This window comes from Ambystoma mexicanum, chromosome 1q, assembly GCF_040938575.1.
Source record: "Ambystoma mexicanum isolate Mex_15411 chromosome 1q, UKY_AmexF1_1, whole genome shotgun sequence".
In the NCBI taxonomy this organism is placed as follows: Eukaryota; Metazoa; Chordata; class Amphibia; order Caudata; family Ambystomatidae; genus Ambystoma; species Ambystoma mexicanum.
Genome location: NC_090922.1, coordinates 770881324 through 770953412, shown reverse-complemented (window position 1 = coordinate 770953412; position 72089 = coordinate 770881324).

The following is a 72089-nucleotide window of genomic DNA, read 5'->3' as shown; positions in this document are numbered from 1 at the left end:
AAGCAGGAGAGAAGAGAAAGGAGGTTAGCAGGGGAGAGGAAGAGAGAAATAGGAACAGAAGATGAAGGTCTTGAGGAGTCTCCAGAACTTAAAGTGGTCTGCCTCAAGATGGAGAGAGGCAGGGAGTCTGTTCCTGAGGGTAAGGATCTACTGCCAAATCTCTGTTTGGAAAATCGGCTCACCCACAGAGCATTGGAGGAGGCCAGACGGAGGACACTACAAGGAGAGTATTTAGGAAGAGATAAAAGGCTGTTTGAATAAGCATAGGCACGCTCAGAAAACCTTTCACAGCGTGTAATGCCAGCGATACATGTCTCAAGCGCCAACCCAGGAATCGGCACGTTTACCTCGGGGTGAACACCAATCCGCAGACCTGTGGTGGAACACATTGGATAGCTTTGTGGTTGGAGGGAATGTGGTAATGGTGTTTGATAGTTTGGTACACTTCCTGCAACACCCAATATATGCTGAAGTTTTAATGGACTATGTGAAAAGCCTTTTATACCACTGTACCAGTTCAGGACTCTAAAGCCGTGACCTGTGGTCAGCACTGCATATTTTTGGGTCAGTTGTTAGGAAAGATTTCCCTTAGGTGCAATTGTCCCTCCATTTATGGAACTCCCAAACTTTTTGCTTTTGTTTGGCTTTCCTAACCTGACTTTTTACAGTGGAGCACAGCCTTCAGCTGCACTCCTCTGGGTTTTTGCTCATTTGTTATGGGGAAACTGACGCGTCCTTCAGGCTTTCTGTGCTGCAAATCTATGTTTCCCTTAGTATTTGACTATGTTGTCATTTCTTGGTAACTTTTTATCTATGTGCCAAGTAGCTTACAGTACTGCTCATAGGGTTCTTTTGTTTTATGGCCCTAGCCACCCTCTAAGCATTTTTTGGTGTGTGTACAAGTGTGCCTAGGACTAACTGGTGGCAGCAGTTTACCTTTAAAGTATTTTTACTTCGTTTTCATGGACCATAATGCATTTACCGCATTTGGCCCAAGACTGTGGTCAGTGCCAAAAATGGTTGTGTCAAGAATTCTTTTGTTCTGTCCTTGGCCATTTTGTCCCTTTGCCTTCCCCAGGGTAGAGAGACCTGGGTATTCCTTATTTGGGCATACAGCCTCCAAAGAAAATCCCATGTTTCACTGGCTCCTGCATGTCACGTGTGTTAGTGCCCAGGAAGAGGGTTGGAAATGTCTGATCCCAATTCACACTACTGGTCCCAGTATGTCTGATATGCCTCAATGACTGGAACCACCATGGGCCGTGATTGGTCCATGCCTGGTGTGAATGAAAGAGAGCAGATTTTCCATTGGTTATCCCAGATTTGAGCTGGAAACAAATCTTGGAAAAGAGAAGGGGCTCTGCATCCATTCCAGGTTGATCAACTGAAGTTCACACCAAACCACAGAAGGGGTCACATATCCTGAACTGAAAGAGCAGACCTGTGGAACCACCAGTGATGTGCTGGGAGGTTTGGCACCCTGACCCCACTGATTTCCTATCGGACCCCTGCTTTTGCATCGAACCTAGAAGGCCTGCAAGGGTGTTTTTGACCCTTTGGAGTGGCAGAACCAACTACTCTTGGCACCTCCTGCTTACCCTCACAAAGAGCCTCTTCAGAAGTGTTTCTGGGCCATCCAGTGAAATGACCAGCTCAAACCCAGGGTATCGTATAGGAACGCCACCGTCTGAGTCGAGGCTCAAGACATTGGGAATCGCTTACTTGTGGTCCTGAGCCGTCTCCCACAAAAACTTGGTGTCCTAGTTCCTCTGGGTCTTGATATATGAGAGTGTGTCACACCACAAGCATTTGTGCTCCCTGCATCGGCCGCTGTGGTGACTGTCACTGTAGGTACCTTGCAGACCTGCCCCCCTGTGCCATGAGATATGCTGCACTGCAAATGTCGTCCTTTCTTCTTCGAGAGCAGAGAAAAGGCTACTGTCCCACCACAGATGATCGTTCTATCCCACAGCCACTGATAGCCGGAGCAACGTGTAACTACAGGGGTAAACCTACAAGCAACCTGGACTAGACTGTCAAAGTTTGGCCCACACTGTGTCGAGAGTCGCTGAGTACTTTCATCACTTACCGATGGCCCCCTGGCACATCCATTTGTTTTTACGCACGAGAATCCCTGAAAAGATACTCACCTTAGCTGGGCTAGCCTGTGCTCCCCAGCTATTCCTGAACTCAGAAAGTTGCTCTGCCTGCAAGGTTAGACCCTCTTCGAATAATAGGGCTTTATTTTTCATCACCTCAACCCCCTTCCTGAACTGCTACAGATCCCTGAAGAGGACCCGTTTTTGCTCTTACGCACGACCACGTGTTGTTAATGCACTGCTGTACTTTTGAGCACGAGGCTCCCGACTTCCTAGGGCTGGACTGCATAAGCAAGGAATCAACTTTGAAGAACTGCCTAATGTGATAACTGTGTCTCTTCGGTTACAGGTCATGGTGGTGTTCTCCCTCTTATCCGCATTATGCAAAATGCAATTGTATATATGTTACATAGTGTAAGGTGTGTGTGGTAATTGTTCATTATTACTGTGGTTTGCTTGTGTTTAGTTATAAAGGCCTATAGTAAATGTATTTTTGATATAAGCCTGTCCAAGAGCATTCTGTGGATTTTTACTGTGTGTGCTCATTGTGGGCTTCCGATCACTCTCATCCCTCCTTAGACTTAGTCTTGACCGCCTGCCAAGCTACCGTAGATGGGTCTGGTTTGTGCAGAAGGTTCCCCGTTACACTAAACTAGGGTGGCCCCCTAAACTTCTGCCCACCAGGTCAGAGTTCAGAAATCCATGCTAACATCAGTCAAATGTCTAATTGGAGATCGCTGTCGGCTTTTTTGAAGATGGATTCAAAGAATCACAATCAAAATGATAAAATGGTGGCCAGATTCATTAACAAGACGTTACCTAATGTGTATAGCTGTCGCAAAATGTTCAAAGTTTGTCATAATTGTAAATGCGGGTCATCTATCCAGTGATACATGTGTCAATAAAATAACTTTTTTCTTTTTAATTCACCATGCGTCGTGTGTCATTATACATAATAAATAATACAACGTAATAAAGAACAAGTCGGTTTTAGGATTTGAAAACATCTATTAATAAAAAATAAAAAAGACATACTTAATACAGAAAGAATGAAAGTTATACCACAAACATGCCAATATAGCAAAGAAGAAACGTATACATGCAGACAATGATGGGGAGAGCATTAATAAGATAACCATATAAGGGCACGCATCTCTGATGCGGCCTAGATGCTTCAGCAGTATGGCTGATGGGGGCATTGTAGATTTGTGAGGGGGTGGGTAAAGATTCCTTAAACCAACTGGTATTCCACACCTCACCAGGATTGGGGGAACATGTGCTGCTCACGGGACTATCTAGAGGCTGTGCCTTTAGCGAGGAGTAACAGGGGCACCAGTTTTTAGCCTCTCCAGAACATGTCATTGGGCGACATCACCCATAACAGATGTCAGGATAGTTAAATCAGCGACCGCCTGCATGAACTTGTTCCAGCCGATAGGGGCATTTATTATAGACGTTGGGTGTTGATTCGTAGCATCCCGTACTAGATCATGCAGGTTTGATCCCCTTACAGTCCTCCCTCTGTAAATAAACTTGCACATATCGGTCTAGCCGGCAACATCCTTAGCATTGGCTAAGGGTCTTCACCATATCAGCCGCACCCAGATCTGGCCCTGGTGGAGCTTTCACACCATTAGATTCCTCAGGTGGCATGTATAAAGTTAGTTTGTTTCTCTCTGCATCAACGTTTTGGGCATGGCTTAAGTATTTATGCAGAATATCTGTATATAAGGCCACTTTATCATGCACTGGTAAGACATGCTTCATTTCCGAGTAGAGACACATGGTGGCAACCGTACGTATATCCCAATCTGTCAGGGGCCTGGGGGTTGTCAGACTTTCTAACTGTCGGTTGTCCACCAAATACATTTCATGGGTGTGCTCCATCACTGATCCCCGAGCAAACTGGTGATTAGCGGTAGGGGTATGCATATCAAATACCCTATGAATCCACAAGCCTGCAAGCCCACTTTTCTTATAGCCCATAGAGATATTTGCTTATTGACCAGCTTATTGATGACCTTCTTTTTCTTTTTCAAAACATTTATTTGACGGTTTGGGGCATGTGTCCCTTTAAAGTTTTCTGCGCAATCTCCGAAATAGTGGCCATCAGATCATTAGAGGCCGCAGCTGGAATGGCCTTGTGTTGTGGAGGGGTGGCGTATACAAGCTTTTTGAGCAGCACAATGTTTCACCGTCTTTATCTCGACATGATGAAATTACGACCAGCTACTGGCGCTGTAATGCGATAAATTCTGTTTCTTAGATGTCTTTTTAGGAATATACACAGCGGGTGACCCTGAAGGGAGTATATTGGTGCGCAATCTATAATCCTCTCAAGTGGTTGTTTTTAATTCAACCAGGAAATATCCATAGGGCTTACTGCTTGCGTCTTCAAAAGCCTACATAAAGAAACGTGTTTTGGACGGATACATCTGCCAGGATATCATGGCTAGTTGTTGTTTATCCAGGGCTTTTCAAATGACACTATGTAACTAGCATTTAGCATTATAGATTTGTTACTTTTGCCCTTGCTGAAAAAGTTCTGCACAACGTAACAAATGCTTAGATTGCAATGGTGTGAATATTGAGTAAAGGTTTTTACTAGTTCGGTGTCCTGGCCTCCCTCGCTCATCAAATTGTCCACGATGATCATATTCACCATGCTAGGTGGAAGTAAACGATCATCATTGAGACTTTCGCGCATTACCATCTACAAACTGAAGGTGTTTAAACTGCTGTTGCAAGGTGGTATACAGAGGTGGCCAGCAGTTGTAGAACTATGCAATATTATTGGGAAGGAGTGTCATCACAGTGTGGGTATTTTCTAGAAGATTTCTGACAAAAAATCTCTTGCCACAGCTGGAAAGCCCTGCCAGCACACACGCGAATGGATGTTGTAGCCTGGTATCCATAATGACAAATACTTGAGCGCTAACAAACCATGAAAAGATATCTACATGCAAGCTCCCCGGGTGAGGCTAAATCACAGCGGTTGGTTAGCCCTTCAACCTTCTAGGGGATGGTGAAACAAACAATCCTGCGTCTGGGTGTGTATATTCGGCACTTAAGCACCACATGAAAACCTAAGCGTACCTAGAAGTGCCTAGCATACCTAGAAGTGGCGAATAAAAACATATGACAGTTTTTACATATTTTCTTCAACAATAAGACTATATAAAACACACTTCCACTGTACATGAAACACGGTATACCTCTAGAAGTTATAATAAATAATTCCACATATAGCACCCCAGCTCATCATCCCTGTAAAAAACAACGGATTGCCATTTGTCAGACACCGCATAACACCTGCTCTCAAGGCCCATTGATAAATCAAAAGAACAACTCTGCTCGTTGGGGCCTCCAGATGATGAACCAAAAAGAACAACAACTCGACTTCCCGGGACCCCCAGACATTCCATGGCCCTTGATGATTTGACAAAAATAGGCGGCCCCCATACTGCTGAATTCCTGGCTGAAACTGTACTGGTTACCTGGCCACCCTGTGAACTTGGTGACCAGGTCCCCTCCCCGCCAGTCGCACACCTGCACTGCCTTCCTGGCAACCCCTGCACTTGGCAACTGTTTTCTGTATCCCTACAGTCCCACTACCAGCACTTGATACCTGATGCCTGCACTTACCCCTGCACTTGCCACCTGCTGGCCTTACTTTTACATACTGTTATTTAGTCTATGTTTTCCATGTACTGCACTGTCCCCTCCTCCTTCCCATGCACTTGCGTGATCTGAATGACACCTGGCCTAGTAGTATCATTGTCTGTCTTCCCTCTGTTCCCCCTCCCTTGCCTCGTTGCACCTTTAAACACTTGTGTATAGGCGCGTTATAAATGCCATATCATATCATATCATATCATATCATATCATATCATATCATATAATATCATACTCAGACCCTCAAAACAATGATTTACACTTAAATACTGTAGCGGCATCATAACATCCTGTAGTGCTGGTTCTTGGGGTCAGAAACACTATCTATAGCACCCCATGATTGATATCTTGATGGCTGTGGCATTCTTGCAGCTGCATGTCCTCTGGTAATAACTAAATAATAGAGGTCATTACAGGCTCTCAGGTTTGTGGATAACAAGGGCATCCAGAAACCCCAAGACACTTGTTGCTGGAGCTCCTTCAACTGCCCCGAAAGCCATTCTCCATTGTCGGTGGCAAACCCAGGCTTTTGTGGCTTGAACCCCCTAAAAAACAGTCCCTTCCCATGACACATTCCAAAAATCCTTACTACGCAGATCCATCCTCGATGATTGTTTGAACTCATCACACATATCCATGGGCAACCCTAGATCCATGGCGTCGCCTTATGTTGGTTGCGAGAGGCAACCCACAGTGCCAGAAACAGCGCAGAAACCAAGATGGTTTATTGGGCCCCCAAACACCATTCCCAGGCCCTCAAAACATCCAGAAATTGTTGGATTGGGTGTAGAAATGTTCATAAATCCAATGGGCATCGAATGCTGAGCTCTGCATGGAGTGTTTTCAAGGGCTACCTGCTGTAACATCTAGTTGTTGGAAAAAATGTCCATGAAAAACAGAAAAATATAGAATCAGGATATATCACCTTTTACACTGCGAGCATCAGCGCATTACAATATTCACCAACAATGTTACAACTGTAGCAACACACAACATAGTGCAATGTCAGCGTCAACATATTAAATCCAATGTAACAACCAAATACAAGTGCCTAAGAAATTGAAATTTAAATCCATTTATATAAAAGAATAGCAGTTACAGCACTTCATCAACGGTGTGATCTTTGGCAAAAAATCAAATTCAATGCATCTTGGGGCGTGTCAAGACACTGCAAAACTAAGAACCATATTTTAAAAGTCTTAGCACATTTCTACCTCTTAATTTTCTTTTAAAAGTACACCTTGCAGTTTTCACATGTATAGATGCAGGCCAGCACTCCGTGCTTCCCTTGCAGACAGAGTACACATCCCCAAACATCTGAAGCCCTATATAACACCATGGCATTTGCCACCCTTAAAGTTTCATCAACTCTAGTACTTTGTACCAATAAAATGTGGCTTTGACATTTGCGCAAAATGTGTGATCTTTGGCAGAAACTCAAATACCCAAATACTAACTTTGCATTGCACGCATTTGAAATATTGTAAAGCTGAAACACTGCATTGTGCACGTGCAGATATACTGCATCACAGAAAGACACGTGCACCAAAAGTGCACTCAGTGCTTATTTAATGTTTAATTTAATGTTTGGAACTGCAATAAGGGCGGCAGTTTCCAAGCTTTAATATTGAAATGTCTGAATGATTGTTCAAGTGTCTGAATGGTTGTGTGTGTGTCTGATTGATTGTGTGATTGTCGGATTAATTGTTCGAGTGTCTGAATGATTGTATGAGTGTCTGAATGATTGCCACCCTTAAAATGTCATTACCTCTAGTACTTTGTAGTACTAAATCACGGCTGTATCATTTGTGTAGCATGTGTGATCTTTGGCAGAAACTCAAATGCTCAAATACCAATGTCACATTGCATGCATTTGAAATATTTAATAAACTTTATTGGTACTGTGAAGCTGAGACAAGGCATTGTGTGCATTCTAATATGATGCATCACAACAAGACAAGTGCACCAAAAGTGCAGTCAGTGTTTATTTAATTTTCATTTAATGTTTGGAAGGACTATAAGGGAGGCGGGATCCAAGCTTTAATATTCAAGTCTCTGAATGATTGTGTGAGTATCTGATTGATTGTATGAGTGTCTGAATGATTTTGCGAGTATCAGAATGATTGTGTTGTGGCGTCATAAACAGTTGAAAAACCCTTTACACACATTTTTAACTTCTTCTCAAGCGCTGTAGTGAAAATCTCAAAAACAGTTCTAGAACATAAGCTCCATAGAAATAGAATCCAGCCTGACCAATCATATATGTGCTATCCTAGCCGATATGCATAACCACAGAGCATTCTAAGCAAACTATACATTTTCTAACACGTCATAAAAACACATAGCTGTTTAGTTTAAAAATGCACATTCTGTCTCAAAAAGGGCCTGCCTCATGGCATGACTCAAAAAGGGCCAGCCTAGCAATACATACTGAAAAAAAGCCGTATCAAGCTTGAATAACGATGCATAAACTGTACAAATGACAAAAACAATACATTAAAGTATTGAATAACAGTTCTAGAACATAAGCTCAATGCATAGAAATAGAATCCGGCGTTACCAATATATATGCCCTATCCTGGCCAACATGCATAACCTCAGAGCATTCTAAGCAAACTATGCATTTTTAAAAACATTACTAAAAGCACATAGCTGATTAGTTTCAAAATGCACAGCCTGTCACAAAAACAGCCTTCCTCATGGCATGGCTCAAAAAGGGCCTGCCTATCAATAAATACAGTTAAAAAAATCCTTATCAAGCTCGAATAGAATTGCATACATTTTACAAACCACAAAAACAATACAGTAAGGTATTGAATAACAATTCTAGAACATAAGCTCCACACATACAAATAGAATCCAGCGCGACAAACATCTATGCGCTATCCTGGCCGATACTCAAAACCCTATATTTTCAAACACGTCATTAAAAGCACATAGCTGTTTAGTTTAAAAATGCACTGCCTGTCTCAGAAAGGCCCTGCCACATGGCCTGTCTCAGAAAGGGCCTGCCTCATGGCCTACCTCATGGCCTGTCTCAGAAAGGGCTTGCCTTTCAATAAATATAGTTAAACAAAAGCCTTATCAAGCTTGAATATAACCACATAACTTGCAGAAACCACAAAACAATACATTAAAGTATTGAAATACCTGCCAAACACACCGTTTTGCTGTTGTTGAAATACATTCTGAATAAAGAGCAGGCCCATTTCCCCCTTTCCTGCTGATACTACTCCATCCCTCCTTCTACTCACTCTCCCGCTTTAACTCTCCCAATCAACCTTTACTCACTTCCTACTTTCCCCTTCTATGCCCACTCACACACCTTCCATACACACTTGCAACTCAGTAACACTTCTTCTCACCAACCAATACCTCTTCTTATACACTGTTGCTTACCGCCCTTCCTCCTACTACTCCCTTAGTCTTCCACCTCCTCCGCTGACATCACCCAAACAACCCACCACTTCCCGCTTCCTGCCCCAACTTCATCCTTCCCCTCCTTCTACCATTGTTCTCTTCTCCAAGCCAAACTTTCTCTGTCTTCCCCTCCCGGGAGGTGTTGCAGACATGAGAATCTATCAAAAGGGGATAAGTCCTAGCCCTTTTGCTTTCATGAGTCCGCCACATCTGGTAAATGGTGGCCCGCTTTAGAAAGTGGTTCCATTCCAATTGGCCAGCCGTGCCACGACTGAATAACAGGTAAGTGAATGAGTGTCTTTTAAGTTCAAGTCCAAGAGCTGATCTGCAACTGATTCAGAAGCAAGCGTAGGAATGTCTTTGAAACTCAGGGAAGTGGGCCACACCATAGCTCATTTGTATAAGTCAACATCAGGGATCTGTGCCACAATGGCCCTCTTGCTGCATGTGTAGGCATTGGTTGCAAGAACGTAACATTCCATACAGCCATGCATGGGTCTCACTGGTATGGCTAGCGCTCTTTCTCTCTCTATGGTGAAACTCTAGTAACAGGAGCCATTTGTCAGGACATCCTGTTGGGCTGTAATGCTTCGGGCAGTACACCCATGTAAAACCAGATATCGTATGAATAAGCCTGGTATGTTATCATTAGAAATCCATTACTCATTTAGTGAATTAGTGACTCATTTAGTGAGTAGTTATCCATCATTCATTCTGATTAATAGTGACATTATGTATCCATTATTCACATATTATGCATCCACTTGGAATTGCTAGAGAATGAGGCCTGTTATATTTGAAGTGCCTTGTAAACATAGTGGGGAGTCAAACCTTTGTTAGCAGTGGGCGCTGGCTGGGTTCGATGGTCCAATTGTGAGAAGGGTCAGATATTAGATTGTCCAGTCCTTGGGCCATGTGAGTTGTGATTTTATTGGTATCAAAACAACATAGATGATATCTATAGTTCTTCTTGTGCCAATTTCGTGTTACAAAAAACAGCCGACATGCGTTTCAACCTGGGTCTTTATCAAGGCAGTTGCCTGGTGGCAGCAGAATTGCAGTTAGGTGCTTGCAGCTGGTGGCCCAAGTAAGGGTTCCAGTTGGGGCTGGTTAGCCTGACCTCTGGCCGGGATCTGTGCCAATCCCGCATGACCCAAGGACTGGACAATCTAATATCTGACCCTGCTCACAATTGGACCATCGAACTCAGCCAGCGCCCACTGCTAACAAAGGTTTGACTCCCCACCAAGTTCTTAACCAATCGGGAACCTAGGAGTGGCTCCCATGTCAAACCACAAGCCAGGCGGCAGGCTAAAAAGCAACTAACAACAAGAGATGGTGCGCATAGACGACCGTCGGTCCCGACACCACAACTCCTGAACCTCCTGAAACGCCTTGTAAACATATGTTAATATGTATTATGTATGCATTGTAGAGAAACGCATGAGTGTGCACTTAGAGGATGCATTGAGCTTTGATATAGCGCTTCGGGTGAGTGAATGCGTTAGGCACTATATTCGAGAATAGAATGCATGAGGCCTCTGATTCTGAAGCCATTGAGACAGAACAGAAGCGCCACGGGACTGCGAAAGAATGTTTTGAGTTACAGTGGTACGAGGAATGCGTAAACAGTTTGGTTGGCAGGCATAGATAGTGTGACTCTTGCCCAAGCAGAGTGAGAAGGGCATGGCTTTATCAGGCCCTGGCTGGTTGTTCACAGACAGACGAGAAGGTGGGGGCCATGCAGGGAGTGAGTTGCTTCAGAGAGAGACATGCACGGAGGGATAGAGGGATTTCAGAAGCTAACAGTGGAGTGAATGGAGAAATATGGGAGATGGGAGGATGGTAACAAGTAACACAGATAGCATGTACAAGATAGGCTGAAATGTCACGATGACAGAACACGCAGTGACTGAGAACAGAACAAGACATGCGTAACAGACTTCCAGGTGCTGCTCGGATTTAGAAATGCTGGTTTGACAGAAACAAGTGAATGCTTAATGTAACCATAGAGATTTATGTACGTCATTGAATGGTATATCCAGAGGTGAGGCTTTGTGAGTTTTTAGATGGAGATGACTGTGAGAGAGAAGAGGCGTTTTGAAGGAGAGTTGGCATAAGATCGAGAGGCGAATGAAAGTAAGTTGCCATTGAGGGAGAAGCGTTTTTGGTGCAGCAGAATCGGATGGCTTTGGGAGTTTGGATGCTTGTGGAAGCATTCTGAGGAGAGCTGATGCAGATCGATCTAGCAGGGAGACTGGCAGAGCTTTGGCATCAGATGCAGACCACTGAGGGGCCAAAGGGAGAGAGGCCCTAACTGACTGGCTGGTTGCAAGGAAGCTGGAGAGGAGAGAGACGAGATTGGCAACCTTGCACATGGAAGAGGGGAGTATTGCTGATTGATTGAGTAGCCCTAATTGATCTGAATAAGACACGTGCCAATGGGGAATTAGGACAGACACTCACACAGAGCTTTTGGTTTAATAGAAGGGGAAATCAGACAGGGATTGTCTTAGCGAGAAAGTGTGGTGTGGATTGAAGAGGAATGCTGAATGTTGACACTTGCCATATGTATTTTTTGCTATCAGACATGATTGATCCAGCAGGACTGGATAATTGCTATTAGATTGCTTGCATTAGAAGCCTGTAAGGCTTTCAGTTATTGCATTGCATTGTAGATTTGCACCCAGAGCATAAAGGGTGCAAATTCGGGTTTTGCATTATAGTAGTGTTTGCATCATGCCTTGCTGTGCATGAATAAATGTATTATATTGTTATCATTGAAACTGACTTGTGTGTTTTCATTTGTGTCCATTGTTATCTTATTTTTTGTGTCTATTGTTATGGTTATGGTATTAGGTTATGTTTGTGTGTCCATAGCATAGTAACTTGGAAATAACACATTGCACAATCGCCCTGAGATAAAAGAGCAGGGGGGGCATAGTGTTCCACACCCCCCAAGGTAGAATTGGACACTAGCAAGTGGTCGTCCATGTGGAACTAGACCAAAGGTAATTTTGTTTTTATGAATAACACCCAGACTGGTAATGTATCTTGTACCACCTATGCAAAGAAAAAAACTGGCCAGTTTCCTGCTTAAGAAGAATGGGGTGATTAACAGTGGTGCTGGCCAAACACATATAGGTAATTAAAGAGGGTACAGAAATGGCAGCAATCCCAACGGCTACTTTCTCCCTCTGGGGTAAGAATGGCTCTGGCTTTCACCCTGGAAGGCCTCCCTCATGAGTCTGAGAGTAGTCCCCATCCCCTCTTGACAGGGTCTGACCACTGACCTTCACACACATCCCTTACCAAATTCCTTCTTGTTGTGGTGCATTGAAATGGAATAAGCAGATAACTGTTTTCAGTGCATGGGTATAATGCATGAACAGACAGAAGGTACAGCAATGGGTGCAACTATACCATCTCTGTAGTCCATTTATATGTGGACTTGTTTGCAAATGCAGTGATATATGCAGAAATCAATATTTATAAGGAATGCATAAGGATCGGGTTTTGATAAATCAAAAATATATTTTTTGGCAAGGTAGTGCACATGAGGCGAGTCAGCGTGTACAGTGGAACCAAAATAACCATTTACAATTCACACAATCCAGGAGTTATGTAGAAGTCCACGTTTTAGGCTAACAGCTGATCGATCACCCATCCCTACTTTCCTATTTAGTTGAGCATACACTGTCCCAATTAAATATTCTGATTCCACAGTTTAGAGAATTAGTTTGAGATTCCTGACATATGTTTTAAGAATGAGAGCTGAATAAAGTGCCTTCTTGCAGCTAGAGTGAATTGACCACTCTGTGTTGGGACTATGATATTTCTGCAGTTAATGGTACCACAAAGTTCCCATAACCTTTTACAAAAACATGGTGGTTTCAAGGATGGTTAGGAAAACCCTCATGTGATTCTGAATCTGTGCAATCCCCATTGCCTGAAGCAGATGCAGCTATTGATGTAGGCTAGATGCATCCCCATCTTTTCAATCTTTACCTTGCCCTACATATCTCTGTAACCATAGAGATTTCCACGCTGTCTGTGCAGCCTAAATATATAGTTGAGCTAGAAACTGTAATCATTAAATAATTAAAAAAATGCATTTGAAATTAATCAATTTCAAACAAGGGAGGTAATGAAGCAATTCCTATCACTAAACGAATTTATTCAGACTTATCAGAGCCTAGTACCTGACTCTATTTGAAGTGATTGCACCACAAGTCCACCTTAGTCTCAGGTTAATAGGATTCCATCAACTCAGTCAGATCGCTTCGAAAATAAAGTGTTCCTGAGTGAGATCTCCGTTCATTGTGCAGGTTATATGTTCAGCTTCAGGTGGGGTTGACTCTGCTGGCCATGCTTCCTAAGTTGTAACATTGATTACCATGGTATTGGGTAATGGCAACATCTCTTACGTACAGCATTGCAAAATGGCCGGCGAGCACTATAAAGCCCAGGTTATTATTATCATTCAGACTGACCAATGGGATGGTTGCACATCTGAAGTTAATTCTAGCCCTATTTAAAGATGGACTAGGGAGTATGACCCACTGACCATGAATTGATAGGAGATTATCTCTACCATCATAGAACTAACCAAAGATGTCAAGATGAGTTTGTACAAAATACTGTGACAATCACATCAGTATCATATGTAGCTTGGGTGTTACCCAGATACTAGGGTTAGGATCAGGTTCCTCAGACATATCCATCCTAACTTACTAAGCGTTAACGCAGCAGTAGCTTTTAGGTGCACAGAGAACACTGTAAATGTCATCGTATCTCCAAAATCTTAATATGTTCGTGATTATGGAAATGATGGTTAAATGGTTTGGGTGCATAATGTTCGACATTATTTGTAAAGAATGTAAAGTGCACAACACTGTCCGTTGAAAATCATACATGTACATATGAACTAAACATCGCACTATATGTAACGTCACAGTAAACCATCACCCACAAGGGAGCCACCACACGTTCATAGAAACCATCTAACACTTTATGGAGGAGCTACTCTTTCCTTCACACAGAAGTCTAATGGTTGCTGTCAAACTTTGAGCAGGTAAGAGATTAACACTGTGCAACACCACCGGTGATAGATGCAATAATTGCAGGGCGCAGCAACAGACAGTAGAATACAGGCAAGATCCCACTCTCTCGCTACATCATTACCACATGCTTCAAAGTTACGTGTTCTTCTTACAGCACCTTTGTGGCAGTAATGCCCTTCACATTGCCTCCTATTCAACAAAGAACACAACTAAACATAATATGCACCACTCACTTAGGTTTTTGGATAAAGGACTGATATACCTGCCACAACGGCTTCCACACTGCCTACCCATCGGGACACTAAAATGGTTACATGTGTTTTTACCAAATGTTGACCCTCACAACATGCAAGGAGAGATCCGTGTGCCCTCCCCTCAGCCCCTGCACCACCCACAACCCTCTTCCCATCCCATCCCATCCCATATTGCCTCACTCAAACCTCCCCCCTGCATTTGGGGGGAACATGCAGTAAATAAAACGTGTGGTAAAGAAATCCATAATGAAAATCCTGCAGTACAAAACACTGGATGTCAATGAGATACTCCTCAACACAGAAACTACACACAACTCTCTCACAAAAAGAAAAATGGGGCCAGATCACAGAAACTTTGCACTGGTGCAAGTGCAAAGTGTGCACCGTATTAGCACTAGGGCAAAGTTTGCCCATTTAAAACAAGAAAATCACTTGGACATATTAGAGAACTATATCACCATGACAAGTGTAGTGTGGCGTGGTATAAGCCCCAGACACAACTTGCCATAGTGCAAAAGAGATACATTTCCGATGTGTTTTTTTCACCAGGGAAAGGTTTGCCCTAGTGCTAATACCATTCCGTATTAGCACTAGGGCAAACTTTCGGTGTAATAATGAAGTGAAAATGTATCTTTTTTGCCCAAGGGCAATTTTTGCCTTTGGGTTTATACCATGGGAAACTGCACTTGTCATGGTGCAATAGTTTTCTAATATGTCCAAATGTTTTTCAAAATAGGGCAAACTTTGCCCCAGTGCTAATACCGTGCAAACCTTGCACTTGCACCAGTGCAAAGTTTCTGTAATCTGGCCCCAGGCAGCTAGCATCGCAAGCCCACAGTTTTGGAAAAGGGCTCCCTGAACCAAGACAGGAGCAGTACTTCCTCAAAAGACAGATGTTTTGCAGGTCGAGTAATCCAAACCAAATCATACGTTCCTAGATGTGTTTCAAAATGATGAAAGTACTTGACATGTTATGTGAATGTGCACTTCAGTGAGAGCCTGGAGAATGAAGGAGACTCGAGGTCTACTACCTGGAGAATCCTCAGAATAGGTCATTGTTAGGTTTTTGTGCTAACCAAATCTCAAGACTTGTCTGGTCTATTGAGGGCGAAATAACTTGATCATTAAGGAATGTTATCCTTTAACTTTGATTAGTGATATCGTGGAGCCTGTACACCGAACAGTCTCTTTCAGTGTGGCTAGATCAAGCTTTGCTTTCTGCCAGTGATCAGGAAGATGAATATTGGAGAGGGCCCTGGGTGTCAGTGAGCTGCTTGCAAAATGAGTGCATCTTGAAGTAAGCTGTGGTGTAGCCTCATGCTTTTTATAGGGAAGAACCAGTGGAACTATTTAAAATAGGAGACAATTGCTAACTGGTTTTTAAAGAGCTTGCTTTGTTTCAATGATGCATGCTCATTGTTTTTTTTATTGTTATTCTGTGAGTAGAACTGACTATATTGGGCAGAGATTTTTAGAGTGATTCATTTAAGAGCATGTTTGATTTCCATGATTCTTGTAGATGAATTTCACTGTAACGTGGTTTAAAAATAAAATAGACTGCCAAACCATAACATTCAATTAAATCAGCATTGATCATGAGTGCCATTCTGGAATGTCCACATATGCCTAAAAACTGTTATCTCCCAGCAGCGTGCCCCTGTGGAGAAAATGTAAAGTCTACACACTCCATACAGAGACATCGAAGGCTACAATGCTCCAGACAGCCAACATATGTCCTCACAAGGGGAGACTCTGAACCAAGGGAAACAGTTAAATTATTAAATAGATTGAAGGTTACCAGACAACCAACAAAGGTCCTCCCAATGACCACAGCATGCACTGTGGCAGTGGAGTTCTTATTTCCTTAAATGTTCATCAATACGCATTCAGCCAGCACCTGAAAATAGTTTCCTATGTAAACCACGTGCTCAAATGACAATATCCAAGGGCTGTGCTCTCTGTTACGTGTGTGAGCTCACCACTAGATTTGATCATATGTAATTCTCAGATTAGATAGCGGGGTTCACATTATGCTTCATCACTTGCGGTGCTCATGTTCTATAGTGTTGTAAATGCCTTGAGCAAGGCTTAAACCCTTTCAATCACACCACGCCACAAATTCAGTCATTTGTATAGAGGAGGGGAGGAAAACAACTTGCGTTTTTTCTGCCATCTCATTCCTTTGCGTCATTCAAATGCTCCAGCATCTGCACAGGCATGGATTTTCATGCAGCCGCACCAGCATTAAGCAGGCGGAGCCCAAAGGGATCAGGGAGCATGTACAATTGAAATGAAACCCTCCCCAGCATGCTCGCACATCAGGTAGTGTTTCATTTCAATTGGTAACTCTGCTTACCAATGCGTGCATGCATGGTAAGCAGTGTTCCAAGTCTAAATGAAACCCTCGCCGAAGTGAGAGTACATCGGAGAGGGTTTCATTTCATTTGAGATCAACGCTTGCCTTGAACGCATGGTAAGCAGCGCTCACAAACAAAAGTAAATGCTGACTGGCATGCTTACTGCAGAGTGGAAACATGAACAGCGAAAGACGACGTACACCCGTGTATGCCGCCTTTTGCCTCTGATATGAGACAAGCTTGCACTTCATAAGTCCGGACCATCTCAGTAGGCCAGACTTAGCTTTTCATTCTTCCGACGACGATAACTGTGGTAGTATTAATATAATGGGGTAATAACAACATATGTCACTACAGCGCTTAGAATCTGGAGGAGTCTGGCATGAAGTGCTATGTAAGAGCAAAATATAATTTATAAGATTGATAGTGAGTAAGAAAGAGAGGGAAGCCATCGCAGGCAGGATGTGAATGTGATAAGCCTTCATCATGCCAAGGGGCTCGATTGTCCAGATTATTTCCTGGTTCTGATTGTTTTAATTGTTTGTTTAAAATGTGCTTAATAACAACATGGCTCCCCTTGAGCATTCCACACCTTTCCTTTCACAAATTATTGTGTCAAGTGCTGAAGAGAAACTGCGCTTATCCAAGACCCCAACTCCCAGATAACACTAGTTTGTTCAATGAAACCCCAAGGTTGTGTACAAGTGACAGGGGGCTCACCTCTGCACCCTGGCTTTTTCTTCAGTCGGTTCACATGTGGCGGCATCAGTTTGCTTAGACAAAGGGAGTGCACTCTCGCAGAACAGTGTGATGGCTTTCCAGCGTGCTAGTTATGAATGGGTTCAACATCCCACAAGAACATAGTTTAACAGTGATCTGCTTAAATATAATTGTTGTTTAATTGTTGTATGTAGCAGACATACTGGGTTCCATCTGTATCAGGGCACGGTTTCATTTACATCAGGGCAGGTTATGGGATGGGTTACTGACACGGGAGTAGAACATGAAAGATACTACATGTTTGCCATTAATCACACAGCAGAATGATCAGCCCTTATTTTCCTGCGAATGTCCAGGAGCACGCTTTCCACCAGGGAACTATTGTGACGCTAGCCATCTGTGCATCAGCAAGGTCAAAGCCCATCATCACTGTATTAACTTCGGCTCACAACACATCGCTTATGTCATACTGTTTCATTACTATTGCAGGTAGCTCTGCATATCCACAGCTACCATGGCTCAGGATGGCTATCCAAAACACTGGCACACCACAGGAGGGTGCATACAATGACCCACACATCTGGATCAGGGTGTGCACTGAACGGTCACCTGCGCTACTAAAGGGCAGGTTTCAGTGCCTTCAACAGATGTGGGGGCCTTCATGTACAGCCCCTGAGAAAGTGGTAAAGATGTTCATAGTGTGCTGTATGCTGAACAAGTGCCCCCGCCTTCAGAAGACTTACCACCCCAAGACTCTCAGGTTGAGGATGATGAGGCAGGGAATGTCACAGTGATTGTTATCAAGGAAGGGATGTGAACCTAGTATTTCAATGATACTCAGATAACTGTTTCTGATCACAAATGTCTACACACATGATCAGACTTTTCACTAAATTAATATATATATATGAAACGACCAGAATGATCACAAGATTCTTTAGTTTGAATGCTAATATTTATTTATTTACTTTTAGGAAAGCACTCATGCCATCCCAATTCCCTGAACCCCGACACCCACATGTTCCGACCACCCTCAACCCCAACATACAAGCCCTCCCACCTCCACAAGTACAAATAACCATGCCATCCAAACACCCGCAACCACTTCCTCAATGTCTCAAGAAAGTCAATTTTTCTATTTCTGGTAACACATTGTATGTGCCAGTTGTGTTGGTGAAAAAGCGCATCAGAGAATGATGAGAGCACCCGTTGGAACTACTAGCAACAGATCCCTCAGTATGGCCGTCTACAGTGGGGTTGGCGGAATACACCCGACAGATCTGATGCAACTTCTGACAGAATTAGAATTGCCCACTCTGTTACCGCCAAACCTTTACATGAACCAATATAGTGTCTTCTAGGCTAGTGATGTCTGATTTGTCTGTTTCTGTCTTCAGATGAGGTGGGCAGCCTGGTTTTGCACCCATAGAAGTGGTCTGTGATTTTGGTTGGAAAACCTCTCTTTATAGTATTGCAATAATCGATGTAGAGAAAGGACAACAGCTACGACTATAGTAATTCATTGAGGGTAGAGTAAAGTTGATAAGGTAAGGTAGGTACTCTTGAATAACATCATTAATGCTATGTATGCCTCACCAAGAAAGAAGAGGTTGGTGTTAGTTGGATAGTGGCGCAGGCAGGAGTGGAAAGCTGTGGTGTTGATGAGTGCAGGTCAGAAGCATCTGTTACCGGTTTGCTGGTATGGGTTTCACTGTGCTCTTTTGGGAGGTGCTCTGGGGCTTTTTAGCCATAAGGACAGTCCCAGGTTTAGGAGAGTGTGGAGTGCGATAGGGAAAGGGTTAGTGTAGGGGTCTGCATTTAGTGTGCTAGATCTTGTGAGATGTCTGACGGAATGCAGTGTAAATGTTGAAGGGTTTTAGCAGTGAGTCTTGGTGTGAGAGGAGTATGTAGGAGGGAAAAAGTGGGGTGAGTGATCAGTGATCTCTTCTGTTGCGTTCACTGAAAGCTTGCTTTGTTTCAGTATAAAGTGAGTTGATGTGGAGGTAACCATAGTTGGTTTTCTGTTGCTGTAAGCTAGTGGCACATCATATTAGTATTCTTTGTCAAATATGGGTTTGTTTGGCCATGTTAGGGGCTATAAACTATGTGGTTCCAATGGGTTGGTCTAGGTTTTTTTTTGTAATTCAAATCCGCTTTGTTGAAGAGCCATGTTTTAAGTTTTTTCCTGAATGTCAGGTGGTTCAATTTCATGCAGCAATGTTTATGTAGGGATATCAAAGCGGCTTCATAGCCAAATATGGAGAAATAGGCTCCTTTTCATCTTTTCATTTTGAGGTCAGGAGCAAGGACTAAAGAGTAGAACAATCCCATGCAGGAGGCATACAGTAGGTGAAAGAAAACATTCTTGTGTAAGTGACTCCAATCAAGCAATCCCACTAAGTCAGTGCCTTGTCTGGGATGCCCAAGGGAAGCCCTTATTTATGTATTTTTATGGCATGTTATAATCTGGATGATGAACCCTTGTATAACACCCCTCTCTTAGAATCCCCCTTGACCCCGCTGAGCCAAGAAGTAGGCTTGTTTTGCAAATTTAAAAGGTTTATTTGAAAAATTAAACAATATATATATATATCACACTTCTATAAATAAATTGATAATGGATAGTACACTTGTGAATATGAGCAGTAATCAGCAAGAGGTAATCCTACAGTAGCACAGTTCTTGGTTACTTATGAATAGGAACAGAAGAATGAGGTGGGAAAGAATGCTTTATGTGGTTCAAGGAAACGCAATGATGAATGAAATGCAGTACAGAAAATAACTTGATATGGCTTCAACAAAAGGCAATGTAATCACTTTTCCTTGACAATTCACTCCCCCCCTTTATGCAATATAAGGAGATGGAAAGAAGACACACACTTCTCAGGAATGCAATCAAATATAATTCAGTTCCCCCCTAGCAAGCTTAGAGGAAAACAGGTATGAGTTTTAACACAGGCAAGATACTTGATGTGGTTGCAATTCAGTGAAAAATATGCTAAAAAGGCTTTTAAATCCCTATAGGGGTTTCAAGGTGGGTGATATTTAGTTTATATTAGTTCAGGCTCACTTTAGCAATGCTCTATGAGTAACTAGCAGGTTAAAACGAATTTTAGCAAAGGAAAGCAAGGAGCTGCTGATTTTTACACATGGCTGAAATTGTGCAAAATGTCAAATCGCAGCAAATTTAATCGCGTGCGTCGAGCGTAATTACGGAGACCATATAAGGAGTAGCAAGTCGGTTCCAGGTTCGTTGGAAAGCCTAGAATGTTAGCTTTAAGATGACAGTTAAAACTCGCTCCTAGCACAAACTGTTCCGGAGATACGGCCGATCTAGTCAAGGTAGTTTTTCCGATTTGAAATTTTAAAGCTCAGAATGACAGATGACAGTTTTCAGTTTTAATGATGACACAATAACACGATTCTAGGAGGCAGTTCTAATAGGCTAAAATAGTTTGGATTAGATTATTTTAAACTAAGAGATTGGTTTTGGCACAGTGAGTACTCACACTATATTTTTGAAATTAGCCGTCAAGGTCTGGTCAGGTTGGACGGGACTTCCGGTGGGTGGTTCTGAAGTCCCGGCTATCTGGATCAGCTATGCTCTCTGGGTCTGTCAAGCACCGGTTCTGCTCACAACGGTCTGGTTTGTGGTTCTCTCTGGTTCCGGATACAGCACTGCTTTCTGGATACTGCTACAGGTTCTTGCAAAAGTTCTTGGCAAAAAATTCAAACAGCTCGCCCGGCTGTTGAATAGTTTGGTTGGCTTTGAGGCCTGCTGAAGAGGATTCAGCTTGTGGATTCAGGCCTCTCTGCTACAAATTCTGGAGTTAATTTCTGCTACAGGTTCTGGAGATTGATGGATTTGAAGTCTGGATCTCTGGATGTGAAGTCTGAAGTCTCCCGGCAAAGCGTCCCGCAAGAAAGTGGAAAGTGAATGTCCCTACCTGTCCTGCACTGTATGCTTTTATGTGTTTAGAAAGTGGGTGTGTGCGTGGCATAACTGAGCCTGCCCCTCTCTACTTGTCATTGGCCCAATTCTCCCCTCTCCCATGATTGAGGGAAGGAAATGGATTGTCATCATGATGAGGTCTGTTTATGGGTCAGAGGATCCTCCCCTGGTCAATTTGCCCACAAATCTATATTTGATTCAAATACATATTTCCCAGATCCACAAGTGGTTGACATTACATGTACATATTACAGATGAATTAAGACAGGTCTCTGTTCAAGCCCCATGTTCCTGCGAGCTGGGATTCAGAAATGACAACATTTTGCGCTTTTTGCTCGGTTTACCAATATCGGACATTTACCAAAAATTACACAAATGTGCGCAAGGAGTATGGACATTAATTGATGAAGTGTCAGATTTCTAACATGCAGACATTTGGAGTAAGACCCTATTTTCTGCTAGCAACCCCCCAGAATACACCACAGGGTCCTAACACCTCTTAAAACATGCACAGAAAAATCACAAGTCCGTACTATGAATTATCCATCTTTTTTTAAAATTATGCTCTGGCCCAAAGGGGTGTGGTTTCCCCCAAGCACAGGGTGGAGTTTCTGGTTTTTCCACTTCCCCCAAGCTCAGTTTGCTCTCACAGGCACTGCCCCTCCCAGTTTCTCCCAAGAGGAAGCCATTTACGACCCCCCCCAATATAACATTTGCCTGAGTCCCGGACAGGGCTTTGTTCAATTTCCTGCAGTCTGCAGGAACCCCTCCCTTAATTCAATCAGAGAGGTGTGATCTCCATTTGGTGGGGGCAGCAGGATGCAGCCAGGCCTGGGAAGAGTTGGTGAGCCAGTTCAACTCCTGTCGGGGGGAATTGTCAGGCAGAATTCAATTTCTTTAAGCCAAGCTTCAGCTAAATGTCCTGTTTGTTCACAGTTTAAATCAAACTTACAATTTTTACACATGCAGCTAGAATGCTGATTCTAAGTTCAAAACCATGACATTTAACAGTTGCAAACTATGTGACACTCAAAAGTAGGTCACTCATTTAATTTAAACATTTCGATTATAGTGGTTTTAAATCCAATTTCAATTAAGCTGCTGACATCCCTGGCTATTTTTTATATATACATTAAATAATGACTTCCTTCAAGTCATTTCAGAATATAGTTTTACATTGTATCCACCTCTTAGCAAGTCTTTCCTTGGCCTGGTTTGGGTTCATTTGTTCAGTTTTACACAAACGTCTGGTGGTTTTAAAACGCCGGCTTTCTGATAGTGGTGAGCACCAGTATTGCATCCATTTTGACATTAAGAAAATGAATTCCCCACAGTTCTGGGTTGCTTTTGGCAATCAGCATTGCCCTTCCCAATGGTTTCAGGCTACTGTGTGTGTAGCCCAATGGTGGTTTTAGGCAGTGCCCTCCTGTGCTCACAACATAGGCAAAAAAGGGTGGCAGCCTATTCTTCATGTTTTCCCTGTGCACTCTCTGGGGAGTTCTGGCCATCATGATGTTTTCAATGCCAGTACTGCACAGTTTTATGGTAGGACTTGGCTGCATGGGTAAAAACGTCCCACAAGCCCCCACTCTTGCGATGGCCATTCTGACCTTTCACTGATGGAACTCGCAAGATCTGGGATGTTCGCTTCATCTTCTTCCAATTCCGTAGATGGCACAGTTCAGCATCTTTTCCTCCCTCCAGTCGATCAATCAGTTCTCCTTGCTGGTCCTGATGGGAGGATTGGGCGGTACCCCGGGCCCCTCGGATCTTCGCTCCCGGTCCCCAGGTCGCCTTCCGTGGTCAGTCTCCGTGGTTTCATCTCTCCTAGGATGATAAAGCAAAAGCGGCAATACCTATTCGTAGACATTTCTCCACCACTATTAATGGTGTGGCGAACACATACATTTTATACATCCGGTTACATTTTTCAGTCTTGTTTTAAAAACAAGATATAACAGGAAATATTGACATTAGGTTACTATATTTTTGGTATGTGGAATATTTTAGGGTTGGAGCTGAATTAATCTGGAGCGGTCCCCTCTGGGATTCCAGAGGATTCCTCCAATTGCTGCAGAGTGTGCCTGGGATGGCAACACTTTAGCTGATTAATATGTACCCACTTGCCTTCCCCTTCCGCCAGACTACCTTTGGGGATGCGGATCTTATACACTACAGAGGAGATCTTGTCTATAATTTCAAACGGTCCCTTCCATGTAGGCAAAAATCTTCGCTGTTTGGCCTGGTTCCTTTGGAAATTGTATAGATATACCGGGTCCCCTACCTCATATACTTTCCTGGTGGTTTTCAGGTCGTAGTGGGTTTTTATGCTATCAGCTGATCTTTCTAGATTCCGCTGAGCATAGGCAAAAGCATGTTGAAGGTGTTTCCTTAAATTCGCCACATACTCATGAGTTGTGGAGGCATTTATCAACGTCTGCTCTTGGGTCCTGTAGAGCAAATGCTGGGGAAGCACCATCTTGCGTCCGGTCATCAACTCAAATGGTGACATTTTAGTTGCAGATGAAGGGGTAGTTCTGATGGCCAGTAGGACCAGAGGTAGTCAGATATCCCAACTTGACCCAGAATCTGCCACAAACTTTTTTAAGATGCTCACAATGGTTCAGTTGTAGCGTTCTACTGCCCCAGAGGAAGCTGGCCGGTAAGCAATATGTAACTTCCTTATGACCCTCAGTATCTCCCACATCTTTGTCATTACCTCGCTGGTGAAATGGCTACCTCTGTCTGACTCAATCCTTTGAGGTAGACCAAAACGGGAAAAGATGTGGTTAATCATCAGGGCAGCTGCTGTTTCTGCTTTGCTGTTTGTGGCCGGGAGACATTTCACCCACTTGGTAAACAAGCCTGTAACGGTCAACATGTACTTGTTTCCTCTAGACGAGCGAATTACAGGGCCTACAAAGTCGATTTGCAAATCTGACCATGGCAGTGTCAACCCCCTCTTTTGGAGAGGCGCACGGTGTGTGAGGGATGATGGCTGAAATTGTGCACACACAAGACACCCCTTCGAGTATTGGTCGAGGTCCTGCCCCATGTGTGGCCAATATGCAACCTCTCTTAAGATTTCAAGTGTTGTATGAAACCCCCTATGCCCGGCAGTGGCCGCTTCATGTGCGTGACTTAACATCAGGCATCGGAATGAGGCAGGAACCACCCACTGATCATGGCCAGCTTGGGATTTCCTTACCAACAAACCGTCTTGGATTCGGAACATTTTTGGACATTTCATCAACATTCTTAGGTCCTCTTTCCCAATGTAATCGGTATCCGTCAGGGGAAAGTTCTCAGGGTCCTCAAGGTATTGGTAAAACTTACCAATGATTGGATCCCCCTTCTGAGCTGTAATTAAATCAGCATCAGGGGTCTCCTTACTCCATTGGGCACTTGAAAGATCATTGTGAGCATTTGTCTGGGACCTAGTGATAGCAGTGACCTGGATTTCCCCCAACAGGGACTCCGTTTCTATTAGATCCCCTTGGATGGCCCCGGTTTTGGCCAGCTGATCAGCTAAGTCATTTCCAGTTTTGTCTGGTCCCTCTACTTTGGAATGACCCTTGATCTTTTTCCAATAGATGGTCATCCCATTCGAGGTGACCAGATCATCAATGTTTTGGATTAACTTCCCATGTTTCAAGGGTTTGTTATAAGCACATAACATGCCTCTGGTTTTCCAGTTAACCAGGTGCTCCACAAACCCGTTCCGTACATAATCAGAATCTGTGATTATGACTAGTTCGTGGAGTTGATGTTGGACGGCAGTGAGGATGGCCTGATGCACAGCCATCAACTCTGCCACCTGACTACTTCGGGGACCAATTTTGTATCCAGCGGAGGGTTCTGGGGACTCATTCACCCATGCATTCCCTACGCCGGCCACCAGTTCTTTCTCCCCGTTGTTGTCAACATGGTACGAGCATCCGTCCACATAGACAGTGGGCATTCCCTCACACTTGTCTTCTTCAAAGACTTTGTGTGGGGAATTAAGATATGCCTCCATGTTGTCCTTGATTTTTAGACTTTCGTCCTCAAGACAGTTTTCTCTGGCACAATCATGCAAGTCAGCCAGACCTTGCGCGAGGGGACTCTTCTTGTTTTGGCCATATCTGACCTCCACAGGAAAGCCTTGCATTGACAGAATCCAGGAAGTAATTTGGGAATTACTCACATTTCCGGCCCGGATTCTGTCACTTTGGAGATATTGCAGAGGCTGGTGTGGAGTCTCCACTATGATGTGTTCCCCCTGGATAAACGGGCGGTAATTCTTCAATGCCCACACCGTTGCCAGGAGTGCCTTCTCACAATCGTTGAATTTTCCCTCCCCAGCGGATCAAGTTTTGCTCGCATAGGAGATTACTTTATTGACCTTGTCATGCTTTTGGTATAATACTGCCGTCAAGCACGTATTAGAAAACCCTATCTCCAGGAAGGACTCCTTGTTTCTGACAGGGTACGCTAGGCAAGGCGCTTGGAGAGGCTTCTCTTGAGTTGTCTTACTGCCTCGGATTTTCCTGGACCCCATTCCCACTTGACGCCCCCCTTCAAGAGATGAATCAGGGGTCTGGTGATCTCTGCGTAGCCCTCAATGAACTTTCTGCTGTAATTAGTCAGTCCAAGGAGGCTCCTTAGTTCCTGCAGAGTTGTGGGATCCTTCAGTTTCTGGAGTGCTTCCACTTTCTTTTCCTGGGGACAGAGACCCTGAGGTGTAATCTCATGCCCCAAGAAATTAACATGGGTTCTACACCACTGTGCTTTCTGAAAGGAAAGTTTTGCTCCGGCGGCCCTCAACTGCGTCAGAACATAACGGATCTCCGCTATGCGTTCCTCCACAGATGAACTTTTGATGAGGACATCATCTACATAAGCCAGGTTACCCCTCGTACCCAGGTCGGGCATGGCCTTATGTAGGAAAATGTTGAATTCATTGCCGGAATTGAGGTATCCGAAGGGAGTCCGGGTCCATGTGTACTGCTGGCCCCCAAAGGTAAAAGCCAGTTTGTATTGGTCCTCCCTACGGACAGGCACAGTCCAGTATCCATTGGTCAGGTCTATTGCAGTGAATACCTGTGACCCCTGGATCTGGGCCAGCCCTTGGTCAATGTAGGGCAGAGGCCATCGGGAAGTATGGACCCATTTGTTGAGCTCCCTAAGGTCGGCACAGAGTCTCCACTGGCCGTTTGGCTTCAATATTCCCAGCACCGGATTATTGAAGGTGCTGTGTACTGGACGGATTATTCCCCGGGACACAAGGTTCTTAATTATTTCAGTAAGGGACTCCATGGATGCGAGAGGCAAACGATATTGCTTTAAAAACACTGGAGTCATTCCAGGGTCCGTGGGAATTGTGGTGTGGATGACGGTGCGACCACAGTCATATGAGTCTACCGCAAAGAGATCTTGGAAATCCAAGAAAACTTGTTTCAACTTTTGCTTCTGTTCCAGAGTCACGCAGGTATCAGCTAGGTTGACTCTCTCTTCCACCATCTGCCTGAAGCCTGGAAAGACTTCTGGTTTTGCTATCTCAGCGGTCTCCTCCAGCTGGATGGAGAAGTCCCTGGTCAGAGTGCTGATTTGGACTGGAGGCTTCAGGTGGGAAAGGCAGCCCTCATGGACCTGGAACATCACCTCATCCCTCCTGAAGTCACAAGTCACATCTTCCTTACCATAAGGGCAAGAAGTGTACACCAGGAAGTTCCCCCCCATGCCGGGTGAAAATCCTGTCTGGTGTTGCATTGTCATCACTGTCACTGTCAAAACAGTCCTTGGGGATTTGTCCTAACAGTTCATTTCCTAAATCAATGGTGAAATGTCGGTCATCAACCACCATTCCAATGATGGTGCCTGGGGCTAGAGGAATACTCTGTAAGTCGCTGTTATCCACCTCTATTGGAATGGTGTCATGTTCTATGTTGACTAATGGTGTTGGGTTTACCCCTAACCCTTGCCGTTGGAGAGAAGCATTTAGATGAGTATAAGCATCAGGGTTTTTCAATTTTTGTCCTCTTTAAACTTTCATTTTCAGGGAGAATTGTCGGGTCCTTTCTGGGATGGTAACTTCCTCTTTAATCTGAACTGCATAAGGTAGCAATTGAGCTGACCTAAATGCTTTTTCTGAATCATCAAAGCCCATGGGATTATCCGCTAATCGGGACCAAGCTTTGAAGTTTATTAGGTCCAAACTAATGGCAAAGCGATTGAGAATGTCATTGCCTAAGTAAAAGGCGGCAGTGACGTCTTGCACGACCCAACAATTATGGACTATGCTCTTGTTGCCAATGGAGATTTTGAGCATACACCTGCTTAGCAGGAGATGTTTGGAATTGGGTGCTTCCAGGTCCATTTCCCATTTATCTATCAGTTTGAATGTGGGAATGGCTGGATCTTTTGGGAGTTGGCGGAACATGGCTTAGCTGATGAAGCTCTTACCGTTGTTCACACACACACGAGCGAGAACAGAGTCCTTCCCATCATTTAACTGAACAGGGATGAACAACTGATCTCCAATTTGCTCTGAGCTAATTTCACATCTTTCTGGACTATAGGAGTGGGAGTGTCTGATTGTGGATTGGTAAAGAATTTCAGAGTGTTCCCTTCCAGTGTGGAATACCACCTTAAACTGGAAGGAAGGTTGATTTTCAGAAATAGAGAGGAGTCCCCACCACCAGTCTGTTGTCCTACTGCTATGACTGTCACGTCTGGAATTTGGTTGTTCTGGAAGTGAAATTCTACTTGGTCAGATTTTTGTTCAACCATGTGGCAGGTGCCATTTAAACTAACATGGTTGACACTCTGTTTTAATTGTATTGGTCGGCTAGTCTGGGTCCAGAGGACCTTGTTTACACAATCTATTAGGGGTGACAACCTTCTCAGGAGGTCGTTCCCTAGTAAACAAGGGGTGCCCTCTGGAGTCAATACTATGACCGGGTTTTTCAACCTGTGACGCCCAATTTTAATGTCCAAATCTGCCGTCCCCTCGACGGGAATTTCCTTCCCGTCAAAGTTCTGGAGTTGTCCAGGAAGAGAGGTGAGAGGAATACGATAATTCTCTCCCCTTCCTAAATTCAGTTCATCAAAGGCCCTTCTGGACCGAAGGGTAGCTTGAGATCCAGTGTCCACCAGCGGTAAAATTGTACCCTGCCCCTGTACTTGTACCGGGGCATAATATCTTCCCTCCTTCTCCTAAAAGGGGCACAGATAATGCACATTTTTGGACAACTGGTGGGCCAATTTTCTGGTTTTGGACATTGCAAAAGAAGAAATTTGGGCAGAATTCTGTGGAGAGTCTTGGGAATCTAAAAGAAAAAGTTGGCAACTGGAGATCAGAGCCATTGTGGGTTCCCCTGGTTCCGGTTCTGGGCCGCCCCCCCTTTTTGGAGGCAGTCACTAGGATGGGTTTGAACCAGGGGATTTCGGTATTGTGGGTTCTGGGATGAGATGATGGGCAGCGGTAGCTCAGTCTCCATATCTCCCCAGTCTGGATTGGAATCCCTTGGGACCCATTTTTCTTTGGGAGGAGTTCCCCCATCTCTAAAGGAGAAGATCCTTTTCCCAGGATCCTCTGAGGATCCCTCTCCCTCAAATTGGAAGATCTGTACCTCCTCCACAAACTGGGCCTGTTTGGGTACTTTGTTTCTCCTACCCCCCCTCTGCTCCTTTGGAGGCAGACTTTCAGGGGCAGGAGATTTTGTTTCTGGTTCCTGGGTTTCCAGGGGCTGTTTACAAGTGAGGAAGGAAGCGTCCTCCAAGACTTTACACCCCCCTTCCCTTTGTGCCTCCTCCCTGGGAACCAGTGGGTTATCGGGGTGCTGCCCCCGTCATTGTTCTGGAGCACCAGGTCCAGAGTTTGGGGCGTTCTGTGCTGGCATGCCCATCTGAGGGTTCTGTTGCGCCCTCAGCATGTGACCCAGATCCCATGCCATGTTTTGGACCTGGCGCTCAAGTTGTGAAACCCATTCAGGCTGATACAGGGTTCTGTTTTCCCCCCGGGCTGATCCCGGGAAGGGTAGCTATCCCTTCTGTGGTAATATCACGGGTTGGGAAGATGTGGGTACCCCTCCACCCTTAGCCTCCCCTCTCCCGGATTAGGTTGTCTGGGCTCAGGGAATTGGGGAAAGAAGGATGGATGATTGTGGGGCTGGAAGTTGGGTGGATACCTGGGGAAAAAATTCTGCCCAGGGTTTGGTGAATTTCTGCCCTCCTGGGGGAAGTTAGGAGGGAAATTCCCTGGGTTAGGTGCTTGGCCGGATCCCCCCCCTTGGGCTGGAGGAGTCCACACATAACCCAGGATGGGTCGGTTTCCCTTGTAGCGGGGACTTACATAATCAGGGGAGTGAGGGACCCCATTTGTGGGACTACCTCCTTGACTCCCTGTCTGTGACTGGCCCGAGGGCCTTCTGGTGTTAGAGTTATTTGGTGCAGGCAAGTTTTTAGGCCCCCCATCTCCAAATCTAAAATGGGGGCAACCTTTACCTCTGCCACCTTGGCAGCAGCAGGGGTGCTGTTGGTTTTGGGTTTTTTTCTGCGCATTATTTTTATTTTCTATGGGCTGCTGCACCTCATAGATCCGGGTAGCCTGTTCAATGACCCAGTCTAGTGACCTCTTCTCGTGAAAATCTCTCACTAGCTGGGTCATGATGTATTTGGGCAAGGCATGGAAAAAAGTATTAAACACCGAAGGTCCCTTGCTGCTGTTTATCAAAGTCAGTATGGTTAAATTATTCAAAAAAGTACCAAACTCTGGTATCATACACTTTAGTGGAATTCTCTGAAAACAAAAAGGGCAAGTTTCTAGAAAATTATTTGAAATGTTTATTTCTTAAACAAAAAAATCCTAATAACACAAAAATTGTAATAACAAAGAAGTGTGACAAAAATTAAAACACTCAGAATTGTAATTCACAATAGGAAATTTGATTTAGTTTAAAGAACAAAAAACAATCAATTATTCTAAAAACAATCAATTATTCTTTTTGAAAAACTGAAAAAAATTAATAAGTTGTTCTTTTTATAAGATCACAAAAACGAAATAAAGAAGGAATGGAGTACTAGTGGAGGAAGAATGTATAAACGGTTCTTAAGGTAAAAAAATATTCTTCCTTTTCTTCACAGAGCAACAGTGTCCACTCTAAATCTAACTCCAATATTCCTTATGACAGGTCTGCCTCCGTGTAGGTGTCAAAAAAATGTTTCAGAAAAATTCAAAATTGACATCATCACAACAACGTTTCGGCTAAAATGCCGCCTGTCTGGCCATAGTTTCTTTGCATAGTTGAAAGTTGCCTTCCTCAGGGCGAAAGAACCTCACAACAGTTTAACCCTGTGGGGAAGCAGACATGAAAGAAAATGAAATTAAATTTAAAAGCATGATGAGAGCGAACTCCAAAATTTAAGTAAAGTTGCCCTAGTTGTTTAAAAGAGAATGAATCAAGAAAACAATTACCTGAATTTTACGGGCTGTGGGTAAGTTAGAAATACAGGCGTGAAAAAGGGCTCAGAGGCCCAAGACAGTAATGCCTGAAAAGCGGAACCAATAGGACCCTTGGTGTAACTGCATCGAGTTAGGACTCACATTGGAGAAAACAACAACTGAAATGGAAGGGGGAACTTATCAGAAAAAATTTATTTGAAAAAGGGACAAATTAAAATTTTTCCAAATCGGCAGGGGATTGGAAAGGTATATACTCACATATGGATTAAATCCAGTAGCTCAATAGCATGCACAGATGAAAGGTGCAATCTGTGGAGTATAGAGTGCGATGAGCACGTGCGTCGAGTAACCTAGTGTGGTCCCTTGTCACTGGCATAAATGGTGTACAGCCTCTGAGTGAAAAAAATGATAATAATATATGCACAGAGGTGACCCCGAGGCTTAGAAGAATGGACGAATGTATACAATGAACACTAAACGTGTTTAAGAAAAGGAAAACCGCAAGTAACTGCGTCTTACCTATGTCGGCTTGACCAGAATAAAATGCAGACGAACGAGGGGAACAGCCATTCTTGGACACCTCTCGCAACTATCTGCACAGCGAGCATGAATGCTCATATAACCTAAAAGGGGGGCGGGAAAACAAAATCGCCATTTCATTGGGCCTCAAGCCGAAGTGTGTGAATAGGCTGAGAGCTGCCCCGCCTACATGTCACTCACTTGGCTGAATACAAGAGAGCGCCATGACAACGGCCTCTGTAACATCAAATGAGAAAGCCGGCCCCAGCGCGGAGCACCGCTGCGCCGAAACGCAGACAGAAGCCCGCAAAGGAAACGCCCGACTGGGGAGCAGGACACACCACGCTGGAAGAAGGCAGCCACCCGCGAGACAAAACCCCGGCGCATGCCACCCGAAAAACACCCAGCCACAAACGTCCGAGAGCGCGAAGGGAACACAAGACAGTAAGTGTTTTCGAAAGCTACAAAGCACTGTCATTCCACAGGTGTGGCTGGACATACTTGAGCTGAGTCCAGTCAGAAAGAAAAAGAGTGATAAATCAAGGAACGGATCAAATAATGTGACATTTGAGAACAAAAAAGGGGGGCAAAAAGGCGCTGAAAGAGAGGGAAGCCCAAACGTGTTAGATTGGACTGAAATCCTCATTGAGTCCATTAGTGTGGGTAGAGAGACGATGGATCCAGCGAGCCTCCTTCTGTAGGAGGCAGTGGGTTGTGTTGGGCATATTTTTTACCACATCCAGAATCCACCATAATATGTCATTAGCGGAGTGCTGTAGCTCAATGTAGTGACTTACTAGAGGTGCAGTAAGTATTTTGCACCTAATTCTCGATCGATGTTCTGATATTCTAATATGCACCGGTCGGGAAGTTTGACCAACATACCGAAGGCCACATGGACATTGAATACAGTATACCACGTGTGTGGTTTTACAGTTTGTCATAGTAGTGAATGTCCATGTTTTTGGCCCAATTTTAAACTCCTTCATTTTCCTGGTAAATTGACAGACAGAGCAAGATCCACAAGGGAAATGCCCTGTGGTAGTCCTCAGGTCCCAGAGTCCTATTCTGGGGGCGGCTTTCTTAAGGGAAGAATGCACAAGTTTGTCACGAATATTGCTACCCCTCTTGAAAGCGAAGCGGGGAGGAGGTGTGTCTGGCAAATTTATTTTGACAATGGGCCAGTATTTCGAGATGAGTTTTTTGATCTCGAAGGTCTGAGGCCCATGGGTCAATACGCATGTCAACTGTGGATTGTTCTTATCCAGTACTAAATTGGGACTGCTAAGCTTATCTGCTTGTTCATAAAAATCAGATAACTCGGAACAGTTTCGCCGAATCCGGAGAAACTGACCATATGAACAAGCAGATAAGCTTAGCAGTCGCCTTAGAGATAGAGGTTATCCTAAACGATTGATTACACAAGCGTACAAAAGGGCCCGTTTTACTGACCGTGACAATTTGCTCACGCCCAAACAAAATCCCAATTTAGTACTGGATAAGAACAATCCACAGTTGACATGCGTATTGACCCATGGGCCTCAGACCTTCGAGATCAAAAAACTCATCTCGAAAATACTGGCCCAAATGAAGGAGTTTAAAATTGGGCCAAAAACATGGACATTCACTACTATGACAAACTGTAAAACCACACACGTGGTATACTGTATTCAATGTCCATGTGGCCTTCGGTATGTTGGTCAAACTTCCCGACCGGTGCATATTAGAATATCAGAACATCGATCGAGAATTAGGTGCAAAATACTTACTGCACCTCTAGTAAGTCACTACATTGAGCTACAGCACTCCGCTAATGACATATTATGGTGGATTCTGGATGTGGTAAAAAATATGCCCAACACAACCCACTGCCTCCTACAGAAGGAGGCTCGCTGGATCCATCGTCTCTCTACCCACACTAATGGACTCAATGAGGATTTCAGTCCAATCTAACACGTTTGGGCTTCCCTCTCTTTCAGCGCCTTTTTGCCCCCCTTTTTTGTTCTCAAATGTCACATTATTTGATCCGTTCCTTGATTTATCACTCTTTTTCTTTCTGGCTGGATTCAGCTCAAGTATGTCCAGCCACACCTGTGGAATGACAGTGCTTTGTAGCTTTCGAAAACACTTACTGTCTTGTGTTCCCTTCGCGCTCTCGGACGTTTGTGGCTGGGTGTTTTTCGGGTGGCATGCGCCGGGGTTTTGTCTCGCGGGTGGCTGCCTTCTTCCAGCGTGGTGTGTCCTGCTCCCCAGTCGGGCGTTTCCTTTGCGGGCTTCTGTCTGCGTTTCGGCGCGGCGGTGCTCCGCGCTGGGGCCGGCTTTCTCATTTGATGTTACAGAGGCCGTTGTCATGGCGCTCTCTTGTATTCAGCCAAGTGAGTGACATGTAGGCGGGGCAGCTCTCAGCCTATTCACACACTTCGGCTTGAGGCCCAATGAAATGGCGAGTTTGTTTTCCCGCCCCCCTTTTAGGTTATATGAGCATTCATGCTCGCTGTGCAGATAGTTGCGAGAGGTGTCCAAGAATGGCTGTTCCCCTCGTTCGTCTGCATTTTATTCTGGTCAAGCCGACATAGGTAAGACGCAGTTACTTGCGGTTTTCCTTTTCTTAAACACGTTTAGTGTTCATTGTATACATTCGTCCATTCTTCTAAGCCTCGGGGTCACCTCTGTGCATATATTATTATCATTTTTTTCACTCAGAGGCTGTACACCATTTATGCCAGTGACAAGGGACCACACTAGGTTACTCGACGCACGTGCTCATCGCACTCTATACTCCACAGATTGCACCTTTCATCTGTGCATGCTATTGAGCTACTGGATTTAATCCATATGTGAGTATATACCTTTCCAATCCCCTGCCGATTTCGAAAAATTTTAATTTGTCCCTTTTTCAAATAAATTTTTTCTGATAAGTTCCCCCTTCCATTTCAGTTGTTGTTTTCTCCAATGTGAGTCCTAACTCGATGCAGTTACACCAAGGGTCCTATTGGTTCCGCTTTTCAGGCATTACTGTCTTGGGCCTCTGAGCCCTTTTTCACGCCTGTATTTCTAACTTACCCACAGCCCGTAAAATTCAGGTAATTGTTTTCTTGATTCATTCTCTTTTAAACAACTAGGGCAACTTTACTTAAATTTTGGAGTTCGCTCTCATCATGCTTTTAAATTTAATTTCATTTTCTTTCATGTCTGCTTCCCCACAGGGTTAAACTGTTGTGAGGTTCTTTCGCCCTGAGGAAGGCAACTTTCAACTATGCAAAGAAACTATGGCCAGACAGGCGGCATTTTAGCCGAAACGTTGTTGTGATGATGTCAATTTTGAATTTTTCTGAAACATTTTTTTGACACCTACACGTAGGCAGACCTGTCATAAGGAATATTGGAGTTAGATTTAGAGTGGACACTGTTGCTCTGTGAAGAAAAGGAAGAATATTTTTTTACCTTAAGAACCGTTTATACATTCTTCCTCCACTAGTACTCCATTCCTTCTTTATTTCGTTTTTGTGATCTTATAAAAAGAACAACTTATTAATTTTTTTCAGTTTTTCAAAAAGAATAATTGATTGTTTTTAGAATAATTGATTGTTTTTTGTTCTTTAAACTAAATCAAATTTCCTATTGTGAATTACAATTCTGAGTGTTTTAATTTTTGTCACACTTCTCTGTTATTACAATTTTTGTGTTATTAGGATTTTTTTGTTTAAGAAATAAACATTTCAAATAATTTTCTAGAAACTTGCCCTTTTTGTTTTCAGAGAATTCCACTAAAGTGTATGATACCAGAGTTTGGTACTTTTTTGAATAATTTAACCATACTGACTTTGATAAACAGCAGCAAGGGACCTTCGGTGTTTATTTTGGTCTCCTGTCCCCTCCCTTTCTGCTCATGGGACAAATCCCCCCCTTTTTTCTTTGTATATGGAAAAAAGTATTGACAAACTCTTTGCTGTCTGTGTGCACCCTTTTGGTGGTCTGCGCAAAGGCACGCTTCAATTCTTGCACAAATTCTTGTGGGGCCTGATTCTCCCCACATTGCAAATTGTAGGCTGCCTTGTGAGCCTCTTGGGGATTTCTGTGAACAGAAAAATGTTTCAAGATGGCCGCCCTATATGCGGACCATCTTGAATGGTTTTGGTCCTCCAGCCCTGCAAAGAGTATTCTGGGGAGAATGTCCATTTGACGTACTGGATGCAGCTACTGCTGTCCTTCAAATGGAAAGTCTCCGTCATTTGCTCATAGAGCTCCAAGTGTTCCCAAAGAGAATACTTGGCGTTCTTATGATAAGGCATGATGACACTCCTTATTGCCTTTATTTGTTTCAATGGGTCCTTAAGCAAGGCCCTTTTTGCCTTATTGGCCTTTTTGGTTCGGGTAACCCTGGTCCATTCATCCTCCGACTCAGAAGCACTGCTCCCAGAGGTGCCCGTCTAATCTTCCAGGTTTTTCCGGATTCTGCGAGCCTGGGAATGGCTGGCAGAATGTGGGAACCTGGTCTCCTGTGTCCTCTGACGCTCAGAGGAGTCTTCAGATCCCTCCTTGCTGCCAGGATTTGATGGGTACCCCCCGCCACTGACCTAACTGCGCAGAGGTTTTCAGGATGCCCTTAGTGGGCCTACTCTCCTGGGGTTCCCCAAGCACTGTGCTTGGGTGCCCATACCGGGATGCCCGCCCTTCCATTCCTGGGTGGTACTAGCCTATGAGCCCCATACTTTTAGCTGGATAGTAATCTGCCATCCCTGTGGCCCCGTGCTCATGTGCGCCAGGGAACATGGGGGTGGCAGAGTCCAGGTACTGGTAGAGATGAATGCCTCTGGTACTAGGGCTCCTGAGGTTATGCTCAGGCGTTTCCCTTTCCCAGCGAACTTCATCTCTATCAGCCCCTGCTCCCTTTTGCAATGCAAGAGCCTGGGCTTTCAGCTCCTCAACCAAGGCCTTACTCGACTCTATCAATCTCTCCTGCATGGCTACCTGTTGCTGGAGCCTATCATTGTGCTGGCAGAGAGCCTCATTCTCTCTCTGTGCCTCCTGATTGGTCCTGGAGTACTGGGCCAGTCTTTGCTGCAGGAGGGTTACCTCCTGCGTCCCATCCCTACTGGCCTGCTCCTTTCTTGCCAGAGCCTCTTCCACCCTCCTGGTGTGCTCTAACAGGTTTTGATGCTCTTTTTGGAGGTCACCCAGCCCCTGGAGGGCCAAGTGATTTTCTTCAGTTTTTCTTTTTAAATGGCAGACTTCCTGGCCTAAGGTGTCCCTTTCCTGACTAAGAGTCTGCATCTGTGCCGCCAGGTCGTCCCTTTGACTTTGAAGGGCACCAGCTTTCTGGCGCTCCTGATCAAACTCTGCCTGGGTATCCAGGTCTTTCAGGATCAGTTTATTGCTCTCTGCCTTTTCCCTATCTAGGTGGCTTTGCAGGGTGACTACCTGCTCAGCAAATGCCTTATTGAAATCTAATTGTTGCTCCAGCTTTTTCTGGCTCTGCAGTAGGGAGTCCGAACCTTCTTGGTACTCCTTCTGCAAGGCCAGAAATCTGGTATCCTGGTCAGACTTTTCCTGTTGCAGGATACACATGTCCTCTTTGATTTTAATGAGACACTGTCTGCTCTCATTTTCTGACTCCTGGCTTCTGTGCATCCTCTGCTCAGTAGAGACAAGGTCAGATTGTGCCTTCTCTAACACGATCTCTTGCCTGTTTGCCAGATCTTGGCCTTCAGCACATTTGTCCTGCATGGCTCCCATATATAGATACAAATATGCCACTATCCTAACCATCTTGTGGTGTTCATCTTTAGCTTTAGGAGCCATGTATAGTTCACTCAGGGCCACATGTAAGGGACCCTGATCTCTCCAGATATCTAACCCAGTTGCAGTGACCTGTCGTGTGATTGCCTGCAACCACGCATCCTGGCCCTGCTCAGTCCATTCACCTTTCACAAATAGCTTATGTAAGAAGTGCTCTCTCGCTATTTTGATGTCTACCAGTGTCGTCATTCTGGAATTTGAGTTCCTTCCTGACTTACAGAAGTTTGTATTTTATTTTGCGAAACAGACCATTTCCTTAGAGCGTTCCTTTGAGGGGTGCTTTCACAGTGTAAAACAGTGTGGTGATCTAACCGGATATGTGTATCCGGTCAGTTGACACACTGTATTAAGCTGCACAAGTGGTAAACCTAATCCAGAATATCCCGGACGAGCCCCCACTCTGTAAGTGACTCCAATCAAGCAATCCCACTAAGTCAGTGCCTTGTCTGGGATGCCCAAGGGAAGCCCTTATTTATGTATTTTTATGGCAAGTTATAATCTGGATGATGAACCCTTGTATAACACCCCTCTCTTAGAATCCCCCTTGACCCCACTGAGCCAAGAAGTAGGCCTGTTTTGCAAATTTAAAAGGTTTATTTGAAAAATTAAACAATATACATATATATATCACACTTCTATAAATAAATGTATAATGGATAGTACACTTGTGAATATGAGCAGTAATCAGCAAGAGGTAATCCTACAGTAGCACAGTTCTTGGTTACTTATGAATAGGAACAGAAGAATGAGGTGGGAAAGAATGCTTTATGTGGTTCAAGGAAACGCAATGATGAATGAAATGCAGTACAGAAAATAACTTGATATGGCTTCAACAAAAGACAATGTAATCACTTTTCCTTGACAATTCGCTCCCCCCTTTATGCAATATAAGGAGATTGAAGGAAGACACACAGTTCTCAGGAATGCAATCAAATATAATTCTGTTCCCCCCTATCAAGCTTAGAGGAAAACAGGTATGAGTTTTAACACAGGCAAGATACTTTGATGTGGTTGCAATTAAATGAAAAATATGCTAAAAAGGTGTTTAATTCCCTATAGGGGGTTCAGGGTGGGTGATATCTAGTTTATATTAGTTCAGGCTCACTTTAGCAATGCTCTATGAGTAACTAGCAGGTTAAAACGAATTTTACCAAAGGAAAGCAAGGAGCTGCTGATTTTGACACGTGGCTGAAATTGTGCAAAATGTCAAATCGCGGCAAATTTAATCGCTCCTAGCACAAAGGGTTCGGGAGATATGGCCGATTTAGTCAAGATAGTTTTTCGGATTTGAAATTTTAAAGCTAAAAATTACAGATGACAGTTGTCAGTTTTAAAGATGACAGAATGACACGATTCTAGGACGCAGTTCTAATAGGCTAAAATAGTTTGGATTAGATTATTTTAAACTAAGAGATTGGTTTTGGCACAGTGAGAACTCACACTATATTTTTGAAATAAGCCGTTAAGGTCTGGTCAGGTTGGACGGGACTTCCGGCGGGTGGTTCTGAAGTCCCGGCTATCTAGGTCAGCTCTGCTCTCTGGGTCTGTCAAGCACCGGTTCTGCTCACAACGGTCTGGTTTGTGGTTCTCTCTGGTTCCGGATACAGCACTGCTTTCTGGATACTGCTCCAGGTTCCTGCAAAAGTTCTTGGCAAAAAATTCAAACAGCTTGCCCGGCTGTTGAATAGTTTGGTTGGCTTTGAGGCCTGCTGAAGAGGATTCAGCTTGTGGTTTCAGGCCTCTCTGATACAAATTCTGGAGTTAATTTCTGCTACAGGTTCTGGAGATTGATGTATTTGAAGTCTGGATCTCTGGATGTGAAGTCTGAAGTCTCCCGGCAAAGCGTCCCGCAAGAAAGTGGAAAGTGAATGTCCCCACCTGTCCTGCACTGTCTGCTTTTATGTGTTTAGAAAGTGGGTGTGTGCATGGCATAACTGAGCCTGCCCCTCTCTACTTGTCATTGGCCCAATTCTCCCGTCTCCCATGATTGGGGGAAGGAAATGGATTGTCATCATGAAGAGGTCTGTTTATGGGTCAGAGGATCCTCCCCTGGTCAATTTGCCCACAAATCTATATTTGATTCAAATACATATTTCCCAGATCCACAAGTGGTTGACATTACATGTACATATTACAGATGAATTAAGACAGGTCTCTGTTCAAGCCCCATGTTCCTGCGAGCTGGGATTCAGAAATGACAACATTTTGCGCTTTTTGGTCGGTTTACCAATATCGGACATTTACCAAAAATTACACAAATGTGCGCAAGGAGTATGGACATTAATTGATGAAGTGTCAGATTTTTAACATGCAGACATTTGGAGTAAGACCCTATTTTCTGCTAGCAACTCCCCAGAATACACCACAGGGTCCTAACACCTCTTAAAACGTGCACAGAAAAATCACAAGAATAATGATATTACTTATATAATTCTGACAAGTCCGTACTATGAATTATCCATCTTTTTTTAAAATGATGCTCTGGCCCAAAGGGGTGTGGTTTCCCCCAAGCACATGGTGGAGTTTCTGGTTTGTCCACTTCCCTCTAGTTCAGTTTGCTCTCACAGGCAATGCCCCTCCCAGTTTCTCCCAAGAGGAAGCCATTTACGACCCCCCCAATATAACATTTGCCTGAGTCCCGGACAGGGCTTTGTTCAATTTCCTGCAGTCTGCAGGTACCCCTCCCTTCATTCAATCAGAGAGGTGTGATCTCCTCTTGGTGGGGGCAGCAAGATGCAGACAGACCTGGGAAGAGTTGTTGAGCCAGTTCAACTCCTGTCGGGGGTAGTTGTCAGGTAGAATTCAATTTCTTTAAGCCAAGCTTCAGCTAAATGTTCTGTTTGTTCCCAGTTTAAATCAAACTTACAATTTTTACACATGCAGCTAGAATGCTGATTCTAAGTTCAAAACCATGACATTTAACAATTGCAAACTATGTGACACTCAAAAGTAGGTCACTCATTTAATTTAAACATTTCGATTTTAGTGGTTTTAAATACACTTTCAATTAAGCTGCTGACATCCCCGGCTATTTTTTATATATACATTAAATAATTACTTCCTTCAAGTCATTTCAGAATATAGTTTTACATTGTATCCACATCTTAGCAAGTCTTTCCTTGGCCTGGTTTGGGTTCATTTTTTCAGTTTTACACAAAAGTCTGGTGGTTTTAAAACGCCGGCTTTCTGATAGTGGTGAGCACCAGTATTGCATCCATTTTGACATTAAGAAAATGAATTCCCCACAGTTCTGGGTTGCTTTTGGCAATCAGCATTGCCCTTCCCAATGATTTCAGGCTACTCTGTGTGTAGCCCAATGGTGGTTTTAGGCAGTGCCCTCCTGTGCTCATAACATAGGCAAAAATGGGTGGCAGCATATTCTTCATGTTTTCCCTGTGCACTCTCTGGGGAGTTCTGGCCATCATGATGTTTTCAATGCCAGTACTGCACAGTTTTATGGTAGGGCTTGGCTGCATGGGTAAAAACATCCCACAAGCCCCCCCTCTTGCGATGGCCATTCTGACCTTTCACTGATGGAACTCGCAAGATCTGGGATGTTTGCCTCATCTTCTTCCAATTCCGTAGATGGCACAGTTCAGCATCTTTTCCTCCCTCCAGTCGATCAATCAGTTCTCCTTGCTGGTCCTGATGGGAGGATTGGGCGGTACCCCAGGCCCCTCTGATCTTCGCTCCCGGTCCCCAGGTCGACTTCCGTGGTCAGTCTCCGTGGTTTCATCTCTCCTAGGATGATAAAGCAAAAGCGGCAATACCTATTCGTAGACATTTCTCACCACTATTAATGGTGTGGCGAACACTTACATTTTATACATCCGGTTACATTTTTCAGTCTTGTTTTAAAAACAAGACATAACAGGAAATATTGACATTAGGTTACTATATTTTTGGTATGTGGAATATTTTAGGGTTGGAGCTGAATTAATCTGGAGCGGTCCCATCTGGGATTCCAGAAGATTCCTCCAGTTGCTGCAGAGTGTGCCTGGGATGGCAACACTTTAGCTGATTAATATGTATCCACTTGTCTTCCCCTTCTGCCAGACTACCATTGGGGATGCAAGTCTTATACGCCACAGAGGAGATCTTGTCTATAATTTCAAACGGTCCCTTCCATGTAGGCAAAAATCTTCGCTGTTTGGCCTTGTTCCTTTGGAAATTGTATAGATAGACCCGGTGCCACACCTCATATACTTCCCTGGTGGTTTTCAGGACGTAGTGGGTTTTTATGCTATCAGCTGATCTTTCTAGATTCCGCTGAGCATAGGCAAAAGCATGTTGAAGGTGTTTCCTTAAATTCTCCACATACTCTTGAGTTGTGGAGGCATTTATCAATGTCTGCTCTTGGGTCCTGTAGAGCAAATGCTGGGGAAGCACCATCTTGCGTCCGGTCATCAACTCAAATGGTGACATTTTAGTTGCAGATGAAGGGGTAGATCTGATTGCCATTAGGACCAGAGGTAGTCGGATATCCCAACTTGGCCCAGAATCTGCCACTAACTTTTTAAGATGCTCACAATGGTTCGGTTGTAGCGTTCTACTGCCCCAGAGGAAGCTGGCCGGTAAGCAATATGTAACTTCCTTTTGACCCCCAGTATCTCCCACATCTTTGTCATTACCTCGCTGGTGAAATGGCTACCTCTGTCTGACTCAATCCTTTGAGGTAGACCAAAACGGGAAAAGATGTGGTTAATCATCAGGGCAGCTGCTGTTTCTGCCTTGCAGTTTGGGGCCGGGAGACATTCCACCCACTTGGTAAACAAGCATGTAACGGTCAACATGTACTTGTTTCCTCTAGATGAGCGAATTACAGGGCCTACAAAGTCGATTTGCAAATCTGACCATGGCAGTGTCATCCCCCTCTTTTGGAGAGCCGCACGGTGTGTGAGGGATGATGGCTGAAATTGTGCACACACAAGACACCCCTTCAAGTATTGGTCGAGGTCCTGCCCCATGTGTGGCCAGTATGCAACCTCTCTTAAGATTTCCAGTGTTGTGTGAAACCCCCTATGACCGGCGGTGGCCGCATAATGGGCGTGACTTAACATCAGGCTTCGGAATGAGGTAGGAACCACCCACTGATCATGGCCAGCTTGGGATTTCCTTACCAACAAACCATCTTGGATTCGGAACATTTTTGGGCATTTCATCAACACTCTTAGATCCTCTTTCCCAATGTAAGTGGTATCTGTCAGGGGAAAGTTTTCAGGGTCCTCAAGGTGTTGGTAAAACTTACCAATGATTGCATCCCCCTTCTGAGCTGTAATTAAATCAGCATCAGGGGTCTCCTTACTCCATTGGGCAGTTGAAAGATCATTGTGAGCATTTGTCTGGGACCTAGTGATAGCAGTGACCTGGATTTCCCCCAACAGGGACTCCGTTTCTATTAGATCCCCTTGGATGGCCCCGGTTTTGGCAAGCTGATCAGCTAAGTCATTTCCAGTTTTGTCTGGTCCCTCTACTTTGGAATGACCCTTGATCTTTTTCCAATAGATGGTCATCCCATTCGAGGTGACCAGATCATCAATGTTTTGGATTAACTTCCCATGTTTCATGGGTTTGTTATTAGCACATAACATGCCTCTGGTTTTCCAGTTAACAAGGTGCTCCACAAACCCGTTCTGTACATAATCAGAATCAATCTGTGATTATGACTAGTTCGTGGAGTTGATGTTGGACGGCAGTGAGGATGGCCTGATGCACAGCCATCAACTCTGCCACCTGACTACTTCGGGGACCAATTTTATATCCAGTGGAGGGTTCTGGGGACTCCTTCACCCATGCATTCCCTACGCCGGCCACCAGTTCTTTCTCCCCGTTGTTGTCAACATGGTACGAGCATCCGTCCACATAGACAGTGGGCATTCCCTCACACTTGTCTTCTTCAAAGAGTTTGTGTGGGGAATTAAGGTATGCCTCCATGTTGTGCTTGATTTTTAGACTTTCGTCCTCGAGACAGTTTTCTCTGGCACAATCATGCAAGTCAGCCAGACCTTGCGCGAGGGGATTCTTCTTGTTTTGGCCATATCTGACCTCCACAGGAAAGCCTTGCATTGACAGAATCCAGGAAGTTATTCGGGAATTACTCACATTTCCGGCCCGGATTCTGTCACTTTGGAGATATTGCAGAGGCTGGTGTGGAGTCTCCACTATGATGTGTTCCCCCTGTATAAACGTGTGGTAATTCTTCAATGCCCACACCGTTGCCAGGAGTGCCTTCTTACAATCGTTGAATTTTTCCTCCACAGAGGATAAAGTTTTGCTCGCATAGGAGATTACTTTATTGACCTTGTCATGCTTTTGGTATAATACTGCCGTCAAGCACGTATTAAAAAACCCTCTCTCCAGGAAGAACTCCTTGTTTCTGACAGGGTACGCTAGGCAAGGCGCTTGTGAGAGGCTTCGCTTGAGTTGTCTTACTGCCTCGGATTGTTCTGGACCCCATTCCCACTTGACTCCCCCCTTCAAGAGATGAATCAGGGGTCTGGTGATCTCTGCGTAGCCCTCAATGAACTTTCTGCTGTAATTAGTCAGTCCAAGGAGGCTCCTTAGTTCCCGCAGAGTTGTGGGATCCTTCAGTTTCTGGAGTGCTTCCACTTTCTTTTCCTGGGGACAGAGACATTGCCGGAGTTGAGGTATCCGAAGGGAGTCCGGGTCCATGTGTACTGCTGGCCCCCAAAGGTAAAGGCCAGTTTGTATTGGTCCTCCCTACTGACAGGCACAGTCCAGTATCCATTGGTCAGGTCTATTGCAGTGAATACCTGTGACCCCTGGATCTGGGCCAGCCCTTGGTCAATGTAGGGCAGAGGCCATCGGGAAGTATGGACCCGTTTGTTGATCTCCCTAAGGTCGGCGCAGAGTCTCTACTGGCCGTTTGGCTTCAATATTCCCAGCACCGGATTATGGAAGGTGCTGTGTACTGGACGGATTATTCCCCGGGACTCAAGGTTCTTAATTATTTCAGTAAGGGACTCCATGGATGCGAGAGGCAAACAATATTGCTTCACAAACACTGGAGTCATGCCAGGGTCCGTGGGAATTGTTGTGGTGTGGATGTCGGTGCGACCACAGTCATATGAGTCTACCGCAAAGAGATCTTGGAAATCCAAGAAAACTTGTTTCAGCTTTTGCTTCTGTTCCAGAGTCACGCAGGCATCAGCTAGGTTGACTCTCTCTTCCACCATCTGCCTGAAGCCTGGAAAGACTTCTGGTTTTGCTATCTCAGCGGCCTCCTCCAGCTGGGTGGAGAAGTCCCTGGTCAGAGTACTGATTTGGACTGGAGGCTTCAGGTGGGAAAGGCAGCCCTCATGGACCTGGAACATCACCTCATCCCTCCTGAAGTCACAAGTCACATCTTCCTTACCATAAGGGCAAGAAGTGTACACCAGGAAGTTCCCCCCATGCCGGGTAAAAATCCTGTCTGGTGTTGTATTGTCATCACTGTCACTGTCAAAACAGTCCTTGGGGATTTGTCCTAACAGTTCATTTCCTAAATCAATGGAGAAATGTCAGTCATCAACCACCATTCCAATGATGGTGCCTGCGGCTAGAGTAATACTCTGTAAGTCGCTGTTATCCACCTCTATTGGAATGGTGTCATGTTCTATGTTGACTAATGGTGTTGGGTTTACCCCTAACCCTTGCTGTTGTAGAGAAGCATTTAGATGAATATAAGCATCAGGGTTTTTCAATTTTTGTCCTCTTTAAACTTTCACTTTCAGGGAGAATTTTCGGGTCCTTTCTGGGATGGTGACTTCCTCTTTAATCTGAATTTCAACTGCATAAGGTAGCAATTGAGCTGACCTAAATGCTTTTTCTGAATCATCAAAGCCCATGGGATTATCTGCTAATCGGGAGCAAGCTTTGAAGTTTATTAGGTCCAAACTAATGGCAAAGCGATTGAGAATGTCACTGCCTAAGTAAAAAGCGGCAGTGACGTCTCGCACGACCCAACAATTATGGACTATGCTCTTGTTGCCAATGGAGATTTTGAGCATACACCTGCTTAGCAGGAGATGTTTGGAATTGGGTGCTTCCAGGTCCATTTCCCATTTATCTATCAGTTTGAATGTGGGAATGGCTGGATCTTTTGGGAGTTGGCGGAACATGGCTTCGCTGATGAAGCTCTTACCGTTGTTCACACACACGCGAGCGAGAACAGAGTCCTTCCCATCATTTAACTGAACAGGGATGAACAACTGATCTCCAATTTGCTGAATATCAGCCAGGCTCTGAGCTGATTTCACATCTTTCTGGACTATAGGAGTGGGAGTGTCTGATTGTGGATTGGTAAATAATTTCAGAGTGTTTCCTTCCAGTGTGGAATACCACCTTAAACTGGAAGGAAGGTTGAATTTCAGAAATAAAGAGGAGCCCACCACCAGTCTGTTGTCCTACTGCTATTACTGTCACGTCTGGAATTTGGTTGTTCTGGAAGTGAAATTCTACTTGGTCAGATATTTATTCAACCATGTGGCAGGTGCCATTTAAACTAACATGGTTGACACTCTGTTTTAATGTTATTGGTCGGCTAGTCTGGGTCCAGAGGACCTTGTTTACACAATCTACTAGGGGTGACAACCTTCTCAGGAGGTCGTTCCCTAGTAAACAAGGGGTGCCCTCTGGAGTCACTACTATGGCCGGGTGTTTCAACCTCTATGACGCCCAATTTTAATGTCCAGATCTGCCGTCCCCTCGAAGGGAATTTCCTTCCCGTCAAAGTTCTGGAGTTGTCCAGGAAGAGAGGTGAGAGGAATACGATAATTCTCTCCCCTTCCTAAATTCAGTTCATCAAAGGCCCTTATGGACAGAAGGGTAGCTTGAGATCCAGTGTCCACCAGCGCTGAAATTGTACACTGCCCCTGTACTTGTACCGGGCATAATATCTTCCTTCCTTCTCCTCAAGGGGGCACCGATAATGCACATTTTTGGACAACTGGTGGGCCAATTTTCTGGTTTTGGACATTGCAAAAGAAGAGATTTGGGCAGAATTCTCTGGAGAGCCTTGGGAATCTAAATGAAAAAGTTGGCAACTGGAGATCAGAGCCATTGTGGGTTCCCCTGATTCCGGTTCTGGGCCGCCCCCCCTTTTTGGAGGCAGTCACCAGGATGGGTTTGAACCAGGGGATTTCGGTATTGTGGGTTCTGGGATGAGATGATGGGCGGCAGTAGCTCAGTCTCCATATCTCCCCAGTCTGGATTGGAATCCCTTAGGACCCATTTTTCTTTGGGAGGAGTTCCCCCATCTCTAAAGGAGAAGATCCTTTTCCCAGGATCCTTTGAGGATCCCTCTCCCTCAAATTGGAAGATCTGTACCTCCTCCACAAACTGGGCCTGTTTGGGTACTTTGTTTCTCCTACCCCCCCCTCTGCTCCTTTGGAGGCAGACTTTCAGGGGCAGGAGATTTCGTTTACGGTTCCTGGGTTTCCAGGGGCTGTTTACAAGTGAGGAAGGAAGCTTCCTCCAAGGCTTTACACCACCCTTCCCTTTGTGCCTCCTCCCTGGGAACCGGTGGGTTATCGGGGTGCTGCCCCCGTCATTGTTCTGGAGCACCAGGTCCAGAGTTTGGGGCGTTCTGTGCCGGCATGCCCATCTGAGGTTTCTGTTGCGCCCTCAGCATGTGACCCAGATCTCATGCCATGTTTTGGACCTGGTGCACAAGTTGTGAAACCCGCTCAGGCTGATACGGGGTTCTGTTTTCCCTCCTCGGCTGATTCCGGGAAGGGTAGCTATCCCTTCTCTGGGAGTACCCCGGGTTGGGAAGATTTGGGTACCCCTCCACCCTTGGCCTCCCCTCTCCCGGATTAGGTTGTCTGGGCTCAGGGAATTGGGGAAAGAAGGATGGATGATTGTGGGGCTGGAAGTTGGGTGGATACCTGGGGAAAAAATTCTGCCCAGGGTTTGGTGAATTTCTGCCCTCCTGGGGGAAGTTAGGAGGGAAATTCCCTGGGTTAGGTGCTTGGCCGGATCCCCCCCTTGGGCTGGAGGAGTCCACACATAACCCAGGATGGGTCGGTTTCCCTTGTAGTGGGGACTTACATAATCAGGGGAGCGAGGGACCCCATTTGTGGGACTACCTCCTTGACTCCCTGTCTGTGACTGGCCCGAGGGCCTTCTGGTGTTAGAGTTATTTGGTGCAGGCAGGTTTTTAGGCCCCCCCATCTCCAAATCTAAAACGGGGGCAACCTTTACCTTTACCTCTGCCACCTTGGCAGCATCAGGGGTGCTGTTGGTTTTGGGGGTTTTCTGTGCATTATTTTTATTTTTTATGGGCTTCTGCACCTCATAGATCCAGGTAGCCTGTTCAATGACCCAGTCTAGTGACCTCTTCTCGTGAAAATCTCTCACTAGGTAGGTCATGATGTATTTGGGCAAGGCATGGAAAAATGTATTGACAAACTCTTTGCTATCTGTGCGCGCCCTTTTGATGGTCTGCGCAAAGGCACGCTTCAATTCTTGCACGAATTCTTGTGGGGCCTGATCCTCCCCACATTGCAAATTGTAGGCTGCCTTGCGAGCCTCTTGGGGATTTCTATGAACAGAAAAATGTTTCAAGATGGTCGCCCTATATGCGGACCATCTTGAATGGTTTTGGTCCTCCAGCCCTGCAAAGAAATTGGAGTATTCTGGGGAGAATGTCCATTTGACGTACTGGATGCAGGTACTGCTTTCCTTCAAATGGAAAGTCTCCATCCTTTGCTCATAGAGCTCCCAGTGTTCCCAAACAGAATACTTGGCGTTCTTATGATAAGGCGTGATGACACTCCTTATTGCCTTTATTTGTTTCAATGGGTCCTTAAGCAAGGCCCTTTTTGCCTTATTGGCCTTTTTGGTTCGGGTAACCCTGGACCATTCATCCTCCGACTCAAAGCACTGCTCCCAGAGGTCTGATCTTCCAGGTTTTCCCGGATTCTGGGAGCCTGGGAATGGCTGGCAGAATGTGGGAACCTGATCTCCTGTGTCCTCTGACGCTCAGAGGAGTCTTCAGATCCCTCCTTGCTGCCAGGATTTGATGGGTACACCCCCCCACTGACCTAACTGGGCAGAGGTTTTCAGGATGCCCTTAGTGGGCCTACTCTCCTGGGGTACCCCACTAAATTGCACTGTGCTTGGGTGCCCATACCCGGATGCCCGCCCCTCCATTCCTGGGTGGTACTAGCCTATGAGCCCCATACTTTTAGCTGGATAGTAATCTGCCATCCCTGTGGCCCCGTGCTCATGTGCGCCAGGAACATGGGGGTGGCAGAGTCCAGGGACTGGTAGAGATGAAGGCCTCTGGTACTAGGGCTCCTGCGGTTATGCTCAGGCGTTTCCCTTTCCCAGCGAACTTCATCTCTATCAGCCCCTGCTCCCTTTTGCAATGCAAGAGCCTGGGCTTTCAGCTCCTCAACCAAGGCCTTACTCGACTCTATCAATCTCTCCTGCATGGCTACCTGTTGCTGGAGCCTATCATTGTGCTGGCAGAGAGCCTCATTCTCTCTCTGTGCCTCCTGATTGGTCCTGGAGTACTGGGCCAGTCTTTGCTGCAGGAGGGTTACCTCCTGCGTCCCATCCCTACTGGCCTGCTCCTTTCTTGCCAGAGCCTCTTCCACCCTCCTGGTGTGCTCTAACATGTTCTGATGCTCTTTTTGGAGGTCACCTAGCCCCTGGAGGGCCAAGTGATTTTCTTCAGTTTTTCTTTTTAAATGGCAGACTTCCTAGCCTAAGGTGTCCCTTTCCTGACTAAGAGTATGCATCTGTGCCACCAGGTCGTCCCTTTGCCTTTGAAGGGGAACCAGCTTTCTGGCGCTCCTGATCAAACTCTGCCTGGGTATCCAGGTCTTTCAGGATCAGTTTATTGCTCTCTGCCTTTACCCGATCTAGGTGGCTTTGCAGGGTGACTACCTGCTCAGCAAATGCCCCATTGAAATCTAATTGTTGCTCCAGATTTTTCTGGCTCTGCAGTAGGGAGTCCAAACCTTCTTGGTACTCCTTCTGCAAGGCCAGAAATCTGGTATCCTGGTCAGAATTTTCCTGCTGCAGGATACACATGTCCTCTTTGATTTTAATGAGATACTGTCTTCTCTCATTTTCTGACTCCTGGCTTCTGTGCATCCTCTGCTCAGAAGAGACCAGGCCAGATTAGGCCTTCTCTAACGCAATCTGTTGCCTATTTGCCAGATCTTGGCCTTCAGCACATTTGTCCTGCATGGCTCCCATATATAGATACAAATATGCCGCTATCCTAACCATCTTGTCGTGTTCGTCTTTAGCTTTAGGAGCCATGTATAGTTCACTCAGGGCCACATGTAAGGGACCCTGATCTCTCCAGATATCTAACCCAGTTGCAGTGACCTGTCGTGTGATTGCCTGCAACCACGCATCCTGGCCCTGCTCAGTCCATTCACCTCTCACAAATAGCTTATGTAAGACGTGCTCTCTGGCTATTTTGATGTCTACCAGTGTCGTCATTCTGGAATTTGAGTTCCTTCCTGATTTACAGAAGTTTGTATTTTATTTTGCGAAACAGACCGTTTCCTTAGAGCGTTCCTTTGAGGCGTGTTTTCACAGTGTAAAACAGCCTGGTAATCTAACCGGATATGTGTATCCGGTCAGTTGACACACTGTATTAAGCTGCACAAGTGGTAAACCTAATCCAGAATATCCCGGACGAGCCCCCACTCTGTAAGTGACCCCAATCAAGCAATCCCACTAAGTCAGTGCCTTGTCTTATAATCTGGATGATGAACCCTTGTATAACACCCCTCTCTTAGAATCCCCCTTGACCCCACTGAGCCAAGAAGTAGGCTTGTTTTGCAAATTTAAAAGGTTTATTTGAAAAATTAAACAATATATATATATATATATATATCACTTCTATAAATAAATTGATAATGGATAGTACACTTGTGAATATGAGCAGTAATTAGCAAGAGGTAATCCTACAGTAGCACAGTTCTTGGTTACTTATGAATAGGAACAGAAGAATGAGGTGGGAAAGAATGCTTTATGTGGTTCAAGGAAACGCAATGATGAATGAAATGCAGTACAGAAAATAACTTGATATGGCTTCAACAAAAAACAATGTAATCACTTTTCCTTGACAATTCACTCCCCCCCTTTATGCAATATAAGGAGATGGAAAGAAGACACACCGTTCTCAGGAATGCAATCAAATATAATTCAGTTCCCCCCTAGCAAGCTTAGAGGCAAACAGGTATGTGTTTTAACACAGGCAAGATACTTTGATGTGGTTGCAATTAAGTGAAAAATATGCTAAAAAGGCTTTTTATTCCGTATAGGGGGTTCAGGGTGGGTGATATCTAGTTTATATTAGTTCAGGCTCACTTTAGAAATGCTCTATCAGTAACTAGCAGGTTAAAACGAATTTTAGCAAAGGAAAGCAAGGACTGCTGATTTGACGTGGCTGAAATTGTGCAAAATAACAAATCGCGGCAAATTTATTCGCGTGCGTCAAGCGTAATTACGGAGACCCTATAAGGAGTAGCAAGTCGGTTCTAGGTTCGTTGGAAAACCTACAATCTTAGATTTAAGATGACAGCTAAAACTCGCTCCTAGCACAAACGGTTCCGGAGATACGGCCGATTTAGTCAAGGTAGTTTTTCGGATTTGAAATTTTAAAGCTCAGAATGACAGATGACAGTTGTCAGTTTTAAAGATGACAGAATGACACGATTCTAGGAGGCAGTTCTAATAGGCTAAAATAGTTTGGATTAGATTCTTTTAAACTAAAAGATTGGTTTTGGCACAGTGAGTACTCACACTATATTTTTGAAATAAGCCGTCAAGGTCTGGTCAGGTTAGACAGGACTTCCGGCGGGTGGTTCTGAAGTCCCGGCTATCTGGGTCAGCTCTGCTCTCTGGGTCTGTCAAGCACCGGTTCTGCTCACAATTGTCTGGTTTGTGGTTCTCTCTGGTTCCGGATACAGCACTGCTTTCTGAATACTGCTACAGGTTCTTGCAAAAGTTCTTGGCAAAAAATTCAAACAGCTTGCCCGGCTGTTGAATAGTTTGGTTGGCTTTGAGGCCGGCTGAAGAGGATTCAGTTTGTGGATTCAGGCCTCTCTGCTACAAATTCTGGAGTTAATTTCTGCTACAGGTTCTGGAGATTGATGGATTTAAAGTCTGGATCTCTGGATGTGAAGTCTGAAGTCTCCTGGTTAAAGCTTTGCGCAAGAAAGTGGAAAGTGAATGTCCCACCTGTCCTGTACTGTCTGCTTTTATGTGTTTAGAAAGTGGGTGTGTGCGTGGCATAACTGAGCCTGCCCCTCTCTACTTGTCATTGGCCCAATCCTCCCCTCTCCCATGATTGGGGGAAGGAAATGGATTGTCATCATAATGAGGTCTGTTTATGGGTCAGAGGATCCTCCCCTAGTCAATTTGCCCACAAATCTATATTTGATTCAAATACATATTTCCCAGATCCACAAGTGGTTGACATTACATGTACATATTACAGATGAATTTAGACAGGTCTCTGTTCAAGTCCCATGTTCCTGCGAGCTGGGATTCAGAAATTACAACATTTTGCGCTTTTTGGTCGGTTTACCAATATCGGACATTTACCAAAAATTACACAAATGTGTGCAAGGAGTATGGACATTAATTGATGAAGTGTCAGATTTTTAACATGCAGATATTTGGAGTAAGACCCTATTTTCCGCTAGCAACCCCCCAGAATACACCACAGGGTCCCAACACCTCTTAAAACGTGCACAGAAAAATCACAAAAATAATGATATTACTTATATAATTCTGACAAGTCCGTACTATGAATTATCCATCTTTTTTTTTAAATTATGCTCTGGCTCAAAGGGGTGTGGTTTCCACCAAGCACATGGTGGAGTTTCTGGTTTGTCCACTTCCCCCAAGCTCAGTTTGCTCTCACAGGCACTGCCCCTCCCAGTTTCTCCCAAGAGAAAGCCATTTACGACCCCCCCAATATAACATTTGCCTGAGTCCCGGACAGGGCTTTGTTCAATTTGCTGCAGTCTGTAGGTACCCCTCCCTTAATTAAATCAGAGAGGTGTGATCTCCTTTTGGTGGGGGCAGCAGGATGCAGCCAGGCCTGGGAAGAGTTGTTGAGCCAGTTCAACTCCTGTCGGGGGTAGTTGTCAGGCAGAATTCAATTTCTTTAAGCCAAGCTTCAGCTAAATGTCCTGTTTGTTCCTAGTTTAAATCAAACTTACAATTTTTACACATGCATCTAGAATGCTGATTCTAAGTTCAGAACCATGACATTTAACAGTTGCAAACTATGTGACACTCAAAAGTAGGTCACTCATATAATTTAAACATTTCGATTTTAGTGGTTTTAAATCCAATTTCAATTAAGATGCTGACATCCCCAGCTATTTTTTATATATACATTAAATAATTACTTCCTTCAAGTCATTTCAGAATATAGTTTTACATTGTATCCTCCTCTTAGCAAGTCTTTCCTTGGCCTGGTTTGTGTTCATTTGTTCACTTTTACACAAAAGTCTGATGGTTTTAAAGCGCCGGCTTTCTGATAGTGGTGAGCACCAGTATAGCATCCATTTTGACATTAAGAACATGAAATCCCCGCAGTTCTGGGTTGCTTTTGGCAATCAGCATTGCCCTTCCCAATGGTTTCAGGCTACTGTGTGTGTAGCCCAATGGTGGTTTTAGTAGTGCCCTCCTGTGCTCACAACATAGGCAAACATGGGTGGCAGCCTATTCTTCATGTTTTCCCTGTGCACTCTCTGGGGAGTTCTGGCCATCATGATGTTTTCAATGCCAGTACTGCACAGTTTTATGGTAGGGCTTGGCTGCATGGGTAAAAACATCCCACACTTGACAATATTGTTTACCTGCAGAATAAATCATAACTCAGCTCGGAAGGAGACTTCTAAGTCACAAATACTGTGTCAGTGAGTGGGGAGGAGCCAGTCAAGTGGACATTCAGAGGTAGGATGGTCACTCCCACAGAGCAAGAATATGGATTTGGATGTGGCACAAGTCTGAGGAAACACACAAGAACTCATAACAGAACATTATTAAAGGGTTTTATCAAGAAGTGTAAAACATAAAACTATTGCACAGAATTGTTTCAGGATGACTGTAGCATAAAGGTCCTAGGCAAAATGTAATTGTTGAACTCAGGATTATGCAAGGAGAACAGCCAGCAAAGAGGCATACAGATAGTTACACACCGAAAGGTCTCCTGCTTAGTTAATTCTAGTGCTCAGTTCTTATCCATCCTTCTGGGAATCACGAGGCCACTCCGCCTCTTCTGATTTTTGGGAGGCTTTGTCCCCTTTAGGAAATATCCCAAATATCCAAACAGTCCTTCCTTTCCTTTTGCTGAGGTTCTCCTTCTCTCTGTTATTCATTTCCCTCTTCCATTGCCAAGTGATCACCCCCTCTGTTACATGTCCCCTCTTCCGGGAAGCATGTCACTCTCTCTCTCTTCATTGGAGTTCTCCTCCCCTTACTGGAGCACACCCCTGTATTGGAGTTCAAAGGGATTCTCCAATTCTGTTGCATTTCCCCTGACTCTCTCTTACTACTTTTTACCCTCAGCTCTCCTGTCACAAGTCTCGGTGGTATTTCTTTCTTTGGGTCTCCAGGAACTCTCCACCTGAGCACACCCCCTTCTAAACTTAAAGGTGATTTTCTCTTCCTCCCTGGAGAACAACCCTCTTCTGGGCTCATAGGTTTCTTCTTCCCCACACTGGATCATAGGCCTCTTCTGGGGCTCCAGGTAATCATCTCTTCCTCACGGGAGCACATGCTTCTTCTGGGCTATCAGAGTTCCCTCCCCACTAGCACACATCCCTCTTCAGGGGCTCTAGGTGCTCACCCCATCATCACTAAAGCACACCCGTCTTCTAGGTATTCAGATGTTCACCTCTTCCTCACTGGAGCACACCCCTCTTCTGTGCTCAAGCGGTTGCCCTTCTCTGCTGTTCTCTAACGTATTCAACAGACCCCTCTTCTCAATGCCCAGCCCAAAGACACTGTCTGCGATTCTTAACCTCGGTTTTAAATAAACTCATAACCATCCCATTCACTGAGGCACACTTTCATATTGATTAGATAATTCAGGCCAGGGGTAGGAGGTATTTAAAAGCCTGCTCAACAATTTGGAATTCCTCCATTCTGTTTTCAATGCATGAGCCAGTGTTGGTTTGCTCCTCTCTTTCCTCCTGGCTGTTCTCCTAGTAGGAAAATCATTTGGGGGTTTCTGTTGTTTGGAATTCCATCACCAGGGACAGAAAAACCTCAAGTTTCCCACCTTTGAAAAATCATGTTTCCTTTGGAAAGGGGAAAGGAAATATTTCTCTCCTTAAATTGCATAGCTGCAGGGGAGAGGGAAATGTGTTCTCCTTTACAAACAACGCCAATGAGGCAATGCTTGGAACAAATTTGGTTTTCCCCTTTAGGGTTCAGCACCTGTTGTCTAAGGGGTCTCTATGAATTTGTTAGTGTTTCCCCATAACATATCTTCCTGTGATTTCCTAGTAGGGATCTATGTGATCACTGCACCACCCACAACTGCGACGGCCAAAATGCCGACGCCAGGTATGGCGCGGCACAGTGATCATATAGATCACTGTGCACGCTTCCCCAGCCTGCTTTTCCCTTTCCACCCCCCACCCCCAACTTACCTTTTACGGCGGCAAACTTCTGTGTGTGACGTCTCCACCCTGCTATCCCTGCAGCGTCAGCTCCTCCCACTGGGTTAGAGCTGACGTCTCAGGGTGCTTTTCTTTTTTGTTCTTTTGTGTCCCCCACTTACCAAAAATGGTAAGCGGGGTCACCCCCGCAACTCCTGACTCTCGTTACGGCACCCAAGCAGAGCGGGGGACACCCCCACAAGCCCCACTGTGCTTGGGCACAATAAATGTCACCCTCATTTTGTGCACCCCCAAAGTGGCAGTAACTGAAGGCAACATTTTTGTACGAATCCCCTAGTAGAAATTCTGGAATTCACTCTGAGATTTGGAGCTCTACACATTATGAAACCTGGAAAATGCAGCTGAGAATTTCCTAGTTCTTTGGTACATGGTAGCTGCCAACCATTTGTTCTCTCAGTTCAGGAAAAATTCAGGGATGGTCCACCTTACAATCAGTGCTTGATTTAGAGAGACTCTCAGACAGGATATTTTGGGAGAATCCTACACGTTAAGTCTGTAGGGCACCCACCTCTTGTGAATTAAATCTTCTCCTTGCGCTGGATAACTCTTAAGATGGTTATCTGCCCGGGTTAGGTCAGTCTTGCTCGCCGGCAGCCAATGAGGAGGATTCGAGGTTGGCCCTGTGGCTTTGCCACATGTGCACTATGACTTGGGCCTCATTACGAGGTTGGAGGTAGCCTTGCCGGTTGTACCGGCAAGGCTACCTCCAAACTCGCATCCGGGTCCGGCACACGCAAATGTCTAATTAATTGGCCGTTCGCGGGTGCCCGTCCCGGTACATCCCTATTCCCATTTGAGCCCGATAGGGCTCAATGGGAATGGGGAGGGTGGTAGCATCGGTACCGTTAATAACGGTACCGATTCTACCATCATGTGCTGCTCGCAGGTGCTGGTAAAGTACCAGACCTGGTGGCTGCAAGGGCACCCGCGAGCAGAACTCGTAGTATGGTGGTACAGTAGCAACGGTGCCGGTAGTGATACTGGCACCATTGTTGCCTTAACATCATACTTGAAATGAGGCCAAAGTCAGTATATTTCAACAATTTGCTGGATGTGAGTTCTCATTAGAAATTGCACAATAAGCTACACAAAACACATTTGCCGCATGATGGTGTTTCAATAGTTTCTGTCAAGCCAACCTCATTCCTGGCGATTATTCAAACACTTAGAAAAGCATATGTTGCAAGCATTATGGTTTTAGTTCCATGCCATTAGTGTAAGTCCATGAATTTACCAAAGCTGTCAACTAGCCAGATATCATGAGGGTCATGTTTAAAAAATCCTGTTTTTTCAATCAACAGCTCTCTGTATTCTGAAACGTGTAGCTCTGTACTTATAATGGGGAAAATAAGCATACAGGCCCTAGAATTAAAAGTGATCTTTCATATAGGTGACAAGGGACCATTTGCACCCATGGGACAAGAGTCTGATTATGGAGGATTCATAGAACACTGAATGCCATGTTGTAGTCCTAGGCTCAAATTGTACAAACTCAAGAATTCTGCGAGAGTACGTTTTGGGACAGATCATTGAAGCCAGTTGAAATAAAGTACCATAGGACAAAGCTTGTGAAACAAAACCCAGCATGTAACATTGTATTCCAGGTGACATCAACTCATCTGTGTCCACTATTTATGGCAGGTAGTGCCGCTGATTGAAATGAAATTGATTTTTTTTTTTTTTTTAAGTGTCTTGCCTCCTTTGAAAATCTCCATTAACTTGTTCCATGACATCCGAAGTAGAGGGCCCATTGACTAAAAGCCCAATATCCATGTTTAGGAATGGCCGACCCTTTCTTATATTTGGTGCGGGAAGATACTCAGAATGGGTAAATGCTGCAGCAGCTGTTCTATGTACAAGGCTCTGGATTGTTACGATTTTTTGAATTGCTAAATGTCTTATTTTCCCTACCTCTCCTTTAGATCTAATTGCAGGGAGCTTTTTTGCTTATGGCCGAACCTCATGAAGATACAAATTAGAGACGGTATCTGTGTGAGGAATTGCCAATGGCTAAAATGATGCAGGTAAATCCATTTCAGTTAGGGACATTCACTAATCAGAATCCCCTTTCACCAGCTCCATGCCAAAAGCATAGTGTACACCTGTGCCCTGATAAATCAGCAGGCTGATCTGCAGCACCTTCTCTCCAGCAGCACATAACAGGTCCAAGGGTAACAGGTGCCCTCTTGACAGCTGCAGTGAGAGTCAAGTCTCTGCAGAGCAGAAGCTGCATTTAAGATATACACCTCTATTCCAAAAACCACAAGACTATGATAATGCTATCCTGGTGGCATATTAAGCTCTAAATATAAGCCATACCTGATTTTGAGAGATGGTAGCTAGCAGCCCTCATATTTATCCAAGCCACATCAATGTGATATCACACATGTGTCACCCCTCTGAGCTCATTTCAGCATTGGAAGGGTTATATCCCCTCCCACCCCAAACCGCACCAGGCTATCCTTGCTGCTACCAGCAAGACTGTGGCCCTGTGGGTTGGCTGTCTTTGTTCCTTTATGATGGCATGTAACACCCTTCCCAGAGAGACTGCCACTTAACAGGAAGCTATCCTGGGTATGGGAATCAAAGGGCACACTCACTCACAAAAGGAGTTGTCTCACAACAGGGTGCTGCATACCAAAAGGACCTTAGACTCTATTGACATTTGCCTTTAAAATAAGGGGTCTCCCCATCCTTCTTTGAATCGTCTCTGGACTTCAAACCTTCAAGAGGATTTCGTTGGAATCTGCTAATAGACTAGTCCATTTCAAAATCCTCTAGTTGTGAAGTGATGGCAGGTGTTTCAAGGCAGAAGTAAGCTCATTACCCTAACCAACCCTAGGGACCATTGGGGGTGAATTGCTGCTGGAACAAGACCTGCACCTCTGCCAGCCACTATGATGCCCACAACCTCACCATCCTGAAGGATGCCTGAAGGTGTGTGCCAGTCTCCCTCTTGTCTGGGAGTCTGAAATAAGAACTCACATTGTCTTTGAGAACCTAGAGTTGGATTCACAGCTCCTGAGATCCAAGACAGCCAGGATTCCTGTAATTTCACCATCTAATCATTGCAGTCTGTGATTCAAGCGTGTTTGACACAGTTTCAACCAACAGTACTCGACGCAGCTGCCTTTGGCACTGACTGACTTTCGAACTGCAGTTCCGCTCATTCAAACCAATTTCCCACCGCACCTCGCCAGCTGAAGCGCGTTGTTGCCTCATCTCAAACCAAAAATCATTGCTGCAATTGCACTGGTTGAACTTCAGTTTGAAACCACCCGTCTTTTCATTGCCGATCCCTTTGACAATAGAATTGACCCTGGTGTTCTCTCCAAACAACATCCTTCGAGCCCCGCATCAAACCAGCTCACCTGTGCATCCCGTCACCAGCCCATCCACCGCCGAACCTTGACCATCAGACCGAACCTGGTGGCATTCACAATACGCATCACTAGATCCTTCTTTGAACCACAGCCTTCTTCAGTTCTACACAGCCTTGACATCAGCTTGCTGCTACACCACTGCAACTTCTGCATTTTCTAACCAAATTGAACCACTGAACAGCACAGAGAAGCCTGTTGTTAAACCGCCAAGACACTGCAAAGCTATTATTGCCTGACAACTGCTGGCCTGGTCCATTTTGTGCCCTGGAGACTGGCTAGGTCACATTAATCCGTTTTTGCAACTCAAGAACATGTCTTTTTTTAACAATGTGGTTTTTATTGCCTTTTCTCCACTGTCTCATTACAGAGAGTTCTGCATCTTGCAATCTTACATATTCTGTGTTTTTTCAACGGGGGTGGGGTTTTGTAGGGTTTGCTTTTTAGTTATTATTGCATATGGTGCATTTAATTAAAATCTATATATTTGTATAGAACCGTGGTAGAACATTCCTTTATTTTGGACTGTTATACTTCGCTGTTTAGTTTCTGACTGTTTCACATTCACAGCACTTTTGAGAGTATAGCCTTTCCCCTGACCACATTACCACAAAAGACTTTTTACCTTTATGATTGGCTCTTGGTTTATAGAAGTGTGAGGGCTGAGTAGGCACTTTAACCTCTACTCATCCTTGCATTCTTGCAGGGAAGAAGTCAATTATCCACACCACGGAATTGGTCAACTACTCCATCAGACATAACAAGTGCATCTTGTTAAAGGTTCTGATACAGCAGTGGCCATTTTGTAAGGGCCAGTGTTACTGCCTATGCTGGCAAGAGATTAGTAAATGGTGCCTTTAAAAGCAATGTGTTGTTTCCATGCTGCATGTGTATTGATTTTTTTTTTCACTTGTGTGCTGTCAATGGAACTGTCTATGTTAAGGACATAATTGTTGAATGAGGTTTTCAGCAGCATGATGTGTTGCCATCCTGAAGGCACATTGATGCTGTTTTTCATGTGTGTGCTGTATTATAATGGACATTATGATAAAATAGGAAACCATAAAGCAAGAATATCGAGTTGAATGTTGATGTGGAATGTAGTTCACCAGACAGCCGACAGATGTCCTCACAATGGATACAGTTGCTGTTCAGACTTCTACATCTAATTACTAGAGTGAGGCTTCAGTAGGACCAACACCTGATTCGAGATAAATATATCAATGTGTGAGGTCAAACTGTTAAATAACGTTTTACTCCATAATTAGATTGTTCAGTCCTCACAACATACACACAGTTTGTATTTATTGTTAATTTTGTATGCCCCCTCAATGCCACCATTCTAACACTTTGCACTGGGCGTAGCGTCAGGCAGGTGGGCATGTGTTACTCTCTATTGCCATCCCAATGTCAGATAAAGTCAGTTCTTAAAGTAGATGACAAAGCCTATCAGGCCCTGATCCTTTAATGAAGAGCACACCACAAACGCGATTGTCTCTAGGTGCTTAAACACCAGGTGCTGTTTTGATTTCTGTCTTATCAGTCTTCCAGATGAAAGAGTGAATTGGCCCTGCCACTGTGCACAATCTTAACCTGCGAGTTAAACCTAGATCCTACAACACCACGCGCTAGATCCATGAAGAGAAGTGTACTTAACAAGCACTGCAATAGTGACTGCAGCCATCGCAGAGATCGGCGATTCAGTGTGTGAACCGGGCAGTCATTTGCAGTGTCACTGAAACACTGGCACTTTGTCACAGCAGCTCAGGAGGCGTTTTAGCTGCCGAAAGAATGAACATCCGTTCGTGTCCTTCCACAAAAGTTTACATTTAGGATTTCAGGGTGTGAAACGTCATACCCAGGGTGCTAAAAATAAATAATGCAGTTACCGCAGCCAATGAATGAACTATCCTTTTTTCACACAGTATATGTTATGACTGCTTCAAAAGATAGCCCTGGCCATGCATCAATAGAACATTATCCTGCTAAGGGTATTGATCGGGATCATTTCTTCGCAGCACACACGTTCTTGAGATGTTATACCCAATGTATGTCTTTCTAATACATTGTAAAGAATCATAATAATAAGAATAAGAATACATGAAATAACATGTTATTTTCATACAGCATTTGATGGAGTCCTCAAACCCACAAAGACATTTCTAAAGGGTTAATTGCACCATCTCCACAAACATTTCTTTCTTTGTGCACATTCTTATGAACTGATGGCAGGGATGGGCCAGGTTGCCAATTCCTTTGCAAATTGCAGCATATATCCATACACCTGTTTGGTCGCCAGTTATATCCTATTTGCTCTCGAATCTTTTTCTTTGCTTAATTCTGTTTACAGGTTTTCCGGAACTTTTGTGTTATAAATTGATGTTTTAGTAACTATATGCCTAACAGAGTATATGCATTTTTGCAGTTTCTCTTGTTGTGAGCTGTCTTGCCACATGCTGGTGCCTGTGAAAGGCAGGGTGTCACACCTTAGCCACGACCCGCAAGACCAGACCTACCAGATCGACAGCAGCCTTGTGGCAGTGGGCGGGGGACATAGACACAGCAGCCAGACTGGTGCCTACAAGGGGGCCTTTGGTGTGTGAGCGAATCACTGTGGCATGTACAGTAAGTCTGCTGAGAAAGTGAGTGAATATGTTTGAGTATCTGTAGGAAAAAGTCTCCCATTTATGTGGTACTGCAGGCTTAACCATTGCTTGCTTCCTGTTTGCAGGTGAGTCCTGCGAAGGCCCAGAGACACTCACCAATCTCAAGGCGAGTTGAGTGTGGAAACTGCAAAACCCAAACTCATATGCATTCAAAGAAGTTAGCCCCACCTGCCCCCATCTCAGCATACAACTTTCTTAGTCCTGAGAGAGAGCTTTAATTCTCTGCCGGAGCTCTTGAAGATACATGTAAGAGAGGGGGCCTGGATCCAGTCAGCTTCTACATGATGGGGAACAAGTACATCCTGGTGAAAGCTCTGTTATTGCTGCAGTCATTTGTAAGATAAGTGGATCTGTGTAAGTTAGGGAGAGATATGTGGAAGATGATTTTAAAAGCATATTCTGTTTTCCTGCTGCTTGGTACGTTATTGTGTTGTTGCATGTTTGTGCTGTATACTGTATTTGTTTGGTTCTTATACTTTAAAAATGTCAGCATAAATGTTATCAAAGTATTTGCACATGAAAACTTGACCACATCTAAACAATCCATTAAAAAGATAAAAAGGAAACATTAAGCCACAAAATCGAACATTACATATATTATCTGGAGGTCTGCAGGTTTAGTGCCTATTTTTAAGAACTGAGAGAGATAGACAACTGGGCACTATATAAACATCTCTTTGATTGATGGGCTAACAAATGTATATGGGAAGATTTTACTTTGTCACCTTAACCATGAGAAAAAGAGAATGCATTATAGCCAAGGTGCAAGGTGGCTTCCCTAGGAGCACTGGGAGAATTGAACAAACCATTTCCTTTTATTGTGCAGACATGTATGTTACATTTTAAAAGGCCACTCTACCTGGTTTCTATAGATATTAAGACTGACCTTGGCAGCATTTGCCGGCCTGTTAGTATTGGGCGTTCCATCTACTCTATCAAAACCTATAAAGTTATTATATTGTAATAATCCAGCTAGGGTCAGGTGGGGTGGGGTAGAGAAACCACCGATAGATTTCCTATATATGTTGAATCCAACAAAGTCGGTCTTGGCCCCCTTATTGATTATATGATTCATAAATGATCTAGTGAAAATATAGCAGATGTCAAGGAGTTGCCTTCTACTTTAATACGTGTGATGCAGTTTTGATTTCAAAAACCCTGATTGGCAAGAATATGATGATTCTACTGAACTGTGATTACTTATTATCCAATGATGTTACTGTTACCGACCAGAGAATCATGGAGGAAAGGGGGCTTTTGGGCTTACTGCACAAAAATGTCCAGACCCGCTTTTAAGTGGAAGAGGTTGCTTTAATGTGACAGGCCATAGCTCACAAAAAACGCTAACCTGGCTCCCTGGCCTTACAGACTAACATATCCATTTTAACAAATTGCCAAAGAATTAAATAAAAAATTTCCATTCCCCAACAATTAAATAATTAAAGCATTTCAAATTCTTCCCTTCCTATCGCTTGCTCCCTTCCGTCTCCTTAAAATCCTCTCAACATTCATTCCCACTTTCTCTCATCTTCTCCCACAGGCCACACCCCTCCTTCTTCAATACCTCTTCCCCCTCTGTGTACCCCCGTGGTAGCCCTTTTGTGCAAACAGCACCACTCCCTTCCTTTACTGCGCTAGTACCCCATTGTGCTTCCCCCACCCATCCTCCAAAGGGCCATGTCCTGGCACCAGAAAAACCCTCCCCTGAGGTGTGCATTCTGCCCCCCCCCCTTTCCCTAGGATTTCCTCTATTTCCAACTTTTTATTATGTATTTCACCACCAACGAAACGTCCACTAGGTAATAACTGTTTCCGTATACCGAGAGATGCACTCCGTCCTCCCGAAAAACTGAAAAACTGAAAAAAACCCTCATAAATTATTTGCCAACGCTCCAGCGCCTGCACAAAACTTCCCCATCTCCCTGTTAATCTTCTTCCTTGTCCTTTCCACTGCCCCTTCATTTGCCACACCCCTCCAAACTCTCCTTGGCAATAACTTTGTCCAAACCAACCTTACCATGGGCCCTATCTCCCTGAACCAGCTAAGGTCCCTTTTCATCTTTATAATAATGATATTCCTGTGTCTCTAACTAAGTCATTCTCCCCTGCGTGTACAATGATTCCCACCGGAAACCCATGGTGCTCCCTCAATCTCGCTAACAAGGGCAGCAATTGGTCCCACCTAAGCCCCCTTACCCCCGACCATCTCATAAGGCAATGTTGTAGCTGCAACCCAGTTGTGTCCCAAAATTCTTTTTCCCATCTCCTTCCCTGCCCATTTTACAATTGAATGTCCAAAAATCCATATCTGCGGCAACTCACCACTCCTCCATGCTACATCTGAAAAAGAAAAAATGTGAGTTTCTCTCCGCCACTTCCAAAGCCCCCCTTCACCCCCTGCTCTTGTCAACGTTCCTAACCAGCCCCTTTTCCAAACTCTCTGATGTACCCCTTGTGCTTTCCCGACCTCCAGCTCCTCAAACTTTTAACCTTCTTCTCTGATAGCTCCATCCTGCTACCCTCCGATGCCACCCTCGTCCTGAAAGAATGAGTCCCAAAAACCTCTGCTCTCTCTCCCCCAGGGCCACCAGAGCCCTTCTCATGACTCCCAAGACTTGTGCTGCCAACCATGCCGACCCGCACTCGTGCTGAAAGACCACCCCTTCTCTTCCCCCACATGTCTCCTTCCAAGATACTCCTATTCTCATTGGGCACAAATCCTTACTACCCCTATCCAGAAGCACCCCACAGCACTTCCTTTCCTGATCCATCTTTGATCTGCAGATCTTTATCCACCTGGTTCTGATAAATGAACATTTCTCCACCTTAGCCTCCTTCCCCTGCTACCCTGTTCTCTGTCTGTTTTGCCCTGCCCAACCCTCCAGCACCTTACGTCCATATCATCATGTTTCCCCCCCAATGCACAAGGGGCCCTCCATGCACCCCATCTATGCAGTTCCATCTCTTCGCTGTTCCATCTCATTGCTGTTCCACCCCCACTGCACAAGGGGCCAACATGCACCCCAGTCCATGCAGTTCCCTCTCATTGCTGTTCCCCCCCTCTGCACCAGGGTCAGACATGCACCCCCATCCATGCAGTCCAATCCCCATAACCTGTCGCTTCACGTAGCATCTCTGAACACTTATCCCCCTGTGTGCCGCTCTTCTTCTGCTCCTTCACGTGAGCACAGAAACTCTGGTATAACCCCTTTTTTTGCCCCCAGCAAATAACTCCAATACTCCCAACCAAACTTGCAATCCCCCTGACTGCTCCTGACAACCTCACCTTGTGATGTAGGTACTTAGCTTCCGCCATATCCCGCACCATGTTTCTGCCAGAATGCCACTAACCGCCACTCAAAATTGAGATACCCCATTAACCTCTGTATGTCTCTCAGTATTATTTTCCGGGGCGCTATCACCTTCTCAAGCAACCCTACAAGCCTACTTACCTTGTTGTGCGTCAAGCATGAGGATGCATCCACAGCCTCCAACTCCCTCCCTAGAAAACTCAACACCCCTACCATCTCTTCAGTTATCCTACCACCAATGACACTCCTAATTCCTGCATTACTGTCTGAAAAGGCCTCCCCATCCTCCAACGTTTCTGTTCTCTGCCCGCCCCACTGAAAATCGTCCTGCCAATGCACCCTCCTACTTAACCCAAACTGTACGTGAAAACCTGCTGCACCAACATAGCTAAAGCATAAAACCACACACCTGAAAATGCCCGGCCCCTAGGCAATGCTTTGTCCACATAACTTTGGCCTTTGAACTGCATCTGCCGCATCCTTGGACCTTGATACTCACTTAAAAAACCCTGGCAACTAAAAGAAAACGTTCCCCATAATCTTGGCCCCCTCCCTGTCCGGTTAAACTGAGCCACGACTCCAGAACCACTAGAACCACAACTTTAACTGGTGTATGCACCCCCCCACTCCTTGCCCTGTACCCGCCCTCCCCCTCTGTCCCCTGTTTTGAAACATTGCATAACCGGATGCCGTCCTGCGCATCTGCTGCGCTGCTTAAACTTGCATGCCGTTCTCATGCAGCTTTCTTTATTGAACGCCCAACATGCTGCTGAGCACTGACCCTGGTTCCTCTCCCCACCCCCTCTGAAGCCGGTCGACCATGAATGGGCCGGTAAGGCACAGGTAAACCGCTTGCTTCATTCAGCATTGGTGCTGGCTGCGTAGGCACCATCCATTGTAGCCAGAGATCCATGTCAATCTCTCCCCACACTGCTTGGCTATCCCCCGCTATCTTCGTCCTAAACTCTTCACCATTTCTCACCCATGCGAAACCCCCGAAACTCGCAAATGCCTTCCTTATTACATCCATGTACTTTAGTAACCCTACACACCTCTCATGGATACCTCTCGAAGTAAACACGTGCATATATAATAAATGCTGACTTCCAATTGTGAATTGTGACTGGCACCTTTGGCCTCATGGCCTACTCCCTCTCCTCCTCCTTAGACCCTTCTTTCGCTCTCACCTCCCTGTGCAGGAGTTTAAAAACATCCACAAACTCTCCTGCCCAAATCTTTTCTTTTGTCGCCCCCATCAAATGCGTGCCCAGCGACTTTGTAATGCCCATTTAAGGCATCCTTTTGTCCTTCCCTGTACCTTCTGCAGTCCTCTCCTTAGGAACCTCAATCACCCCCTGAGCCACGTGCTCCGCCACCTTGTTAGTTTGTCCTTCCACCGATGATACCCCCTTACCTTTCGCCCTCATCAAAGCCCTGTGGTCCGATACTCCATTTCCCCTATTTCCCCAGCTCCCTCTCTGCATGTCCCTCACCTCGTGCCCAACCTGTGCCATGCCACCGACCACTCCTATTCCTGCTCACCTCTTTCTGCTGTCACCTATCCGCGGCCTCCTGACCTCCACTCCGACACTCCTCCTCTCTTTTCTCACTGGGCTCCTGATGTGTGGAAAAAAACATCAGCAGATTCCCCATACCAATTTCCCTTCTGTCCCCTTGCACTTCTGCCCTCCCCAACCTGACCTTCCCCTTCAAACCATAAGCCCCTTCTCACCCTTTCCCTCCCCCGTAAACCATTTTGTTCCTCCTCTTCCCACTGTCCAATATTCTCTCCTTTCCGATTCATCATCCCCAGTGCAATACCATTGTTGTTGTGAGCGCACGCTAGGGCGGGCAGCTCCTCTTCGAGTGAGCCCTGGGAGATTGTTCCACCACTCCGTTCACGTCTTATCAGTGGGGCCGTGCCAACCCCTAACTGCTCCTCTCTTCTGGGGTGAGGGGTTCTCTCCTCCACCCACTGTTCTTCCATGCTAGAGGCTATGCTGCGCCCTCTAGTCTGCTCTCTGCAGTTTTCCAGAGGGGCCGTTCTCATGCCCTCCCCTACCGCCTCCTCAGGAACCACGGGGCCGTACTATGCCCTCCGTCTACTGCCCTCTTCGGTGGGGAGGTAATTCCGCACCTTTCCCTTACCTCACTAACCAACGGGGACCAAGCCCTCCTCTGCCCTCCTGCACTCTTTTTCAGGTATTTTCCTCCTCTACCCCTCTGCCCCGCCACCCCTCTTTGGTCTGCACTGACCCTAACCTCACCCCTAGCCTGCCCCATGCACAAAACTACCCTTGGTCCACTTGTGGCCTCAGCCGGCCCTTAAGCTCCTGTCCCAACACCTGACTCTTCACCAACTGTTCCCCCACTCCTGTTTGCTCTCCTGGGTACCTCCCTCCTGCTCTTCCTGGTCTCTCTGTCCCATACATCCCCCCTACCTGCTGCCAGGCTGCACGCTACCACCGCAGCGAGGGCCCCATCTGCTGCCGCTCTGCGCTGTGGTCTCCCCTCCCCTGCGCCCTTCTCTCCCGTCACTTCCACTACTGCCTTTCCAAGCTGGGCTTTAGATGCCCTGCTAATCATACTCAGGGCCTCTCTCAATGCCTGGGCGTCCACCATGCCCCAAGCCCAAGAGCACTGTCCTGCCATCCTACCAATAATGAAATTCAATTAATACCCCCGTCCTCTGACGTCACACAATAGCTGGCTCCCGGGCTTGCAATAGAAAAATTCCCTGCAGGGTCCTCTCTGTAATATTTTTAATGTGAAACCCTTGATCAACTTGCTCCCCTGATGGCAGGCATGGGCTGTCCCACTTAGAAGCCGAAAAATTGCTCCTGACCCCTCGCCTGCTGTTGGAAAACATGTCCCCAGCACAATACACAATCAGCTCCAATACCGCAATTCCCTACAAACTTCCCCCCTTTGTCCTATCAAGGCTGCCCCCAGGGCCACTTGACTGTATGAGTGGAAACAGCAAAACAACAACAGCTAACCTGGCGCTGTGAGCCTTAAACAGGTCTCGCACCACACTGCCCCCATTAGCCGGCTACAACCTGCAATGCACTCACTGCAGGCTGCCTTTAGAGAAAGCCTTTCCAGTCCCACTTTTTGGTGCAGGCCCTTTAAAAGCACTTCACTGCCCCCTGGTGGTGAGGCCCCAACACTGCACTATCTGGCCTGCCGCAAAGCGGAAGGACCCCCCCTGGAGCTTGCCCTCAATAAAAATTCACCCTGCACCTGCCCTCGAACCCGCACCTCCCCAAAATCCCCCCACACCACAACAACCAAGCCGGGATGACCATGGGCCTGCGGGCGACCCAACCACAACAAACCCCCTCACACCAGAAACCCTGAGGGGGTGTGGCAGGCCCGCAACGTTCCCGAAGGAAGCTGCCACAGGTAAGGCAGGCAGTTCTTTATCTACAGCACGCTTTAATATTCGCATTGTCTAACCAAAACTTTTTTTCGGGGGTATATATCTCACCCCAACCCCAAGAAACACCTCTCCTACCACACAAAACCTCAAAACCCCTACCTATCTTCGCCAACCACCACCAGGCCCCAAGGCAGGCAAGACTCGGGAGCAGGCGACCTGGACAAACGCTTGTCCCAATTGCCCCTTGCTCCCGTACCTTCCCTGCCCTCCTTTAAACCCCCTCCTCGGCGCTCTATGCGCAGGCCAGCTTGCGCGTTACCCCCGTGGCCCACCTTTTGAAGTTGAGCCCAAGATGAAATTCTCTCTAAACATTTGACCATCCTTTCATAGAAAGATATTTATCCTTCAAGGCTGATACTGGGATCAAACTATATTTTAATTGGAGCAACTATCCCTACTGTATGTTAAATTCCGACTGAATGTATTCCTGTTAGCAGACTTTGTATTAAAGTGACAATTAAATACTTTAAATACATGTTTTAACCGTTATTGTGTAGAATGCATTTCGGCGTTGGGCATTTTTGAGATTATCTTATTCTTTAAATTTTTTAGCATGGATGTTTGGAATGAAACGGATTCATGTTTTATTATGTTCGAAATGTACTATTGTATTTATGACATAGAGTGAATATTTATCATATGTATGGTTGTATGGATTTCCTTCCAAAATAAACTGTATATGATGATCAAATTCACATCCCTGTCCACATTAAGATAATCAAAAAGAAAATCATATTGAGAATCTATTCAAAATAAAAACTTAATGATCACACACAATTAAAACATACAAATAAAATAGCCGTTCGCAGTACCTATTATGCTATACTACAACATTTAGTTACAGTTCTCAAAACTAACATTGAATTGATTGAACTATATCATATCACAAATCCAATTCTACAATCATCATCAAAAACTAAAATATTTAATCAAAATCATCTGAAATAGTACAAATCCTCCTCAATAAGACAACCCAACCAACTATATTCAAGGCCTTGCCCCTTTACTTCCCAAGCTTGGATTAAAATGTTAGAAACAGTCAGGACAGTAGCCATAGATGATGTACCCACCTAGCACCTGCCCGATTTAAACAAGGAATAATCCAAGACGTATTGTTTATTCTGTGGGCAGAGGAAAATAAACTGGGCAACCATTTTATCCAAATGGTTGCAGGAGGCCCACCTACTTTAGGAAGATGAATAGCACCTTGCAGAAAACTCTGCTGGAGGTAAAATATTAAAGCAGAATTGAATATGCAGAGGTTTCCTAGGGCTGTTTCCTATGGCTATTTCCAATGTAATGACAGTAAGTATCAACTCCATGGATAACCTTGCATTCGAAATAAATACATGACAGGGTTTGGTCTAATACCACCTTGGTCAAATCCTCTGGAACACAATCTGCATTAGCTGCCTTAACACCATTAATTATTAAATCAGCAATTAGTACATCAGAGTTTACAGGAATGATGAACTTATGTTTTTTTTTTCCACAAGTCTTCATTACAACTGTTCCGCCCACATGGCAATGTATAAAACATTTTCTTCATGGGCTTCACTTACATATTGAAGCAGTTATCTCTGTGTCCCGCATGAATTACCCACTGCCCTGCCATCTCGTGAATATGTTTTCTCAGGGCACTCTCGTTCAGGTTGAATCCCCTGGTGGAAGTAACATGGAGCAAACAACCCTGTTAGTGGGGTATGCAGACGCCAAAGCAAAACCTATTCTTGACTAATTTACACAATAACATGTCGCCATGCAAATGCTGAAAGAACTCCCTCTAGCAATGCATTCCAACATTGACTTTCCCTGTTAATCAACGCAAGCTCATTTTTCAATAATATAATTTCTAGAATAATTAAAGCACTCAGCAAGGTTATGTAACTTGAGGGTTTGTATTAACATTTTATTGTAGAAATTCAATAAGGATATCAAAAAAGCTGCCCATAAAGCACAATGAACACACATCAAATCGTCGCTTTTCCAGGCTGGATTCTAAAACCACTGCAATCTAAAAAGAAAAGCACCATTTAAAGAAATATTAGACATATTAAAGGCAACGTTTTTTCGAATCTGTTACATTTCTGAAAGGTCTGCCATGTTTCTTACAGAGGAACGCTTGGTGTCATTTTGAGGCAACATAAAACGTTTGTAATCCACAATACAGCGTGAAGAGAACCACTTTTCATTCTTTACATCTGCAACTGTGATGTGATGGTGTGATATTTCCCTCTTACCACGCTTGCTAGGGTTCCATTTCTGTTTCGAAGCTGTTGTATTGGTGTGGTGCTCTTAATATGTCGGTAAACGTTGGGGTACATCAATGTTTATGCATCCTGTCAGAATATGTTGACTGTTTGACAATAAGGAAGTGATAGCACACATTGGTTATTGTGGGTTCTGTTTGCTGAATGTTTGGACCATGACACAGGCACCTTTGAGATAGCCACCTTGTGTGGAGAAATAACAAATAAGCATTCATCGCATGTTCCTCATGTTACACGTCTTTGCCCTAAGCAAATCAAACCCATTCCTTTTTTAATATTTACTGAGCTCTGTAAATCGTATTATTTCAATATGCCAGCATACTCTGTTTTGTTTAAATTGCATACTGCTATTGATTAACAAAGTAAGTCTATATCTGGGGTATCTGGGTCCCTGGTGTGCCTGAGCAAATATTGTTAATTGTACAATCTGATCACTTGTTGTGCAAGTGCGGTTGGCCGCAGTCTCAGTGATAGACCGTACCCCAGACATAAAAATTAATAAGTATATGATAGGTCACTGTGACACTGCGCCTAACCAAAGCATTCCCATGAAAAAGTAATTTATAGTCATTATTTTGTTCTGTATCAATCTTTTTTAAAAGTTTTTTTTACTTGTGTATAATCAAAAGGAAATTGATTTTTACAAGATGACAAAACTGACTTAAAGACCTTCTTCCGATGAATAGAAGAGCCCCACAATTGCCCATTTAGTAGTGAACTTGTTGGGAGCAGAGCAAAACTGTGCAGTTGCCGTTCCTCAGCAAAAGGGCACTGAGTTTTCTGCTTAATTGTTCGAAAGCATAGGTCAAGAAAACATAACATCGGCTGTTGCTTAGAGTTGAGTTGCGAGCTATTGTTCAATTGGCTCAACGGTGTTTATTTTCGCAAAGGCTGCTTCCATTAAGGCTCAGAGTGGAGGAGCGTATTAAATTCAAAGCTCTCTGCCTGGTGCATAAATGCCTGTACGGCTCTGCTCCTGAGTATCTGAAAAAGGGCTTAGTGCTTCATACCCCCAGTAGGAATCTTCGTTCAAAGGGTAAATGTCTGTTGATCATCCCCAAGTTTAAATTGAAATCTGGGCTGGGCAGTTCCTTTTTGGTGCAGGCCCCCAGCTTGTGGAACAGTGTTCCAGAAACACTCAGAACCGTTACCAACCTTACTGTTTTTAGGAAAGGGTTGAAGACTCATCTTTTCAGATGATGAACTGGGATACGGGGGATTATGACCACCTCATGGCTTAGCGCAGACGTTCCTATTGTATTGTTTTGTTTTTCGTTGTTTGCCTAAGCGCCCTGATGCCCACGGGCTATCGGCGCTATACAAAAAATAAATACATACATACATACATACATTAATTTCGCTGTTGCCACCGCCCATCTGGCTTTTTCACCCGAGATCAAGCAATGCCACCATGTGTCTTCTTCTACAAGCACTGAGTTGGCCCACAAAGGTGCTAAGAAGGCTGTGCGTTCTGCATTTAAGGTAGGACAGTTTAACAGTAGGTGGCGGACTGTTTCTATGGTGTCCGAAACTTTACACAGTCTGCAGGTTGTAGCGTTGGCTTGGCTTCTTATCGCTAGGATCTCTCTGGTATGTCATAGGTTGAGCCGCGCTCTTAAGAATGTTTTGCTGAGCTTTTTGTCGGGAAGTTTTATGCAGTAAGCCAAGGGGCTTTTTAGTTTGTTGTATGTTGGGGGTAGATGTTTCAAGGACTTGATCGCGACTGCTTTTTCTCCTGTAGTTATCCAGTCTTCATTTTTGAGCTTTTGAATCACCCTTTGTGGATTAACTATCAGGTCGTCTGCGGTGCAGGCGTGGCTTTCCAGTTTGTTTTTTTGCTGGTCGATCCAGTTATGAATAGTTTTACATTTGGATGATTTCAGCTCATTGTTGATGATGTTGAAAATTGGGAGACCATCTTGAATCAGTGTCTTCCTGTAGAGAGACATTGACGACACACTGATGGTTTCTTCCAAAGACAGCAGTCCCAGCTCTCTTCTCACTCTCTTCAGCACTATCTGAAATGTCGTCAGGCCTAGTAT